General features: G+C 38.1%; 5 protein-coding genes, 1 long non-coding RNA gene and 2 pseudogenes across 47 annotated transcripts; 6 read left to right on the forward strand and 2 right to left on the reverse strand.

The window, feature by feature from the left end:
- Window positions 1–1,298: 1,298 nt before the first annotated feature.
- On the reverse strand, window positions 1,299–31,043 carry LOC103417570 (uncharacterized). 37 transcript variants are annotated; one of them, XM_070807543.1, is made up of 14 exons: window positions 30,600–30,972; window positions 30,449–30,502; window positions 30,139–30,168; window positions 29,941–30,029; window positions 29,623–29,780; window positions 29,158–29,231; window positions 28,673–28,799; window positions 28,428–28,499; window positions 28,141–28,195; window positions 27,978–27,995; window positions 27,746–27,866; window positions 26,929–27,069; window positions 26,775–26,855; window positions 26,274–26,612 (listed from the first exon to the last, which is right to left on the reverse strand). In XM_070807543.1, coding segments are annotated over exons 7-12 (354 nt in total). In that variant the 5' UTR covers window positions 28,760–28,799; window positions 29,158–29,231; window positions 29,623–29,780; window positions 29,941–30,029; window positions 30,139–30,168; window positions 30,449–30,502; window positions 30,600–30,972; the 3' UTR covers window positions 26,274–26,612; window positions 26,775–26,855; window positions 26,929–27,068. The 37 variants fall into 37 exon arrangements, 33 of the variants coding, with proteins under 33 accessions (XP_070663635.1, XP_070663629.1, XP_070663612.1 ...); XM_070807511.1 differs by lacking the exons at window positions 26,274–26,612; window positions 28,141–28,195; window positions 30,139–30,168 and adding exons at window positions 8,322–8,644; window positions 11,586–18,974 and having other exon boundaries at window positions 30,600–31,038; XM_070807518.1 differs by lacking the exons at window positions 26,274–26,612; window positions 28,141–28,195; window positions 30,139–30,168 and adding exons at window positions 11,443–18,974; window positions 19,157–21,975 and having other exon boundaries at window positions 26,775–26,883; window positions 30,600–31,043.
- Window positions 4,405–9,211, forward strand: LOC114823304 (uncharacterized). The gene is made up of 2 exons (XR_011572802.1): window positions 4,405–6,205; window positions 8,985–9,211. It is a non-coding gene; the product is annotated as an uncharacterized lncRNA (long non-coding RNA).
- LOC139189416 (uncharacterized) lies at window positions 23,455–25,253 on the forward strand. Its single transcript, XM_070808364.1, has 3 exons — window positions 23,455–23,940; window positions 24,149–24,220; window positions 24,336–25,253. Exons 1-3 carry the CDS (start codon window positions 23,455–23,457, stop codon window positions 25,251–25,253), a joined length of 1,476 nt encoding a protein of 491 aa, XP_070664465.1.
- A 3,311-nt stretch (window positions 31,044–34,354) lies between the features above and the next one.
- On the forward strand, window positions 34,355–37,834 carry LOC103450223 (RHOMBOID-like protein 1). 2 transcript variants are annotated; one of them, XM_070807556.1, is made up of 6 exons: window positions 34,355–34,506; window positions 35,351–35,514; window positions 36,171–36,334; window positions 36,424–36,683; window positions 37,070–37,206; window positions 37,468–37,834. In XM_070807556.1, exons 1-5 carry the CDS (start codon window positions 34,484–34,486, stop codon window positions 37,203–37,205), a joined length of 747 nt encoding a protein of 248 aa, XP_070663657.1. In that variant the 5' UTR covers window positions 34,355–34,483; the 3' UTR covers window position 37,206; window positions 37,468–37,834. The 2 variants fall into 2 exon arrangements, with proteins under 2 accessions (XP_070663657.1, XP_070663658.1); XM_070807557.1 differs by lacking the exon at window positions 37,468–37,834 and having other exon boundaries at window positions 37,070–37,290.
- LOC114823251 (probable LRR receptor-like serine/threonine-protein kinase At3g47570) lies at window positions 37,511–39,396 on the forward strand (annotated as a pseudogene).
- An 8,243-nt stretch (window positions 39,397–47,639) lies between these two features.
- On the forward strand, window positions 47,640–51,244 carry LOC103429890 (probable LRR receptor-like serine/threonine-protein kinase At3g47570). Its single transcript, XM_008368016.4, has 2 exons — window positions 47,640–50,499; window positions 50,613–51,244. The coding sequence occupies exons 1-2, from the start codon at window positions 47,781–47,783 to the stop codon at window positions 50,978–50,980; spliced, it is 3,087 nt and encodes a 1,028-aa protein (XP_008366238.2). The 5' UTR covers window positions 47,640–47,780; the 3' UTR covers window positions 50,981–51,244.
- A 554-nt stretch (window positions 51,245–51,798) lies between these two features.
- On the reverse strand, window positions 51,799–60,298 carry LOC114823249 (protein CONTINUOUS VASCULAR RING 1-like). 5 transcript variants are annotated; one of them, XR_011572809.1, is made up of 7 exons: window positions 59,940–60,298; window positions 59,353–59,656; window positions 58,717–58,826; window positions 58,505–58,650; window positions 53,126–53,291; window positions 52,693–52,773; window positions 51,799–52,139 (listed from the first exon to the last, which is right to left on the reverse strand). XR_011572809.1 is itself a non-coding variant. In XM_070807558.1 (5 exons), the coding sequence occupies exons 2-5, from the start codon at window positions 59,361–59,363 to the stop codon at window positions 55,078–55,080; spliced, it is 243 nt and encodes an 80-aa protein (XP_070663659.1). In that variant the 5' UTR covers window positions 59,364–59,656; window positions 59,940–60,296; the 3' UTR covers window positions 54,856–55,077. The 5 variants fall into 5 exon arrangements, 2 of the variants coding, with proteins under 2 accessions (XP_070663659.1, XP_070663660.1); XR_011572808.1 differs by having other exon boundaries at window positions 58,505–58,600; window positions 59,940–60,296; XM_070807558.1 differs by lacking the exons at window positions 51,799–52,139; window positions 52,693–52,773; window positions 53,126–53,291 and adding an exon at window positions 54,856–55,103 and having other exon boundaries at window positions 58,505–58,600; window positions 59,940–60,296.
- Window positions 57,029–58,217, forward strand: LOC139189236 (RHOMBOID-like protein 1; annotated as a pseudogene).
- Window positions 60,299–61,845: the final 1,547 nt, after the last annotated feature.

The following is a 61,845-nucleotide window of genomic DNA, read 5'->3' on the forward strand; positions in this document are numbered from 1 at the left end:
TTTGGGTATTGAAAATGGGCTTGCTTGGGTCTTTACGTCAGACAAACAAAAGGGGTTGATAAAAGCTGTGAATGACCTTATTCCAACTGCTGAACACATACATTGTGTTCGACACTTATATAACAATTTCAAGAAAACAGACCCATTGAAATTTTATATACTTTGTAATATGAGAAACGGATTGAGGTTTGGTACCAGAAATGGAGTTGTAGATGCAAATGCGCTATTCGAACATAATTATCCGCATGAATACTCTCTAACACAAATTTTAAGGGTTTTACTAAAGAAAAGTAAAAACATGTTAAAAGATCTTAAAATGACATAAATAACTCTGAACACAAGTCATGTGCGAGGCACATAATTTATTTTGGATGGAAAATTTAACGAAGTTAAGGTGAGATGATAAATTGATGATTTTGGCAAGTTAGTATGACAAATTGCTTAAAATTTTAGTTTATATGACACATTGAAAAATGTGTACAAGTTCATACGATATTTCAAAAAAAAATTCCTTGGGAAAATTATGGTCCCTACGTCCAACCAAATAATAAGGTTTTTGATGAGATAATGCATGCCAACCTGAGCATTATAATCTTATGATTTTGTTTGCGTCTATATATTTACTCCCTAAATGTAGATTAGGTCGGTTGGTAAGGCATTGTATCTGTCGCGTTCTTATATTCAAGTTTAATTCTTCTCTAGTAAGTGATAGCTTATAATATCGTCTTACCAAAACTAAAGATACTTATTTTTAGTGGGATATATTTTGCTTAAGTATGCATGTTTGCAAGATTAAATGAAAACCTCCAAAATGTATGGGGTTTAATTGAATTCTAACCACCACCACCACCCTCATATAATTAGGGCAAAAGGCGAATTTAGGAGGGCTCCTTTCAATCATTTTGTACCCCTGCATATTATTGTGATTCAATGAAGCTCCCTGTTAAATGAACTGCACCAAATAGGGGGAGACCTTCTTCGGATCTTTGTGTCCAAAGCCAACAAACACAGAGATTCAGACCACTTATTTTAAATCATATGGTTCTCATTTGCTCATTCTACTGGCCTTCCTCACACAAACCACAAGTTCATATCTCCCTCTCTTTAACTACCTGGATATCCAAGTTCTTGAACTTCGAAAACAAAAATCCGGAGAGGATCTCGACTCTAAATAGGGTAGCTTTTCTACTGTGCATGCATGTAGCTAGCCCCAAAAATAAGGGAAACCCCACCCCACCCCTAAAAAAAAACCCCCACCCACACCAAAAGTACAACTATAAGTAAAGCTTTATGCGGGATCGCTCTAAAATTGATTTTAAAATTAACTAGTCTGTCCAAAAATTGTTGTGACAATGTTGCACTTAAAATTATCTTATAATATAACATTATTCCATAGGGGTGGGCACTTGGAACCGAAAACCGAAACCGAAACACGAATCGAATCAAACCGCACCAAACGGTTTGGTTTTGCGGTTTTGAAACGGTTTCGGTTTCAAAACCGAATCGCGGCACACAAAACGGTTTGGTTTCGGTTTTGGGTTTTCAAAACTGCACCGAAACCGAAACCGCACTTTTTTTTTTATTTAGTTCATTCAACTAGGTTATACTTATTATACATTTAGTTTTGCGGTTCTGGGTTTGCACCGAGTGGGTTTGTACTTTCAGTGACTGCTTCTGCACCGCCTCCTTGCATCTCCGCATCTGCCTTTGCGACCTGGTCACCTGACTGCCTGCTTGCATCTGCTTCTGCCTGCCTGCCTGCGAGCGAGTCGCGACTGCTTCTGCATCTACTTCTACGGCTGCCTGCGAGCGACTGCTTCTGCGGCTTGCTTTCATCTCTGCCTTGCCTCCAATCTTGGAGTCGACACACCCAGAGGTAAAAATTTCTCATCCTCTGTCTTCAATTTCATATATGTTGTTAGATTAATTCGAATGTTAGGCAGGTTTGGGTTTGGCAAAAAATTACTAATCTACATGTTGAAGTCGACACACTCAGTGGAGTAATTATTAATCTAAGCAGTCTTCAATTTCGAAAAACTCAGGTTTGGGATATTAGTAATTAATTCGAATGTTGTTAGATTAATTCAAATGTTAGGCAGGTTTGTTCAAATGTCAGACTGTTATACTATTAGTAATTTTTTTTCGAAAGTTGAGATATTAGAGGTACTCCACTGAATCATGATTGATAATTTAAAATGTGCATTTCTTTCGAATGTTAGGCAGGTTTGGGTTTGGCAAAGTAAGTAATTTTTTTTTCGAAAGTTGAGATATTAGTATCTATCATTGATGATTGGTTTTGAAGTTAAAAGTTCACAGTAGTTTGCTTTTGTTTGATATCACCCATATAACATTATTCTATGGTTTGTTTTTTAAATGAATTAGGAGATTTAGAAGGTCTATTTATTTGTTTCATTTCTCTCATTTTGAGTCTTCTTCTGTCTGTATGTTCTTTGTTCCAATGGGAGTTGGCTGTTTTCAATTGGGTTGTAGTAAACTATTGTGATTGATTGGTGATCAAGTTGAATTTTAGTAGATGTGAATTATGTGATGCGTTTTTGTGCAGTTTTGTGCAGTTTTTTTGTGCAGTTTTGTGCAGTTTTTTGGTGAAGTTTTGGTGCAGTTGTGGTGTAATTTTTGCTGCAGTTTAGCTGCTGTTTTTTGTGCAGTTTAGCTGTTGTTTTTTGTGCAGTTTTTTGCTGCAGGTTTGGTACAGTTCTTGGTGTTGTTTTGCTGCAGGTTTGGTGCAGTTTTTGGTGTTGTTGCTGTTTTTGGTGCAGTTTTGGTGCATATTCATTAATTAATATACAAGGAAAATAAGACTATCTTATGCATAAATATGTGTATATTTTAAATTGTACATTTTTTTTCTCAAAAACCAAACCGAAACCATTTGAAACCGAACCGAACCGAACCAAACGGTTTGGTTTCATTTCGATTTTGGCTTCAAAACCGCACCGCACAGCAAAAAGTTTCGATTTCGGTTGTGGTTTCACTCAAAACCGCACCAAACCGCACCGCGCCCACCCCTAATCCTAATCTTCTTAGGATTTTAATTTGCTCCTGTAACAGCTATATTAAAGCATAAATATTCATGAACACTCATCACCAATAGCAAAAAGGCACAAAGTACTTTTACATAAATCTGAAGATCCCTTTTATGCCCCAAACCCAGGTCTGTCCTCTCTTTGCCCTCCTCCTCCAAGGCATAATTAAAGATACCCACCAACAATATAACAAAAAAAAAAAATTACTGTGAGATTTTAAAATACCAACTTTATTTGATATTGCAATGAAATATGACAAAACGTAAAATAAAAACAAAATGTACAAAAATCATTATTTTCGTAAATAAATAGACAGTGGAATAACACAAGAAGCCAAACCCAAAAAAAATTAAAAACACAGAATCACAGTAGAAGAAGCACACCATTTCAGATCTTTTTTATCCTCTTCGAAGATCGATTGATTCCAAAGAGAGAGAGGATGAGGGAGACGACGAAGGGGAGAGGAGGTAGACGGAGGCGAGAGGATGAAAACGACGGAGGCGGTTTACCGGAAGCATGTCTTGTCTTGTGTTGCTAGTCAATAAGTCAGTGTAATCCTCACAAAATCCCTCACTCAATCGGGTCAGTGACAACCTCCCTCAATTTTCTCCCTCTCAATCTCTCAAACACCGACAGCTACCCATTAATTTAGGCTTCTCGTGGCAATTTCGACCCATCCCTCAATCCCGACACCAACCCTTGATTTGAGGAGACCAAAATAAACCCTAACCCCTTTTATGGCAACCTCACTCCTCCCTTTCCCTTCCCCTCCCTGCCATCCCCCGCCTATCTCCCTCTCTGTCTCTGCAACCCATGCTTTTTGGCAATGGCAGGAATGTAAATAACACAAAATCGAGGGCCCATTTCAAAACAAACATGAATAGACTGGCAAAACCGTAAATATATCGAAATCTGTTCAGAGACAAAATTACCCTCCTAACTTTTAATATTTACCCTCCAACCCAGTCTCAGATTTGATTGCAATGGTGTAAATAAAGCAAAATCGAGTGACAAAGATTTGACTATAGCTAAAGCTGCAATCAAATCCTTCCTCAACTTTAGAATAGATAATATATCCTTCCTCAACTTTAGAATAGATAATATAGATAATATATGTGTGTAGAATGTCGACTACTTGTTTTATATTAATATCTTCATGTGTTTTGTTTAATGCTTTTATGTAGAAAACCTGTAACAAGGAAATTGAATTGTAGAAGTTGTAGCTCATATTCATTCATTGACAGCATATAAATAATATTGAATTACAAAGAGTCATACGGGGATACAAAGTATTCCCATCTATATCTCAAATAAAAGATGACATAAATCAATATGATTTGGTTTGTTTACAAAGGGCAGATTGGATTGGGATAAGGTCTCTTGTTTAACATTTTATGTATCGAGACGAGAAATTGAGAGTTTTTATCTTCTTTTTTTTCATACATATAAATGGCGTCCATTGAAAGTTGGTGATTGTAGAGGCAAGTCAGACTTTAAGTGTGACTTGAACACGAATCTCAAAATTTAAAGTACTGAAACCTATTTTTGTGAAATTCCGTTCCTGAATTTAACTATTATATTATACGTATTAGTGTTATTGAGATTTTATATTTTTTGGAAAATTAATTATTCAAAATCCGTAGACTATTCGAGGTCACAAATTATATTGTTGAATAGATATCGAGATCACGAACGCATAAGTGAAAACCGTTTACGAGTCCGGATTATAACGGTATAGTTACGGACATTTTAGTAAATTCAAGTGGAACTTTCTGGAAGCCAAGGACTTCCTTTTTCTTCTTCCTGCGTGAAAAACAAAGGTGGGGGTGTTAATTCTTCTACCCTTTTATTTCTCCTTCACTCCAAAAACTTCATGGAATCATAACTTTCTCGTACGGCAATGAAATCATGCACGGTCGAAGCCTATGTATTCGTAGCGAAGCGCTCTTCAAATTGGTACCAAACCCATATGCTGGAACCAAACGTGCCCATATTTTGAAGCCTACAAGCTTCGACGACTTTTGTGATCTTTTCGCCGATTCCGGCTAACCTCGCCGGAGATAGGTCTTGAACCAAGAGGGAATAATACTCCTCTCTTCATGCACTTCCAGGATGTGTAAGTGGATCTTTCGAATTTAAAGTTTTATTTTCCCACAAGTTTGAGATTTATGTGTTTAACTTGAATTTTTGGTGTTCTTGATGGGGAGTTGTGGTGGTAACATTGATTCAAGAGCTTAGTAGCTAAGTGGAGATTGATGAACAACTTTGGAGGGCAGGACAAGAACAAGAAATGGTACATACTTTAATTTTATTGAATTGTTTGTAGTCTTTGGCTAAAAGAGGAAGAATTAAGCATGTTATAGGTAAGCTAACACATTGAAATAGAAGTTGAATATGATTCCTGGATAGTTTGGGATTGCCCTGAAATTGTAAATTGGATTAAACTAATATGGGTTTTACATTGCAGAAAACTTATTCATTTTGCATAGGGAAACTATGTTTCAATTAGCCTACTTTGGCTCTTGATTTCTATGTCCTTGTGAGCTCCTTTGAACTAATATTGTGTGTTTTGAAAATAGACATGTCCATGATCAAAACCCATCTGATTTCACTTAATTCCATTGAGTTTTGGTTGACCAAAACTATGATCAAATTTGAGTCACAAAGCTGCCAAATAGCAAGTTCTGCATTTCTAGTTTTGGGATCCATTTTATAATTGGCATACTTCCAATTTAGAGCTTTGTTTTCTACCAACATTATTTGGTTATAAATTACACAACACATGTCTCCAAAAACATTTAAGTTCGTACCGTTTAGTTCAGAATTGAGCTTTCAAAAGTGAGTTTCAATTTGGTTGATCAAAGCAGTTTTTATGCAGCTGTTGTGGAGGAGTATTGTTTCTTTAGTACTCAATCATTCTCCTGTTTTGCTTTAAATTACTTTTGATTTATACTAGTGTTGTTATTTGAAGTATAAGTTGCACTAAAATAATGTCTATGCTACACAAGTTAATAATTTGTAATTACTCGCTTCCATGCTTGCTAATATGCGTTTACTTGTGTTTGTTTTCATTTGTTCATGTGTTTGTAAATTGGTTTAGATTCAGATGTTGTGCTGGAAAGTTTGGAGGACTTGTGTTGACAAAGATAGTCGGACACGAGGTAGGAGGTTCTAGGGAAACTCCATTATAAGTATTATTCTTTATTGTTCGTATTAATTTGGGATCTAAATATTGTTTGATAAATATTTGGATATGATTGCCAATTGAATACCTATATGAACTTAGCATTACTACCTAGTGTGGGATAGAGATGAAAGTCAGAAGATGAGTCAGGTACTTTATTAGTTTTTAGTAGAAACAGTAATTAAGGGAATTTCTTGTGTTGTGCTCCATATGACCAGATGATGGTTGTGACTTATGTGAGTTAAATTATCTTTTTAGTTATGTGAATGATGTGTGTGATTATTTTTACAACAATGTGATCCTAGACTCCTATTAGAAGTATGTTGTAACACTTATATGCTTGCGTGACATATTAGTGGTGACCTCGAGAAATTGATGGTGTAGGTGACTACGTTGTAACTCATAGGGGTTGAGATGTGGATAAGTTGAGGTGTTGAATTTACTACACCATGTAGTAGTTGTACTTGGTACATTTGATGGGGGAATCTTATGCTTGTTTGGATTCTGTTGAGTGATGTTCCGGAATCATATCCTTGCGTGGATTCCGTTGAGTGATGGTTCGGAATCCCTTCTACACTATGATTCCGTTGAGTGATGTTCTGGAATCGTATCTCGGTTTGGATTCCGTTGAGAGATGGTCCGGAATCCCTTTTACTCCGCGATTCCGTTGAGTGATGATCCGGAATCGTATTCTAATTTGGATTCCGTTGAGAGATGGTCCAGAATCCCTCCTATTTCGCGATTCCGTTGAGTGATGGTCCGAGATCGTACTCACCTTGGGGTTCATTGAAGAATTTAGATGGCTTCAAAGGTGTAGGCTTCGGCCTAACTGTGTCGCTCTAACCCTACTTTCCATTGTGTTGTATGAGAAGATGGGTGTGAGATGTTGTGATGGATTTCAGACGAACCGTTGGATGTCTAGGTGACTCCTTCGGGGTTTACAAAAGTTTGGTATTGATTTCTTATGAATAATTTATATTCAAGAGATGTAAACGGTGAGTAATGGTTAGCTTTGTCATTATTATCACATACTTGTACTATTGTCACTCACCCAAGCTTTGTAGCTTATTTGAATTCTTGATGCCGATACACCATTTCCATGGTGTAGGCACTGATTGTACAGATGTCAGGTTTGAAGAGATTACAAGAGGTCGCTTGGTATTTTGGTTGGATTATGTTGAGTGGGCTGGAATCCCTACTCTTGCTCCTTTCCGTAAAGGTAATTCGACCTTAGAGTCGAGTGAATATGAATTGTTCACAGTAGAAAAATTAGACTTATCAGGTTAGTACTTGGAATCCAGGTGGGGAAATATGAAGAGATCCTTTATTAAAATTTGTGAATTGATATGGGACCTTATTGATTGAATAACATAGTAATTGTAGATATCATGCATCTTTGATTTTAGGAGTGATTAAGTAGAATGATTGCGGAATGATGTGGGATATGATTGTTATTATTATGATTAGTCTCGTTGCTCAATGTGGCATTGAGAATAATATTGTGCTTTGTTGGTTCTTGGATATGTTACATGTGGTAGATTAAGGTTTCATGTTGAAAACATAGTGACTTATATGAGAGGTGGAATGGAAACCTTGATTGTCATATTGGATTGTTATGTAGCCTTGAATCTAGTACTTCCATACTTGTCAAATTCTAATGATTGATTGAGGAATGCTATATCTTTCGGCTTGAATGTATTGTGGTAAATGTAGATGGATAGTGATCGATGAACTACGAATGGCTTGATCCCTGTTTAGAGTACATAGGCAGTCTAACGAGGAGGTTAGATGCAGCCATAAAGCTTACGAAAAATTATTACGCAGTTGGATCTTGAGTTATGCCTTGTACATATCTCGGAGGCGGGATCTGTTAGATATACGAATACTGGATGACGTCACGCGTCGATCCTGGACGTATGTTGGGTTCGGGGCGTGACAATTTTCATGTCCATGCTATTGAATTATCAGAGAGACAGGCCGATTGCCCAACTCCAACAACATTGACATTGTTCCCAACTTGGTAATTACCACCTGCATAATTCGTTAGGTGCGGGGTTTTATCACAAAATGCCTCAGTTTTAGTTGGAGTGGGGTTAGGATATTTAAACTCTTTTTTTTTTTCATTGATACGATTGATGTGAGACATTTCAACACGCCCCCTCACGTGGGACCCAATTAGTGGGTCACACGTGAGAAATTCACACATCGACAACCACGTGGAGCCAAGAGGACTCACCCTACACAAGGGGTCATGGGACCCACCATCATCGCGTGAGGTCAAGGGGTCTCACTCATCATGTGGCAGTACAGTACGAGCCCGTTTTCTGGCTTTGATAACATGTTGAATTATCAAAGAGACAGGTGGAGGGCCCAACTCCAACAACATCGATACCGTTCTCAACTTGGTAATTACCACCTGCACAATCCATCACGTGTGAGATTTTATCACAAAAGATCTCGGTTTTAGTTGGAGTGAGGTTATGATATTTAAATTCTTATTTTCTCATTAATACGGTTGATGTGAGACATTTTAACACATGCACTTTTATGCAGATGGTTACTTTGTATCTAAGTTGGAAATATTTATCTGATTTGTCATTTTCCTTATTGCTTAAACTTTGATCTTGTACACATAAATCTGAGTTATTTACAACTGCACCATAGAGGTCACTTTATAAAAGCCTGCAATGGGACAATGACTTGTGTTGGTGGTCATGTTGCTTGGTTTGACAATATAATTGTGATCGAATGTTCAGGTGGGATATCGAGGATTCTGCGAAGAAGTTAGGATCATGGTCTAAAATATCCATAATATCCCGATATTTTCATTGAAATTTCCGTGTTTTTGGATTACCGATATTTCCGATATCATCGATATTTTAGACCTTGCTAAGTCACTTGTGTATCTTACCAAGCAATGTTTAAAGTGTAAAATATTGTACTAATTCATTATATATAAATGATTATGGCGTGTTTAAACTTCTTTCATTAATTACTACATATTTTCTACACTCACAATGTTTGCCAGCTCGTTATATAATCAACTTAAATCAGTTATATCTATCATGCAATGCATTTCCTTCCAATTTTTTATGATAAACTAATAGATAATTGACTAAATAAACATCCTGCAAAGTTTCAATAAAAATTTTCAAGTTTTTCTTACAATTTTCGTGGTTTTTATTCAATTTTTATCGATATCGATAATATCCCGATATTTCCATCGAAATTTCTATTTTTTTGAACTATCGATATTTCCGATATTATCAATATTTAATACCTTGGTTTGAATCACTAGAAAAAGAGCTATAAGACACCGACACTATTCCCAAATCATGCATATTTGAAGAAAGTTGTCACCGTGAAAAAACATTGGTGCATTTTTTAGTCAAACCGATTATTAACTTTTACTGGTGTCTATATGGATTATGGAGCCTGCCCTGACAACTTTAATAGTCAAACCGATTTGATATTGCATAGAAAATTGGAATACAAAAGATGCTGTGGACATAATTATTGATTCCTTACTGATGAAACCAATTCCTCGTAAAAGGAGCTGGCTTCTCTGTACTTCCACTTCTTATACACTTTTATTTTTTTAGGTAAATTACATAGTAGCTCTTCAGGTTTGAGGTCTATTACAATCTCATACAACAACTTTAAAACATTTCACTTTCATACATCAAGTATCATTTTATTTCAAAACAATACAACCGTTACATTTTTCATCAATTGATCCGTTAAATGCTGACGTGGTTGCCACATTTGTACCACGTGGCTGCCAAATGTGTGCTACATGGCAAAAAAAAATTAAACCTGAATCTTCTAAATTTCCAAAAAAAAAACACAAAAGCTGAACCCGCAACCCCCACCCACCCAACATGCAACCCAGAAGAAGAAGGAGAGGAGAGGAAAAAGAAAGGAAAAAAAAACCCATCTTCCCCGACCCCCCTTCCTTGCAATCCACCCCTTTCTTCCCCCTCCCATCTTCCCCAAACCCACCGTGCACCTATCCTCCACCTCCTCCTCCGCACCCACTACCTCCAACCCAGAAAAGAAAAGCAAAAAAAAAAAAAAAAGCACAAATCTGGGATCTGGGTTCGTGGAGCAAAAAAAAAAAATGCACAAATCTGAGATCTGGGTAAATGCACAAATCTGGGATCTGAGTTCGCGGGGGGTGGGGGAAGGGGTTAATGGGATCTCAACCCAAAAAAGAAAAGCAAAAAAAAAAAAAAAAAAAAGCACAAATCTGGGATCTGGGTTCGCGGAGCAAAAAAAATGCACAAATCTGGGATCTGAGTTTGCGGGGGGTGGGGGAAGGGGTTAATGGGATCTCAACCCAGAAAAGAAAAGCAAAAAAAAAAATAAAAAATGCACAAATCTGGGATCTAGGTTCGCCCGGGGGGGGGGGGGGTTGCCGGAGAGAGTCAGAGAGGGAGAGAAAGGAGTGAGAAAGCAGAAGGAAGAGAGAGAGTGATGGATATAGGATTGGCGTTGGGGCGAATAGAAAGCGGGGGTACTTATGAAGGTTGCGAGCAGGGCATCAGAGGTCTGGATATAATTGGCATCTGGGTGATCGCGGGGTTCTTCTTTTCTTTGTTTTTTGTTTGGGTTCAAGGTTCAGGTATGGGGGTGGGGAGATGGGATATGAATTTTCTATTTTTTTTTTAGAAGATTAAGGCTTTTTAAAAAAAAAAATTAAAAAAATTAATTTTTTTTGCCACGTGGCACACATTTGGCAGCCACGTGGTACAAATGTGGCAGCCATGTCAGCACTTAACGGATCAATGGATGGAAAATGTAACGGTTGTATTGTTTTGAAATAAAATGGTACTTGATGTATGAAAGTAAAATGTTTTAAAGTTGTTGTATGAGGTTGTAATAGACCTCAAACCTGAGGGGCTACTATGTAATTTACCCTATTTTTTTCTATTTTATGCTGTCATGATTAAATCACGTTAACATTTTATATTATTTTTTTTTAAAAAGATAATAAGACAAAAGCAACAGTAATATAAAATATTAATGTGGCTTAACGATGACCTCATAAATAGAAGAGGATGAGAGTGCATGAGAAGTGGGAGGGCAGAGAAGCTAGCTCCCTTGTAAAACGCTCCCTCTAAATCCAACCATGTGGCTGTGTGTTTCTCACATTTTTGTAAGGGAACTTTAACGAAAAGCTTCCGGTACTGTTCACTTTAACGAAAAACCACATTTTTACACTAAAAAGTCAATCCTGGTACTATTCACTTTACGCTTTATTTTGTCATTGTCGTTAAAACTTAAGGTTTTTAAACCATTTTTATTAATTTTTTTTTAATTATCAAAATAAAGTAAAGTAAAAAACAATATTTCACCTCCACTCCTTTTCATATCACTTTCCGGATTCCTCTTCTAAAAGCTTCTACAGTTTTTCTCCCAACACCTCAACCGGTTGCATGTCGTCCTCTAGACCAGCAGCTTCTCATCCGCATGTCGTCAACAATATGCATGTAGTCCTCTGTGTTTTTGTCGCTCTCTGTATTTTAAAGTTGTTGGGATGTGAAAGGCTGAGTCCACGAGAGATTTGTTTACTGGGTTCGTAAGTTGTTTGATGGGAGTTTGATTCACTCTTAAACCTGGTAAAAAGTTTCCTTGCTTCGCTCTGTCTCTACTCTTGCTTTATCTTTTTGGATTTTTTTTTAATTTTTTAATTTCTAATTTTTATTTTTTGGTTGAAGTTTAAAACTTTCTTTTATTTTTTGGTAAAAAGCTGGATGGATGAAGTGGAAGAGTGCATCTGGCGTGTTGTGTGACCGCCGTATGCCACTGAAGCTCAAGGGAAAATTTTATAGGACGGCAATAAGGCCGGCGATGTTGTATGACACAGAATGTTGGGCGGTGAAGTATCAACACGTACACAAAATGGGTGTAGCGGAGATGAGGATGCTTCGTTGGATGTGTGGGCACACGAGAAAGGATAAGATTAGGAATGAGGATATCCGGGGTAAAGTAGGAGTAGCCGAAATTGAAGGAAAGATGAGAGAAAATCGGTTACGGTGGTTTGGACATGTGCAAAGAAGGCCTACTGACGCTCCGATTAGAAGATGCGACTATGGGACAGAGGTTCAGGGCCGAAGGGGTAGAGGAAGACCTAGGAAAACTTTGGAAGAGACTCTAAGAAAAGACTTAGAGTACTTGGATCTAACGAAGGACATGACACAGGACCGAGCACAATGGCGTTCTAAGATTCATATAGCCGATCCCACTCAGTGACTTGGATTTTCCAAGTCTCCAACCGAGAAGTTTTCCTCACTCGGAAAATTAAGAGAACACTACCCCAACCTACATGCTCCACTCAGAAAGCTTCAACAAAAGAAAATTCAAAGAACTTAGCGAAGAAGGCTTTGGTGTATTTAACACAATACGTTGAAATGAAGGAAAGCTTATTTATTGATATCCCCGATAAGCTACAAATATGTACATATACGTGAGTCAAAATAAACAAACAAGATGGAGCCTTCACAAAGGTTGCTTAGGAGAAGTCTCAGCAGTCGGTAGAGCCCCAGAAAGAGAAGGCATCGGAGGGGGATCATTCAGAGCCTCAGTACTGGACAGAACCCTAGAAGGAGGAGGCATCAGAGGTTGATCATTTGGAGCTTCATTACGCGGTACAGCCCCAGAAGACGAAGGCAATAAATGCCTTTGGAACAAACCCACAAATCTCTGATGATCAAGTAAAACCTGACCATCAGATTCCTTCATCTGGTCAAGCTTCCTCTTCATGTTGGTAGCATAATCATGTGCGAGCCGGTGCAATTGTTTATTCTCATGCTTGAGCCCTCTAATATCCTGTTTGAGACTCATCACTTCAGCCGCCAATGATTCAACTTGGCGGGTTCGAGCAAATAGGCGTTGGGCCATATTAGACACAGAACCTGCACACTGAACACTGAGAGCCAGCGAATCCTTAACAGCTAACTCATCAGACCGTTTGGAAAGTAGTCTGTTATCTTTGGGAGTGAGAAGGTTCCTGGCCACCACCGCAGCGGTCATATCATTCTTCATCACGGAATCCCCAACGGTAAGAGGACCAGTAGGGGAAACGAAGGATGGGCGCCATATGTTGTCTGGAGAAGGCGGGGCTGCCTCTTCAACAAGGTTCAAGTCAAAACGACGGTCGGAGGGGCCAGACATTTTCAAAGGTGTTGAAGAGAGAAGAGGTCGGACAAATCAAGATCTTAGAAGTGCAAGAATGAAGCTTTTACTGGTGGAGATTCAAGTGTGCTTTGGAACTTAATGCCAGCCCCTATAAAAAGCTGCACTCGACGGAGCTTCAGACATCGAAGAGGCGCCTGCTCAGAAATCGAAGAGGCGTTTGCTTTCTCAAAAGCTGGGCTGCTTAGAGACCACGAGGGTTGATCTCATAAATCGAAGAGGTGTTTACTTTCCCAAAAGTTGGGCTGCTCAAAGACCAAGAAAGCCGATCTCAGAAATCGAAGAGGCGCTCGCTTTCTCAAAAGCTGGGCTCCTCAGAGACCACGAGGGCCGATCTCAGAAATCGAAGAGGCACCTACTTTTCCAGCCTTGTCAGCACCTGTCACACGCACACTCAGCTTTGCGGAAATTATGGGTATTCTGTCGAAGATTTCTGGGGAAGTAGAAAACACATGAATGTTACTGTCCAATCACCCACTTCCCACACGCAACAATAGCTCATGGGTACCACAGATAACTTTGCCAAAGTTCTCTGCCAAAGTTGAGCACGTGAAGCTTGCAGCTCCCACTACATCGCTCTAACCAAGAAGGGTAAAAGAATAGCAAAGAAACAGCACTAACAAAGTTTAGACCCATAAATTTTGAAGGTCTAGCTACCATATTATTACCCACAAGGGTAAAGGAACAGTACCACTGCTGGATAATTGGAAAGTCCCTGTGTGTCAACCTCTGTGCCTCGTGGCAAGGTAGACTAGCAAACATGCCCAACCTTTACTCACATTCGAGAAAACACTCCCAATAAGATTGCTTGCTCCAAAATCGAAGAGGCACCGTCCTCCGAATCTCGAGAGCCAGACTTCCAACATGACTACTTTCTCAAAAATCGAAGAGATGGTAAAGGAACAGTACCATTGCTGGATAATTGGAAAGTCCCTGTGTGTCAACCTCTGTGCTTCGTGGCAAGGTAGACTAGCAAACATGCCCAACCTTTGCTCACATTCGAGAAAACACTCCCACCAAGATTGCTTGCTCCAAAATCGAAGAGGCACCGCCCTCCGAATCTCGAGAGCCAGACTCCCAACATGATTACTTTCTCAAAAATCAAAAAGACACTGCTCCCCGAATCTCGAGAGCCAGACCCCCAGCATGATTGCTTTCTCAAAAATCGAAGAGGCATCGTTCTCCGAATCAATCGAAGAGGCGCTCGCTTTCTCAAAAGCTGGGCTGCTCAGAGACCACGAGGGCCGATCTCAGAAATCGAATAGGCACCTACTTTTCTAGCCTTGTCAGCACCTGTCACACGCACACTCAGCTTTGCGGAAATTATGGGCATTTTGTCGAAGACTTCTGGTGAAGTAGAAAGCACATGAATCTTACTGTTCAATCACCCACTTCCCACACGCAACAATAGCTCATGGGTACCACATATAACTTTGCCAAAGTCTCTGCCAAAGTTGAGCACGTGAAGCTTGCAGCTCCCACTACATCGCTCTGACCAAGAAAGGTAAAAGAATAGCAAAGAAACAGCACTAACAAAGTTTACACATAAATTTTGAAGGTCTAGCTACCATATTATTACCCACAAGGGTAAATGAACAGTACCACTGCTGGATAATTGGAAAGTCCCTGTGTGTCAACCTCCGTGCTTCGTGGCAAGGTAGACTAGCAAACATGCCCAACCTTTACTCACATCCGAGAAAACACTCCCAACAAGATTGCTTACTCCAAAATCGAAGAGGCACCGCCCTCCGAATCTCGAGAGCCAGACTCCCAACATGATTACTTTCTCAAAAATCGAAGAGACACTGCTCCCCGAATCTCGAGAGCCAGACCCCCAGCATGATTGCTTTCTCAAAAATCGAAGAAGCATCGTTCTCCGAATCTCGAGAGCCAGATACCACATACCACTTTTTCAAAGTGCTCTGACAGAGTTAAAACATGTGAAGCTGGCAGCTCCCACTACCGTGCTATGACCAAGCAGGGTAAAGGAATAGCATTACTACTTGTTGTTAGGGAGACTCCTATATATGTCGACCTCCATCCCCAACGGACAGGCAGACCTGCAAAAATGCTCAACCCTTCCTCATATCTGAGAGGGCACTCCCAACGAAACCTTTCGAAATATTCAGCTTTCTTTCCCCCGATAATACCTCTGCAAACAAGCTATACTAGAGCAAGAATATCTCATATCATAAGGGTTAAAAGCAAGAGTATCCCATATCATGCTTTTTCCCTGTCTTTTCCTTTGGCCTTGTTTTTACCTGCAAGACAAGGAAAAAGAGAGCAATCAGTCAGCACTTGAAATCAAGCTCCCAGCCAGGAACTGACTGCCTGGAACCCCTTACCTGATTACTTACCTGGCATTGCTCTCGAGTACTCATCTTCAACATCTTATGTTTCCAGGGAAGATACCGCATCTGCTTGAGGAACAGATAGGGCAAGTGAGAAGGATACAAGGAAGCATGTGGAGACAAGCGTAACAGCACACGTGCCGATACATCCATTACTCTGTCAAAAGCAAAAGTATCCCATATCAGCAGGGTCGAATGTACTCTAGATTTGATGGACTTGTTTTGACCCTCAAATTCTTCAGTCGGCCTTATTCTCTGGAGGAAACCAGAAAACCCTCCAGCTCAGTTCAAGAATAAGCCTGTGGAAAGTTACTTCTTCAAGAGCAAAAGTATCCCATATCATCTCTTCTCATTTTTCTTCTCTTTATCCTTCATGCTGCTGCAAGATGGGGAGAAGGTGAACAATCAGCCGGAGCTCTGATTGCTTACCTTGTCTGTCACCTCTTTCAGCAGATCCCCTAGCTCGGCGACTTGGGGGACTCCTACTACATGGTTTGTATCGCGCTGGACCAAGCCTGAAACTACAAGTAAGCTTCAAGTGAAATTGATACATTACCTTGTGCATCTCCACCAGTTAAAGATACCACCCCTGGATGGAGGAAGAGTACTTCCAGAGAAGCTGCCACATCTACCTATGAGACAGATAAGGCAAGTCAAGATGATACCACACTCCGATACTTAGAAGTTTTGTGATTACGAGATCATTCTCCCACAATATTTCATAATGTCATTTGTACTCTAATGTTATTTGTACTAAATCATTCACTGGTACTCACTAAAGGAGAGCTTGAACCTATGTACTTGTGTAAACCCTTCACAATTAATGAGAACTCTTCTATTCCGTGGACGTAGCCAATCTGGGTGAACCACGTACATCTTGTGTTTGCTTTCCTATCTCTATCCATTTATATACTTATCCACACTAATGACCGGAGCAATCTAGCGAAGATCACAAAAGCGACCGTTTTCGCTACCTAGGATCTATCTTGCAAGAGAACGGAGAATTAGATGGAGATCTCAACCATAGAATACGAGCTGGATGGATGAAGTGTAAGAGTGCATCCGGCGTGTTGTGTGACCGTCGTAGGCAACTGAAGCTCAAGGGAAAATTTTATAGGACGGCAATAAGGCTAGCAATGTTGTATGGCACAGAATGTTGGGCGGTGAAACATCAACACGTACACAAAATGGGTGTAGCGGAGATGAGGATGCTTCGTAAGATGTGTGGGCACACGAGAAATGATAAGATTGAGAATGAGGATATCCGAGGTAAAGTAGGAGTAGCCGAAATTGAAGGAAAGATGAGAGAAAATCGGTTCCGGTGATTTGGACATGTGCAAAGAAGGCCGACTGACGCTCCGGTTCGAAGATGTGACTACGGGACAGAGGTTCATGGCCGAAGGGGTAAAGGAAGACCTAGGAAAACTTTGGAAGAGACTCTAAGAAAAGGCTTAGAGTACTTGGATCTAACGGAGGACATGACACAAAACCGAGCGCAATGGCGTTCTAGGATTCATATAGCCGACCCCACTTAGTGGGAAAAGGCTTTGTTGTTGTTGTTGTTGTTGTTGAAAGACTCTGGTAGTCTTGAAATACGTGTACTGTAGTTTCTCTATGTATAAAACAAGAACAATTGATAATGTGTATCTTTGGAAACCAACCATAATTCCCAGTTCCCCTCCTCTCTCAGAGTGCTCTCTCCCTCTCGTCCTCACGAGTAAGGCTACATCTAATGATCTAATGGTACTGGCAACCATTTTTGCTTGCATCTCGTTCTCTCTCCCTTTCGAGCTAAGCCGACGCACCTCCATGGAAGAAGATGGATGCTCGACGTCAAAATGATGGATGTAAGTTGACTGTAGAGATCTGATTTCATGTTGCCTCCCCACCTGCTTTTCATCATGCTGTGGCCTAAACCTAATCTGGTAGGTATTTATTTGGGTATTTTTTTTTATCTCGGTTTTTTTTTCCATTTCATTTGCAGATCGTTGGAATGTATGTATATCAAGTTCTATTTCTAATCTCTCTTTTTAAATCATTTTCAGATATTCGGGATTGTTTGAGAAGACCTATGAGAATCCCACTTTCAAAATTTTGTGACCAACAACAACAAACATAAGTGTTGAAACATTGTTTGTATTTTCTATTTTTCGTTAAAGTTATTATTTTTTATCGTCTGTTTTTGTATACTTAATGTTGACTCTTTGGTGGTATTGTTGTGAAGGTGAATCTGGAAAAATATGTTCATTATAGAATCGTTACTCGAGTTCTTGGATGGATGGGAAGGTTGTGGAACTCCTAGGATTAAATGATTAATTTTCATCCAAAGCATGTGGTATTAATCATGGACTTCGTCAATGGGAGCTCAGTGGGCTCCCTCTTTTAAAAACATAAATTGCAATTTGGACGCTGATGCTAAGAGCAACTCCACCCATGGAGCCCTCCCCTGACAATCCACTATTGAATCCACCTATTGAACCGTAACTGCTTTTAATGAATAGAAACTGCTTTTAATGAATAGTAATTGTCATTAATGAACAGTAATTGCTATTTGCATCTCCACCCTTGGAGCCCTCCCCCCGGCAATAGACAATAAAATATTAGTTTTTTTTGTTTGTTTAAATAATACAAAATAAAAGTATTTGTAATTTCGGATAAGATTTTTTAAATCGTTCTCGTTGCGCCACGTGTCATTTCATAAAAAAAAACAATTATTTAGCGATGGATTTCGATAAGATTTTTATCCAATGTCATTGTGCCACATGTCGTTATCTTTTGAGAATCTTTGACGATAGATTTCGATCAGATTTTAACTCGTTCAAAATTGCGCCACGTGTCATTATCCAAAAAGATAATTATTGGAGATAGATTTCGATAAGATTTTTATCCAATACGATCATGCCACGTGTCATTATCTTTTCAGAATCTTTGGAGACAGATTTTGATCAGATTTTTAACTAATGACGGCATGCCACGTGGGCTTATTTACAATCCGATCCTTTCTGAATCGTCCATATAATCCACCATCCATCCTCACAAATCTCACACCAATTTTCTCAACATCTCTATCTCATTATTCATAGTTTCTGCTTCTTCTTCACCATCCATCCTACAATGTCTTCTTCTTTATCAAGGATGATGTGGGAAATCGATCAGCAAGAGGAATAATTGTTTAACCAATCTGAAGGAATGTTCAACCTGAAGGATTTATTTTGAAAAAACATGTTCATTTGAGCAATATCATATAGCATGCAATTAACAATTAAAGGCGGAATCATGCTTGTATGCACTCAAAAACAAAACATGACCATGAAATTCAAAGTCTAGTAGATTGGTGAACCAATTAATCAACTCAAAACAAAGTGAGTTGAAATTAATACCTTTGTAGATTCCTCTTTGCATAAGCAAAGGCTAATCACCCAAAGAGATTGGGCCTTCATTCCTTGCTTCTTAGATCCATGGATTTGGATGGAAGAATAGGTTCTCTAAGTTCCCAAAATTGAGAACCTCTAAGTCTCTTCACCAAGGTTAGATTGTAGAAGAAATGAGTGACCTTGGAGTAGTAGGATTGCTAGATGTACCCTCCAAGGTGTTGGCCTCTTTAGAGAGAAAATTGAGAGACAATTCTCACCAATTTTCCCCCAAAATAAACCCTTAATCACTTAATGAATATTTGGCTATAAAATCATTTATATAGTCACTTCTTTAAGTGACCTAAACAACCAAAACCCTAATTCATTCACATATGGCCGGCCATTTAAAGGGATTTGGGCTTTTGGGCTTTAATGAATCTTTATTCATTAAATTGTCATACAACTTAAATTAATGGGCTTGACGTTCGAAGCCCATTGGGCCTTAAGGTCCAAAACTATCCCGAAGTCTTTAACGAACTTATTCGTTTGATTAATTAACAACTTAATTAATCCTTGCCATAAATAAATGATTAAACCATTTAATCATTCTTACTCATTTCCGTTTAATCTCCAATCTCTACCTTTTACGGTGTGCGATCCATTAGGTTCCTTTTAGCGAGGTAGTAGGCGATTAAAACCATTTTACATCGATTGTGAATTGAAACTATTTTCAATTCTCCCTTTAGTGATTACACACGTTTAGGGCTTCCACAAACCATGAGTGACACCTAGCAGCATATCATGGTTACCCAAGCTAATCAGAAGAGGTTAGAGAACCTATTCAGTTCGGGATTACAAATGCAATACGGTCCTTCTCTAATCTAATACTCTTGACCACATTGTTTGGTATGATAGTTTATTTATTCATGTCTACTATCCAATGTGATTCGTGTGCTTATATGATTTCCTTGAATGTGATTTGGAACGCATTCCTTAATCTCATTCATACTCTGGCCAGAGATTCCAAATCATATCATAGAGTATTCTCCCTCAACTGTTTGAAGGTTAGAGATCCCTTGTTGCGCATTCACTTGTCTCCATAGCTAAGTGGCTTAACCCCAACGATGCCGTGGACACCCCGAGGGGGTGACTTTGACATAATCAAATATCAAGGACTTAACCACAAGACAACTGTGATGCCTCAGGTCAAATGACTACTTTGCATTATCCCAACCATGAGTTCTCATGTGACATGGAATATAAGAACTCTTCGTTGATCACGTTCAGTGAACTCATTCTCTATTGAGCACCTACGTACTTGTCTTGATGTCACACACACCAATGACTCGAGACTAATCACTCTCCCTGAGAGAAGACATAGTACGTACTAATCTTAACGGACTGTCAACGCCCAATTGGCAATCCTATGATCAGGAACGTTTAGGATGTGTCTACGAAAGAATGGTCTCATGAATCTAACTTCATTAGATTACATTCTCCCAATCACATATTCCTTGGACTTTATCGTTTAAGCATATAACATTTATATGAGACGGCTCAAACAATAATGTATGCCCTTTATATGTAAAACTAGATTAGTTTAACATGTGAAATGTCCGTAAAGTATCATCACATTATTGGCTTTAGGGCACATTTCCAACACAACCTTCATATAGCCGAAAATGAGATGGAAGAAGATGAGGAGCGTAGAAGGAGAGATGACGAAACAAGAATGGTCAGAGCCTCACATTCCCGTCGAGTCATCCAGACTGTTGCTCAGATATGCAGGCCCAGCCGTTCAAGAAACCTTGATAGAAGCAGGTAACGACGAGGTGAAGAGTTGTTGGACGATTACTTCGTCCATAACAGTGCATTTTCTGATACATACTTTAGACGCCGTTTTAGAATGGAACGACATTTGTTCAACAGAATCATGACTGATGTTTGCAACCATGATTCTTACTTCGTGCAAAAGAATGATGCTTGTGGTGTTATGGGTCTCCTGCCTCAGCAAAAAATTATTGCTGCGTTGCGGATGCTTACGTATGGAGCATCTGCAGACCAAGTGGATGAGATAACGAGGATGGGGAAATCAACCATTCTTGAGGCCCTGATGAGATTTTGCAAAGCAGTCGAATCTTTGTACACGACAGAGTACCTCCGAAGACCTACGCACATGGACTTGCAAAGGCTTCTGAAGATGGGCGAGATGCGAGGTTTTCCTGGGATGATATGAAGCATCGATTGTATGCACTGGACGTGGAAAAACTGTCCAAGTGCATGGCAAGGCGCATATGGGGACATAAAAAGAGCAAAATATATCATTTTGGAGACAGTGGCATCTTTTGATACATGGATATGGCACGCCTTTTTCGGGGTTCCCGGGGCTTAAAATGATCTCAACGTCCTTGCCCAATCCCCAGTGTTCAACGACGTCCTGCAAGGAAAGGCACCACAAGTCACGTACGTCGTCAACAGACGTAGGTACGACAGGCCATACTACCTAGTTGACGACATTTACCCACAATGGGAAACATTTGTCAAAACAGTGCCACGTCCGCGAAGTGCAAAGGAAAAACACTTTGCAAGCTGTCAAGAGGGGTGCAGGAAGGATGTGGAGCGTTGTTTTGGTATCCTTCAAGCTCGTTGGACGATTGTCAGGGGTGCTGCCAGAATGTTCGATGTAGAGTCACTTCGATCCATCATGATGACGTGCGTCATTCTTCACAACATGATTGTGGAAGATGAGTTCGATTATGATGCGGTTGATGAATATGAGCCAGAGTCAGACACGATGAACAATTCAAGAACACAGATATATTGTGCGCATGATGCCACCGAAGAACCTGTGCAACACGAGCCATTAGAAAGGGATGGACGTTACAATGAAAGGGTCATTCAACGATATACTGCACTTCAAAGGTCATCTATGCACAATGATCGGCAAATTGACTTGATAGAGCACCAGTGGGCCTTGAAACAAGCTGAAGATACTTAAGTTTATTTAGTATGTTTGTTTGTATTTGGTGTGTTTATGTAATTTTATTTGGTGTGTTTTTTGTAGTGAGTTTTTTATTATTTGGTATGTTTATGTAATTTTATTTGGTGTGTTTATGTAATTCCAATTGGTGAGTTTTTTAGTTTTATTTGGTGTGTTTATGTAATTTTATTTGGTGTGTTTTTTGTAGTGAGTTTTTTATTATTTGGTATGTTTATGTAATTTTATTTGGTGTGTTTATGTAATTCTACGTACTAAAGGAAGGGCTAAATATTTTCCAACGACTGGACATCGATTTTTTGGTTCTTTTCCCACTCATCTGCTTAAGAAATTTGGTATGAATTAAACTCCACATTTCTCGCAACTACATCTCATTACCCGTAAAGGAATTATGAGTAACTTCAACCCAGCTAGTGCACAACGCAACATCTTCAAGAAGCGACCAATTCGTACCTGCATCAGTAGTCATTTTGTGGAAAAAAAATTGGATTGAAACTTTGAGAGAAAGATAGGAATTTGATTGAAAGTAGTTGAGAAAATATGAAATTGTGGTGTAAGGTAGATGGAGAAGAAGTGGTATTTATAGAAAAGTAAAAAAAAAAATTTACAAATTTTTTTTCAAATTTTTTACAATTTTTTTCGGATTTTTTACAATTTTTTTTAATTTTTATTCAAATAATTAATCTCTGCCGTTGGATTTTAAAAAATTTGAATTCCAACACTCCAGATTGTGCCACGTGTCATAACGGTAACTTTTCTTAATTTTAAAACTATTTTTTTTTTTTAAATTTATAAAGCTGATTAATATCAACCGTTGATCTTAGATCGAACGGTTAATATAAAATCAGTTTTTTTTTATTACCGTTGCAAATCGGACGGCTCGTATTAAAGAGCCGTTGGGATCGAACGGACCGTGGGAAGCCACGTGGCTTCCCAACAGTCACTGGGCGCGCGGGCCACTTGCCTGAAATCCTGTCGGGCGACGCGCCCCCACTCGCGAGTGAGGGGCACGCGCCTAACACAAAAAAAAAAAAAAAAAAAAGCCCGGACCCAGGCCTGACGTCACGGGCCTCGGGCCACAGGCCTGTCAATTGCCCACCCCCCCCGGCCCCCGAGCTCCCACCCTCACTCGGGCTCTCCATGGCTAGAGAAGAATTGACCGGCCCTCGGGCCCTTTCCTGCAGCCCGTCCCCCGGCCTACATGCAAGGCTGGACTTGCTCTAAAAGGCATATTTTATCTGACAAAATATTTAATCTTTTCATAAACAAATAAACCAAAATATAATAATCTCATATATCTACTGTTCCCTTGCACACCAATGTGTAAATGGTGGTGTTTGTTACAATAGAGACTTCTATAGAGGACATGGACCCTAATTTAGTGGCTGCATGGTGGCTGTTTATGCTTGCCACCGAATTCAGTGTCCACTGTTTCCAATGGGAACCAATAAGATCAGTGTTCTATAGCTATTTTTCTAGTAGCGGGTATACTAAGACTGCTAAGTACTATTACACATTGCCAAATGACAGAACTTACAAGCTCATGGTTGCTGATAGTGATTTTTGGACTCTAAATAGAGTGGTACTTGTGTACATTGTTGATGATGTCCAACTGATCAATTCAGCCCCATACATTGAAATTCAAGCTTCAGCAAACTCTTTTGACATTCCTCACAGGTCGGCCCCAAACATTGAAATTCAAGCTTCAACAAACTCTTTTGACATTCCTCACATGTCTGATCCTTTTGGCATATTTGAGGGATTTTTGAAGCAAGCTTATGAAGGAGATCGGGAACAAGACAATCTTGTTGAGGTAGGTATACATAACATGGAAAATGAAGAGAAAGATGGCGATGACAATTCGGAACATTCACATTATTGAAACTCCGGCGATGAACAAAGTGATGTCGATGACGACTTATATGACGACAATGTAGAGAAAACTAAAGGGAAATATACCAGTGGAAAATGCAATGGAAATAGGTAAGCATCACGTAATACGGAACCCTTCCCTGATTTAGGATTTGGAGATGTTGAAACAGACTACGAAGATTCTGATGGCTTTAGAAGTGGTTCTAGCTCATCATATGAAGGTGAACAACCAGTGAAGTGGAAAAGTAAGAATAAAATGCCTAAACTCATTCCTTTTAGAAGTGATTTGGATATCAAGAACCCACAATTTAGAACTGGAATGATATTTTCCAATAGAAAGGAGTTCAAACAAGCAGTGACATTTATGGTTGTGTGAATGGAGGACAAATAAGATTCCCAATAAGAGAGCGTTATGAAGTTCAGGGTATGTGTACAAATGAGGGATGTCCATGGGTGATTTATGCAAGCAAAATAGATCAGAGCTCTGCACTTATAATGAAAACACTCAATGATGTCCATACATGCCCGAGAAAGGAAAAGCTCAGACTATGCACCTCAACTTGGTTATCACATAGGTATGCTGAGGATTTGCTTGACAATCCTAAATGGGAAGTGTCAAAATTTCAACAAACTGTTCATAAACAATACAAGTTGCACGTAACACCGGCTCAACTTTATAAAGCACGGTCATTAACAGCTGAGAAGAGTGAAGGGGCTTATGTGGAGCAATATGCAAGGTTATGGGATCATTGTGAGGAGCTCAAGCGAAGAAATCCTGTGAGTACAATTTTGGTGAAGACTGAAATGGAAGGAGGAAGGCCTAGGTTTCAGAGGTTGTATGTATGCTTTGCAGCATTGAAAAGAGGCTTTTTGGAAGGTTGTAGGCCAGTGGTGGGATTGGATGGATGCCACATTAAAGGTCCACATCCAGGCCAATTGCTTGCTGCCATTGGTATAGATGCCAACAATGGCATGTATCCAGTAGCATATGCAATTGTTGAAATTGAAGATAGAAGAACTTGGACTTGGTTTCTCGAGCTACTCATCACTGATTTGGGTATTGAAAATGGGCATGCTTGGGTCTTTACGCCAGACAAACAAAAGGGGTTAATAAAAGCTGTGAAGGACCTTATTCCAACTGCTGAACATGTACATTGTGTTCGACGCTTATATAACAATTTCAAGAAAACACACGTTGGCATTGCATTGAAACAAATTCTTTGGTCAGCATTCCAGGATTTAAAGCAGAGATGACTAAGATGGAAGTTGAAGATGGATTGGCTATAAGTTGGTTTGATGACAAACCAGCATGTCATTGAAGCAGATCTTATTTTAGGACATCATCTAATTGTGATATCTTGTTGAATAATCTATGTGAGTCTTTTAATAGTGCAATATTGGGAGCAAGAGATAAACCAATATTAACTATGGTGGAGAGGATTACAACATAACTAATGGTCAGAGTGGCAAGAATGAGAGAAGCAGCAGGTAAGTGGAAAAATGAGGTTGGCCCTAGAATATTTAAATTGGTTGAAAATAAATAAATTAGAAAGTGGTTCATGTATTGCTTGATTGTCTGGTGATAAGGAGTATCAAGTGAAGCATATGAGTGGAGCACAATATGCGGTTGATTTAGCAAAACACACATGTACATGTAGAAGGTGGGATCTCACTGGAATTCCTTGTGCTCATGGAGTTGCCACAATCTATAGAGAGGACGATCCATACAAGTATGCTCACTGGAATTCCTTGAGAGCCTACACTCCTTATATCCATGCCATGCCTAGCCGAGAATTTTGGCCACCTACAAATCACCAACCCGTTGCACCTCCAAAGTATCATAAGCAAGCTGGTAGGCCAAAGAAGGTGAGGGGAAGAAAGCAAGATGAGCCACAACCACCATCAACCTTAAACAAATTGCCTAAATGCTTCAGCAAGGTCACTTGTGGAATGTGTGGCAAGAAAGGTCATAATCGTACAACATGCGGGAAGAGGCAACGACAAGCTTCACAAGTAAAAGTAGCTTAATGGTTTCACTTATCTGCATTTTTAGTCACATATGGTTGTTATAAATTGGGGAATATCATCTCATAGGCCTATGGAGAAGCTGGGAGAGGACAAACTTGTGGGACAAATGAAATTGGCCATAACTCACCAACTCCTTAAAGTGGGCAAACAAAAGCAATGGTGTGCTCATTGAAAACTTCGGTATTTTAAATTTTAGTCTTGTACTAGAAATTGTACCCGCGCGTTGCTGCGGGATGGAAAACTGTATGAAAAATTATGCAACTTTATTCTCTCCATAAAACAAATACACTAAATTTTTTATAATTAGATAATAGAGTACAAAAATATCAATGTGGCAACGTAAATGTAAGTGGTGAGAGAAGCTATCCTAATTATAACCCTATTTGTTTTTATTCAGGCTTGAACAAAGAAGCAATCATTTTTACTTTCTATATTCCCAAATTCGATTACCCTTACCCAACATCGTTTGTAATAAAAAGAAAGGGTTGGTTCATACATAACAATCAATTCTTCATTGTTTGTAAGAAAGAGGAACTTGTGTGTTATGCAATTGGAGGAGAGGGGTTTTGAACTTGGGTCAATTTCCTGAATTGTAACCAAACAATGTTTTCGTATTAGTTAGTAAATATTTGGCCTTAATCACTAACTTGGCCTTAATCACCATGAATTAAATACTAAAATGAATTATGCTAAATAAGTGACGAATGCAAAAACAGATGTTAATTGAATTAATAATTAGTGACTTACTCAATAAGCTCAAAGTCCTTTTCGCGTAGGCTAGAGTAATGGCTTGGATGAGGAAAGTTGAAGATGACATCAAATTTTCACCTGCCAAAAGCAGGTGGCAATCATTAAACTAATAGCTTATTGTTTAATAGAGTTGAACTTCTGAGACACATACACTTTCAGAAAATTTTGGGCTGGGAATTCCTGCTGCCAAGGATCTGAACAATGGGGTACATTTAATAGGAGAAGTGAGCTGTGTACTTCACGATGCAACTGCGTAGTCTTTTTGTTGCTTCAACACATGATGAAAATATTTCTGGGAAAAGAAAGATTAGATAGGTCATCAGGAAAGATTCAATAGGAAATGTAATGTATAATTTAAAAACAGTAAGCTATTATCAGCCAACATATCTTATTTGTTAATCCATTACTTTGCTTTTCGGAAACAATCCCTTTTTCACAATCACCAACATGATTTTGTCGTTCAATAGGAATTGAATGTGACCCTGGTCGAATCTCCTAAATCAAAACTCAAAAGTACAAAGATTCATCATTTATAGGACTTTATCCCGAGAATCGAGGACACCTCCCTGTGTCTGGTTTCATGTGAACACCTTACCTTATATTGCATCCCATTAACTACCGCAACAACATACCGATACAATGAACATGGAAATCCATATACTATTTGACAATACCAAATCAAGCAGTCTCTAAAGATTAGAAACGAACCCTAGAAAGCAGAAACCCTATCTCATATGCATTAAAACAATTAGCAAATTCTCAATAAATCGTCACAAAAAATGTATAGAAGAGTAACCCAATTTCTTATTTCAAATTTAATCAATATTTTATCATTAATGAAAGCAGAGTCTTTCCATTTAAACCAAACCCATCAAATTAAATGAACAATTAAGTCCAACCCACACTTCAAAATCCAAACTTTATATCAAATTAAGAAAAGAAAAAAATCAATTTTTTTTTGTGCTCACCAGTCGCCAGTTTTTGGGTGCCTGCTCATGGGAGGAACCTCAAAAGTGGGAGCCAAATGCATCCCTTTGTACTTCCTCTTGTCATCCATGCAGTTGAGGAGAGATATGGAGAGAGAAGAAACTATAAATTTGGTGAAAATAAGCAATTGGGTGGTAAAAAACAAAGATGCTTTAGCCTTTTAAGAAGCTGAAAATTGAACCAAACTATATGCACTGGGCAATTGAGACTCACCCAAAACAAAGGAAATACCTGCATAGAAGTATTAACACATTAAGTAAAAATTAAAATTATCTCAATTTGAAGCTCATATCATGCGCAGAAAACGAAACCAAAACAAACAATCTAACTGAAAATTTGAAATTTAGACCAACTGAGACGAACAAAAGTCATTTACCATGGAAGATTATCACAAAATCGCAGGACTCAGACAATCTAAAATCGAGTAGATTCTACGGGATAGAAGAAAACACAAAAGTTATTGCGGCGGTGGAGCAAATAGCAGAAGGCAGAGTAGAAAACCCCATTTCAGATACCTCTCAAAAATCAAAACCCAATTGAAGATTTTGCGGTTTTCATTCAAATTCAATAATTAAAAAATAAATTATAAAAAAATCATTAAAATTTAATAATGGTCACAAATGTAAGTAAAATTAAAATTAGTAACTAACAAAAAATAAATACCCATGTCAAAGAATATTGCATATGGAGGGTCTTGGAGAAAGCTTTGCCTCTATATACTTTAGAAATCGCCCCCTGAAAGCAAAAGAGAAGTAAATCAAACAGCCATACACAGCATCCAAACACACAGACAAAATTACAAAAGGAAAATTTAAACACAAAATTCATATGTAAATCGAAAACCACAAAAAAATAAAATAAAAATAAAAATAAAAATTCAGGCACACTGAGAAAGACGCAGAACTCACCAGAGTATGTGAGTAAACCCGAACTAAATGTCTGCAGGTTGTGCCCAAAAGCTTCTCACCAGATTTGCCAATAATTAAAGCATTCATTTCACTGGTTTCGTCCTCAAGGACCAAGTTTAGTTTGTACCTGCTTATAAAAGTTTAAATTAGATAAGATTGATCATCAAAGATATATTTCTTAAACAAAGCCAAAGAAAACACGTTAAGAAAAATTGTTTAGTGTTTACTCTTTCTGATCAAGACATTTTGAAGATCAATTGATATGAAGTAAGTGAAAAAGAAGAATGAAAACTTACGGAAGAAAATAATTTGAACAAATAATTTGACATAGTGGATAACCATTTGAGTAAATAATGAATGTCAAATATTTTTAATGAAATTAGTTTTTTAGCACTATTGTTTACATCTATTTATTTTGATTTAATATTTTTCATTTATATATTGACTACTTGAATCGGGATTTTGAGCATAAATATTCCACTGACCTGTAAAAAGTGGACCTAATCCTTGGGGATGTGGCAATACATCTAAGAAATTATTCCATTGAATGTTTTCTCCCCTGGATCCAGGAACAGCCTGATTAATTAACATATGCAATGAAAGACAAATGCAGAATCTAGATTTTTAAATCCATCATATGATGAAAACTTTGATTGACTAATATCAATTTAGAATTTTCCAATACCACTTAAGTGGAAACCATAGATTTGTCATTTGTATATAACTATAATTAAACTGTTTCTATGAAAGACACCATTATGACAACAATAATTTTAACCAAAAAGATGGAATGGATTTCTAATTGCATAACATTGAGATTTAAAAATCAATACAACACCACTAATTGTAGGCAGTAAATTGTAACATGAGGCATTGGCAAAAAAGAAGAAATGCAAGAAATATTTTGTGCAATTGGTGATAAAAGTTAATCATAACATGTTAAAAATTACCAAGGAGTTGGTAGCTGGTCTGCATGTTTTTGACAAATCAATTGCCCAATTGTTCGATCTTTGTGCATTTGTTTGGCACAGTTTAGGCAAGCATTGTACCACCAATCGTAGTGTGCGTCAAACTGCTTGACAGATTCTTTGCAGAGAAAGGTTTCGTTCTGTAAAACAATTTAACAAAGACTTGTATAAGCAGGATTAATAATATAGATATTTTTAACCAAATGTGTCAACATGCATTCAACATTTTTAACAAAAGATAAACAGATTTAATACCTTGTACAAATTTGGATCTAAAAAAGCCAACTCTTCAATTGTTACCTTCTTTGCTGTCTGCAATATTTGAGCTTTACTGGCTTGTTTTGTAGAGGGTAGCAGTATTTTTAAAAGGCTCTGTGCATTTGGAAAAGCTGCAGAGTTTAAAATAGCACATTAGTTGATACATTTTGTGAGAGTAGCCTTTCTTGTATTGTAAGAGCATATAACATTTTTTTTTAAATAAATTGTAAACAAACTTACACTGATTTTATGAATTTACTTCCGGAATATCTGGATCAATGAAGAAAAGCGAAGAACCAATGGTGTTCAAGACTATCTTATTTGTGTGTTCAAAAATTATTGAAAAAATGCTTGTTAAAAAATAGTTTGAATATATTTAGCCAATTTAAAATCAAACATAAAATTGCATCTATGAAAAGGCTAAATTTGGGTAAATAATCTCGGTATAGCATGTAATAGTTAATTTGGTTGTCAGCGTTGGTATTTGTATAGATGTGCAGGAAAAAAATTAAATGAAGAAAATGTAATAGTTAATCTGGAAATCACCAACCTCAACATGCACCGATTCTCTCAGAAGAGAGATCACCCAAATTGGAGCGAAAATCTGCCAACAAAATCAATCCCAATCGTAATAATAGTCAGACAACCAAAAATGAAATAAAACTGGAAAGCAAAACTAAAAAAATCTGAAAATCACCAACCTTAATATGCACTGATCCTCTCAAAAGAGAGGCTTGAAACAAAACGGCGAAAAAGACAAAATCGATGCAACACACAGATCGCAGCCAAAAACAGAGAAGAACAGCGAACAATGATTGCAAAAAATCAAAGATCGTGTCTCGCTGGAGATAAAATTGCGAAACAAAAAGGAAGAAATCGAGAGAAATGAAGGCACACAACGACGATGACCGAGGAAAGCAGAAGCCCTAAAGCAGAAAATGGAGAAAGGTAAAGTGAAACACATGAACGGAAGGAGAGAAAGAAACGACAGAAGACCTTTGGGCTGAATGGGTAGAACTTGGAATTCACTGCACACATAAGGAAAAGCACGGCAAAAATAAGAAAAATCGGAGGGCATTTCCGATATTTCACTGTTCACTAATAGTGAAAAACAGTGCACCCGAGTTTGGGTTTTAGTATATGTATAATGTATAATTTATAGACGGATGTATGTGTAACTCCTTTATTGATCATTTTGTAGCATGCCACTGGAGGAAATATGGGAAGTGAAACTCCACCAAATCAGGGACAAGAACAATCTGCATCTAATGCAAGTTCTTTTGACCTATGTCTTTGTCCCTTTCTCGTGTGTGCTTTTATAACCCAATGCCATCTGTTAATTTTTCAGGTTTTTTTTTTAGAGGTATTCACCAATTCCCCCCTGAACTTGTGACCATTGGCCAATTTCCCCCCTCAACTTTAATTTTGGCCAATTTCCCCCCTCAACTCTCATAATTAGTCAATTTGCACCCTACTGTTATTTTTTTTAATTTTCCATCTATTCTTTTTTTTTTCAATCTTTCTAATAACTTCCAACAAAGTACTAAAATTAACATAAAACTCACATGCATAATATAGGGTAAAATGTACAAAAACATAATACAATTAGTATGTGATATGGGTTGATTATAAGAAAAAGTTATGAATCGGGTTTAAAGCATGTAGAAGAAGAAATAATAATCCTAAACTCATGGATCAAATCTATTTCAATAAAATGGGTTATTCTTAATAAGGAGTCGAAAATTATGAATTGACTAGCCATTTTTGAACTAAAGCTCGATTCTCCGCAATTTACTTGAACTTAGCTTTCACTTTTATAAAGAAAATTGTATTCACATACAAAAATGTACACATCAATCCTTTTCGTTATCAATTTTTTGTAGTAAAAAATCAAATAAAATTACTCCATACTGATTTATTATGACTAATAATACTATCTATGATAAATTGTAAAATTCTAAATTTTAATCTATTTGTAATAGGATAAAGACATAGGAAAATGATTAACATACATCTTATTTAGTTTCTTATACACACTTGTTTAATTATGATCAAATTAAAAAATTAACAGTAGGGTGCAAATTGACTAATTATAAGAGCTGAAGGGGGAAATTGGCCAAATTAAAGTTGAGGGGGGAAATTGACTAATTATGAGAGTTGAGGGGGGAAATTGGCCAAAATTAAAGTTGAGGGGGGAAATTGGCCAATAGTCACAAGTTCAGGGGGGAAATTGATGAATACCTCTTTTTTTTATTGTTTGTAGGTTTCTAAAAGGGGTAGAGTGAAACAAAATGCAAGAGGCAAGTCACTGCACAATTCAAGAAAGCCACCTGAAAACCATAGAATCTGAAGGAAATCATTTGGAAGTTTAGACTTTTTGTTAATGTCAAATTTTTTTTGTATGAAGAGTGAAGACAATGTTGTGAACTTTAAGCCCTTAGTATTTGGTATTTTTTTTTTTTTAACATAACCAAGCAATGAAACAATATTATTGATACAGTAGCAATGAAATGATCAGGCGTTGAATTCTCTTATGGTTGCTCAAAATATGTTAAGATACAAAAGTGGGTGTGTTCAGTTTAGCATGTCACGAAATCAAATTTTATATAGGCTATGTAATATGACAAAACGGATTAAGGTTTGGTGTCAGAAATGGAGTTGTAGATGCATATGCGCTACACGAACACGACTATCCGCATGAATACTCTCTAACACAAATTTGAAGGGTTTTACTAAAGAAGAGCAAAAACTTGTTAAAAGTTCTTAAAATGACAAAAATAACCTGAACACAAGTCATGTGCGAGGCACATGACTTATTTTGGATGAAAAACTTAACGGAGTTTGGATGAGATGACAAATTGATAATTTCGGCAAGTTGGTATGACAAATTGCTAAAATTTTTAGTTTATATGACACATTGAAAAAGGTCTACAAGTTCATATGACATTTCAAAAAAATTCCCTTGAAAAAATTATGGTCCCTATGTCCAACCAAATAGTAAGGTTTTTGATGAGATAATGCATGCCAACTTGAGCATTACAATGTTCATGATTTTGTTTGCGTCTATACATATATTTACTCCATAAATGTAGATTAGGTTGGTTGGTAAGGCATTGTATCTATCGCGTTCTTATATTCAAATTTAAATTCTTCTCTCGTAAGTTATAGCTTATAATATCGTCTTACCAAAACTAAAGATACTTATTTTTAGTGGGATATATTTTGCTTAAGTATGTATGTTTGCAAGATTAAATGAAAACCTCCAAAACGTGTGGGGTTTAATTGAATTCTAACCACCACCACCACCCTCATATAATTTGGGTAAAAGGCCAATTTAGGAGGGCTCCTTTCAATCATTTTGTACCCCTGCATATTATTGTGATTCAATGAAGCTCGCCGTTAAATGAACTGCACCAAATAGGGGAGACCTTCTCCGAATCTCTGTGTCCGAAGTCGACAAACATAGAGATCCAAATCACTCATTTTAAATCATATGGTTCTCATTAGCTCATTCTACTGACCTTTCTCACACAAACCACGAGTTCAGGTCTTCCTCTCTTTAACTACCTGGATATCCAAGTTCTTGAACTTCGAAAACAAAAATCCGGAGAGGATCTTGACTCCAAATATGGTAGCTTTTCTACTGTGCATGTAGCTAGCCCCCAGAACAAAAGTACAACTATTAGTAAAGCTTTATGAGGGGTCGCTCTAAATTGATCTTAAAATTAACTAGTCCGTTGGTCCAAAAATTGTTTTGACAATGTTGCATTTAAAATTGTCTGACAATATAACATTATTCTAGGCAAAACTTTGTATAAATTATAAGTTCAAGCAAAAGACACAATACAGCTTCTTCTTGACTATTTTAGGTGTATACTCAATTGCTGAAAATTCTACCATGCTCATCATAATTCTTGCCAATCCACCAGGCAATTGGGTTAAATTGCCCTTGACCAAAAAAATGATGGTCCATCGGTGCCAAACCAATTGGTGGGCTCCAAGGAGCTCGTTGAACTACCCTTGCAGCCCGTTGGTAATAAGGAACGACGGCCCTGACGTCAAGTAGCAGAAGGCTAGCCCCAATTTGGATGTCCCACAACTGTTGGATTTTCAAAAGTTTGTTGATTCGGACTATTAAATTTCAAACGATAAAATAAATTTAAAAAGATGATGTTGTGCCACATGGCACTTTGTGGTGCATTTGATATGATAAATTGAAAAATTAAAGGGTAGGATTAATCCCATGGTAAAAAATGCAAAAAAAAAAAAAAAATTAGAAAAAACTTACAACAAAAAATATCTAAAAAACTAACAAAGTTCACACTTAATAAAAAATCTGAACAAATATTACTAATAGATAATGACACGTGGTGGGTTGAAAATTTCAACGTCTCTCCTTTCGGCTCTTCAAGGAAAACCCACTTGTTGGGCCTTCTTCAACCACGTAAAGCTTCACTCTTTTATTAGTTTCTGTGTTTAAAATTGATGGGGTTTGCAGTTTTGTATTGAAATTTGTGTTTTGGGATTTGTTGGGTGCTCGCATGTGGAAATTTGGAAAAATTTAGTTGTGGATTGTGGGGAACTGATGCAGTGGCGGTCCCATTTCATGTAAGTTGCTTTCGTTTGTGTGTTTTTGGAGAAATTATGATGAGGAGGGTTGGATATTTGGACTGGTTTTATTTGTTTTGTGAAATTAGAGTGGGATCAATCAAGGTTGAGACCTTTTTAGGTAAGAGTAATTGTGAAAGTTATGTTTTTACAAATTTTTTGGCAAATTTTATGACTTGGTGGATTTGGAATTTTGGTTATATTAGATATATGTGTAAAGAAAATAGTTGAACTGCATGAAGCTTGCTGTAATTCTGCTTTTAATCAATGTTGGACTTGGGAAACCTAGTGAATATACAAGCGAATCTACGATTAGTTGAACTGTGTAAGCTTGAGGGGTAATGAGGGTTTTAGGTATTTCGTGACATTCAGGCCATGCTTGATGTCTATTTGATGTCGGCGTATCGGAAATGCTTGAACAAAGAAGAAAGGTGATCGAAGAGCTGCAGTAGTTAACTACTTGGTTTGATTAGATTGCTATGTTAATCAAAATGTCCCCTGTAGTATGTTATAGGGTTAAAGTTTTACACAAGTGTTCTTAGCGACTTGGTTTCAAAATTCTCGTTTTCGTTCGACTTTCCTTGGTATGTGAGGCCAATGGTAGAATGACCATGGAAATTGTTTTGTCTTAATATCTCTGGTAAGAGCGGGTGTGCATTCTTAAAGGACTTGTTTGTCATTCTTTTAAGCTGTTTAATGTGCTCATTTCAGTATGCATCATCCTATGTCTATAACTGCTAAAAGTAGCACTACAAGGGCGAGGGAGCTATCATCTGTTTGGAAATAAGGTCAATAGGTCTCAGTTGCATATCTAACTTGTTTCTCATGTGTTTTCATCCTGAAGGTTAGAAAAGATGGGTAATCTAGACGCGCAGAGAGTGGTTCATCAACACCAGGGATGGCGGCTGATCTCATGTATGTGGTTACATGCTGGAGTTTTCCATGTGCTTGCCGATATGCTGAGTCTTGTATTCATTGGAATTCGGCTTGAGCAAGAATTTGGATTTGGTGTGCATCTGGATTTTTAGCTTCATGTATGTTATCATACATGTATGGCCACATCCATAAGTGTTTGTAGTAAAAGATAAATCACATGGCATAAGTTGTAGAATAATAAATTAGTTACCAACTGCAAAACTTCTTTCATAAATCTAGAAGAGAAACACTTTCCGGATGGCTTTAGCTACCTTGCGGTTAATCTACAGAGGATTTCTATGCATTTATTTATTGAATTGTAACCTTAGAGTAGTGGCCATGTAGTGCTGGTTGCATTATAACTTACACTGGTATGTTGTTTGGTTTGATGGAAACAAGAGGACGTTTTATTCAGCGGTGAGCAAAGAAAAGAGTTTATACACCGAAGATGGGGTTCAAACTTTAGTTTTAGACATAGTATTCCATTTTACAGAATAAAATTGCTTGAAACAGAAGCTGAGAGACTATTTCAGTTTTCCACCACATCTGTGGGAACAAAGATTGTTTTCGAAATCCTGTACATGTAGACATGGCGCCTCATTTTGAAATGTTTCAAGATGCCGTCTATTTGAAAAGATTGAAAAAAATAATAGTTTGATGCTGATCTACATCATGTACAGTTGTTTTGATGAACTGTTTTAACTAGTTAGTTTGAAATTCTAATGTTTTTCTGATTTGTTCTTCGGCAGTTCAAATTGGTTTCCTATATCTCATGTCTGGTTTTGGTGGGAGTTTGCTTTCAGCTCTTTTTATTCAATATGGTATTTCTGTTGGTGCTTCTGGTGCACTTTTTGGTTTACTAGGAAGCATGCTTTCAGAGCTCACATCAAATTGGACAATGTATGTAAATAAGGTAAATAAAATTCTGTATACTCAATGATGCACCTCTTTATAGTATGTGCACGACCCTTTGATCTTACAGTTTCAGATTTCGATCTGCAGTTAGCAGCATTGCTTACTCTCCTTTTCATCATCATAATAAACTTAGCAGTGGGAATTCTACCACACGTGGACAACTTTGCTCATATTGGAGGATTTGTCTCCGGATTTCTTCTTGGATTTTTGTTTTTGATCCACCCCCAGTTTAAATGGCTTACCCAACGGAATGCTCCCCCTGGACATGTTACTACTCCAGTTAAATCTAAACACAAAACGTATCAATATGTATTGTGGGTCCTCTCTTTGATACTATTGATTGTTGGGTAAGCTCCTCCTCAATCTCTGATTTAACTGTTTGACTTAATGAACCTAATCGACTCCCTGCATGAGAATCTGGTAGCCACAGTTGACGTGTGCACATTTTTTTTTTATCAAATCAGAGAACTGGATTTTGTGTGGATATGTAGATATCATGTGTCCTGTAATATTTTCATTGCGAATAGGCTATGTATCTGCTTGTTTCTTATCAGCATGGTTTGGAGAAGGCATTGTGTTATCGCTATTCTCTGTGTAATACTAATTGATCACTTTGTTGGTAGTTGCTTCTACTTTTGTTGTTTTGTTATTGGAAATAAAGGTTCATTTTCCTCGTATTTGCGTAGTATCAGTATATGCAGGCATTTTCTGACAGAAGTCATGTTTTTGACAGGTATAAGCTTGGCTTGGTTACTCTTTTTCAAGGGGTCAATCTAAACAACCACTGTTCCTGGTGTCATTATTTGAGCTGTGTCCCTACATCAAAATGGAATTGCAAGTCACAAAATATTTATTGTCTGATAATATGATGTACTTTTCTGCGCATATTAACTTCCGCCTCAATATTTGATAGACAAAAGTGCTTGCTTATTAATATGATCATGGTTGCATTTAGTCGTTCTAGTTTAGCATGCCGTTTAGTCTAATGCCTTAAAGAAATGTAATTTAAGAAATGACTCGTGAAATTCTGTGTCAGGAAATAGCTTCTGCAACGTACTTTGTTAGTACTATAAATTGGTTTTGTACTGACATAGTGTTCTTTATATATGCATATATGCACCAATCTTTCAGTCGAGCCAGAGAGGGAATCAGCTGTACTTAACGTGCGTAAGCAATGGTAGAAATGGAACATATTCATTGTCGGATTCCAGCCCCTCCCGGACTCAGCAGCTATGTGCTAAGCTTTGCAGTTGACCATACATGTACAGATTTCAGAGTTGATAGAATGTTGATTCATATGCTTCATTCTTGTAGTAAGTATTCTTTCTCTTTCTTTTGTATTTTGTTGGGTAAAATAGTCTTGTGTATTCACCAAGCAATGTTACTCATTGTCATTATTCTTTTCATTCTTTTACTGCCTTTGTACCTCTTTTCTACTATTCATAACAGTTGAAACCCATACCAATAACTATGAAATTTACTCGCCATATAGAACTACTCAAACACGCAATTTACTCACCATACCGAAGTTTGTTGAATGTGGGATGTTACGGATCCTCTCAATCGGACCTTTGCACTCTACCTTCTCAGCTCTCTCTCTCATTCTGCAATGTTGCAAGATGATCGGACACATGTATACTTTCTAGTTCATCCTCTAGAGACCAACTTTGAAAAAAAATCAACTAAATAAAAAATCGTTTAACCATTTAATTAACATTGTCAAAATTTCAGTATTTAACCGAAAAACATAGTTCATTTATTTATTGGATAACAATTAGATGAAAAAACAAGTATGAATTACTTTGGTTTTTGGTGAAGTTGGACTTTAAAGGGTGACACAGAACTAGACAATTTTACGGAGTTAGTGCCAATCTCCAAATGCAAAGTTCAAGTCTAACAAGGGCGGATCATTTTGAAACTTGACATTAAATAATCCCCTTTAGTGTTTTGTCGTATTTCTTTCTTTGTTCGTCAAGAAAGGAAAGGAAAGAAATTTCGTCAAGTACAATAACAAACTCTTATTTGCAAGTTTCATATGCTACTCTGCTAAGAGCTACTGATGGGTTATCTGAGGCTAATTTGATTGGTGCTGGAAGTTTTGGGGTTGTGTACAAGGGAGTTCTCAATGTTGATGATAGAGCTCAAATGGTTGCCGCCGTAAAGGTGTTTAACTTGTCACGCCATGGAGCAGCAAAGTGTTTTATATCTGGATGTGAGGCTTTGAGAAATATGAAGCATCGAAATCTCGTCAAGATTATAACTGCATGTTCAAGTGTTGATTCTCTTGGTAATGATTTCAAGGCTTTGGTTTATGAGTACATGGAAAAAGCAAGCTTAGAGAAGTGACTACATCCACCGAGTGACATTGAAGAAGCAAGAGAGGCACCCAAGAGTTTAAATCTTTTGCAAAGGCTCAGCATTTCCATTGATGTTGCTTGTGCTCTTGATTAGTCGATTATCTTCATCATTGTTCTAAAAATCCTCGCCTAGCTCCGCCTAGGCCCCCTCCTAGGCGCTAGGCCCCAGCCCACCGCCTAGACCACCTAGGCACCCGCCTAGCCCCGCCTAGGTTGCAACTCACTTAGACAGAAAATACGTAACTTTCATTTTGCATTTTGTTTTTTTCCAATAAATTGTAAGAGACTTGTTGCATACTTGAATGAACAAACATTATATCCTTATTTCACATGTTTTCATTATGTTCCAATACTTCATGATATATATGCATTGTATTTTGTAGTTTATGATGAAATTATATATATTTCAAGTAGAAGCAGACACTTAATTACATGAAATATGATAGATTTACTTAAATCCGCCTAGTCCGCCTAGGCGCCCGCCTAGCTGCCTAGGCGCTAGGCCCCAGCCCGCCGCCCGACTAGCGCCTAGCGATTTTTAGAACCTTGATCTTCATAATCACTGTGAAACACCAATAGTTTATTGTGATCTGAAGCCAAGTACTGTTCTTTTGTACAACAAGTCAAGTACTGGACATGTTTCTGACTTTGACTAGCAAGGTTTCTCTCACAACTGAACAGTATAAAAGATTTAACAAAATAGACAAGTTCTGCTGGAATAACAAGAACGATTGGTTACATGGTTTTAGGTAAATATTCACATCCTCTCCACAATCTCTTTTTTTTTTCTTTTAAACTTGTTGCATAATTCAACTATTTTGTTCTCAATTTGCTAACAATATTTGGGACGTGAGGTGTTAATAACTGGATATGCCTACAGTCGTGGAATTCTCTTGCTAGAGACTTGAGCCCCCATGAAGTTTAAAAATTAAGAAAACTTGATCTCACTAGTAATTGTTACCATTTTTTAAAAGGTTGCATCCACAACAAGCTTTTTTGCAATGATACTTAAGGGGAACTATGAGAAAATCAGCAATCTCATAGTCCAGCCCCTCAGAAAACATACAGACTTCAAAATTTCTATTCATAGCTAGGGTCGCCCTGCTAGGGTAGCTGTCATATTAGATGACACCAACGTGACGTCTGATGTGAGAAAATATTAAGCTCTATGTATTTGTTTTTCCACTTTGGATGATTGCCAAAATGAATTATGGATGATAATGCTATTATGTATGGTTGCCAAAATGTTTCCAGTCAGCTTCTGGACTCAAGGTGCTTTAATGGTCTTGGTCGCAGTAGTGGAAGTAACCTAGTGAAGTCGTCTAAAAAACAAGCCGAAGTGGTTATCATATTTGAATTTTCAAGAACCAGAAACTGCGGTGCAAGTTCTTCCTATGATCCTATCCTTCTATAAATTTCCTTGTCGTTTAGTGGCAGTATTCCTCCTATGATCCTAGGGTAACTTTCATATTAGGTGATATCAACGTAACATCTGATGTGAGAAACACATGGTTTAGTGGCAGTATTCCTCCTATGATCATGTCCTTCTATAAACACCATATTAGGTGACACCAACGTAACACATGGTTGTAATCTACCCTGATTTCAAAATTTAAAATTCGACACAAAAATGAAATTTGGAATGATTAGCAGAGAAATAAGAGAGAAGTGTGAGCGAATATACGCATGAGGCCTTCGGATCCGAGTTTGGAGCTGGAAGCGGCAGAGGTTGCGAACCCAGAGCATGGAAGAAGCGAGAAGGATTTTCCTCTGTGCTGCCTCATGCACGTGTCTTCTACTATTTATCCAAGCATTGACTGTTCAAATATTGGGTAGTGGGTAATCTTAAAACTGATATAATCATATAGAAATAACTTTGTTCAAACATGTCTTTTGTTTCATGACTTCTCAACAAAAGATGTGGCATCAACAATTGCTTCAATATGCGGGAACCTCTCATGCGAGGGACCTTTGTGAAATGAAGGAACTGTATGGGTGGATTTCAAATATGAATTCCTACCAAGATACTGTCTCATTTGTGGAATACTGGGACATGCTACCTGGGTTTGCAAGGAACTGCAGTTGGATCGAAGAACAGATGGGGATGGTAAGGGGGATATCGATGATACCCCTGCATACCGTGGGTTGGAAGCAGAAACTGATATCTGAGGGAAACCTTTGGGATCTAACTCACGCAGTAAAGCTTCCGTTGGGTCTAATGGCGGGAGGAAAAGCGAAGGAAGATGGAGGAGAGAGCGGATCGACGACGGAGATGGGAACCGAAGAAACTCTCGCTCATCTTTGGATTCAGGCACAGGAGATCTGGCATAAACTAGAGACCGGAGCTTCCTCAGTAGCGAGGAAAGTGTAGCTCGGGGGGAAGAAGAGGTGGTTGATACGGTATCCTCGCCAAGTAAACCGCGAGCCTCCTCGACTCTAAAAGGGAGTGGGGGTAAATCGCTAGCTGGGGAAATTCAATGCCAAAAAATGAGGGCCGAGGAAGCAAGAAGGGCACGAGAGGCCGCTTTCGATGCAAGACTAATAGGACCGGGGGGAGTGATGGCGGAGGAGGCAAGGCACATTATTCTGAAAGAACTTCCTGAACTGGAGGACAGACAATACGAGGCTAACAAACCAAAAGAAACGGGCATAGGCATTGACTTAAATGTGGAACTGCAAAATGCAGATACTACTGAAGGACATGCGGTGAACGGAAGGGGAAGGCAGAACCAACAGGGCATCGAGATTGAGGAGATTATGGATAAGGGGACTATGGAGGACGACCCCTTTGAGCTAAACCCAATTATAGAAGCTGTAATGAGGGAAACAAAAGGGAAAAAAAGGCAGTTTCCAGATGTGGAGCAGAAGGATACAGGGGAGCTTTGGGAACCAAAAGGTAGAAAACAAAGATTGATTGTGCTTTCGGAGGCGGAGGAGACCAGCCGTGAAGTGTCTCCCAGGAATCCATGAAGATAATCTGCTGGAACTGTTAGGGTATCGGGGGTGACCTGACAGTTGACAATTTAATGGAGCAAAACAAACTCCACACCCCTGACATAGTGATACTCCTAGAAACAAAAAATCGGAGTAATCGCTATGTTTTCCTGAAGAAGCGACTTGGGATGGATTTCATGCACGCGGTTGAACCAAGAGGCATTGTGGGAGGTATGTGTATCTTCTGGAGAAACTACGACCTGGTGATGCTTGTCAAATACTCGGCGTTTTTCATTGAGGTAGGTATCAGTGATAAGCTCAAAGATGAGGAGTGGAGATTGTTTGCGGTTTATGCAAGTACGGACGACAAGAAAAGAAGGGACCAGTGGCGCATTTTATCTCAACGGTTGGGGGTAGCGGAGGTGAAATGCATTGTCATTGGAGACTTTAATGATATTCTGGATGACTCTGAGAAGGAATGAGGGAACTACCGATCTGTGGCAAGCAGGAAAGACTTTCGTGACTTCGTTTCTGGCAATGAGCTGCTTGATTTAGGTTTTACAGGCTACCCCTTTACCTGGCGGAACCGAAGAGATGAGGGACCCATCCAACAAAGGCTTGATCGGGGATTAGCTTCGGGATGATGGGTCTCGGCCTACCCGGAGGCTAAAATTCTGCATGAAGTTTTGGAAGGCTCTGACCATGCTATGCTAATTTTGGACACTGATTCCACTCCTTTTAAAAGGAGGAAACGGTTTATCTACGATTCCCGATGGAATAGGGAAAAGGATTGCCACGGTATCGTGGAAAAAAACTGGAAGTATAATTTTGTGGGATCCAAAGCATTTAGAGTGGTGGAGAAATTGAAATGGGTTCGCAAAGGGCTGCAAAAATGGAGTAAAGCAAGTGGAAGAAACTCAAAACTTCGGATTGCAACTCTGAAAAATGACCTGAGGAACACCTACAAGTCGGACAAGTTTGCTAGTGAGGCTGTTCGGAACATGGAGGGGGAACTTAAACACTTACTTAGGGAGGAAGAAAGATATTGGAAGCTCAAATCCAGGAACCAATGGATGAAAGAGGGGGATAAGAATACTAAGTTTTTTCATGCTCAAGCTATGAAGCGACGCAGGTGCAATAAAATTGTGGGGTTGGAGGATGAGCATGGAAATTGGTGCACGGGACCTAGCGAGGTGGATGAGATAGCAGTGAGTTATTTCAGGAACCTCTTCAGCACCTGTAAACCACGAGGTACTCAGGGAATTACGGAATGTGTGGGAGCTCGGATCTTACCGGAAAATGCTCAAGGCTAATGCAAACGATAATGGAGGAAGAAGTGAGACTCTCTATGTTCCAAATCCCGACGGACAAGGCTCCGGGGCCGGATGGTTTCACAGGTAGTTTTTATCATGAATTCTGGGACGTGGTTGGCAGTGATATTGTCGCTATGGTCCAGGCCTTTTGGATCTCCGGAAAAATGTTAAGGAAATTAAACCATACACATCTGGTTCTTATCCCTAAAGTATCCAGCCCGAGGAATATGTCTCAGCTACGGCCCATCTCCTTATGTAATGTGGTGCATAAGGTGATCGCCAAAATTCTCACGAATCGTATGAAAAATGTCCTTCCACATCTGATCAGTGCAAACCAATCGGCTTTTATGGCGGGCCGACAAATCCAGGATAATATATTGGTTGTGCATGAGATTCTCCACTCACTGAATCACCAACAAAACGGGGAGGAGAAATGTGTCGCCATGAAGCTTGACATGGCAAAGGCTTACGATCGGGTTGAATGGAGTTTTCTATTGGAAATGATGAGTGCTCTGGGATTCCTTCATGAGTTTTGCAAGAGAATTAAGGAGTGTATAACTACGGTGTCTTATAGTGTGCTCCTGAATGGTTCTGCAACTGGATTTATTCAACCAAAACGCGGCCTTCGACAAGGAGACCCCATGTCCCCCTTTCTATTCCTAATTTGTGCCGAGGGGTTATCGGCAGTGCTTCGAAAAAGGGAGGAGCAAGGCTACCTACACGGGATAAGAGTTACGCCTGATGGGATGCAAATTTCCCACTTATTCTTCGCAGATGATGCGGTCATTTTCTGTAAGGCAACTGAGGTGGAGGTCAGAGGAATATTGGAAGTGTTGCAATGCTACGCAGCTGCCTCTGGACAAATCATTAATAGAGAGAAATGCTCCCTGTACTTTGGCAACCAGTGTCCACGGCAACAACGGAGGTTGATTGAGTCATGTACTAACTTTGTTGGAAAGGAGACTTTCGGCAGGTACCTGGGCCTTAGTGCAGACTTTGGTGCATCAAAGAAGGCTGTTTTCGAAGGAGTTCGTGAGGCACTAGATGGAAGAATAAATGGATGGGCGGAACAATTCTTATCTCCAGCTGGGAAGGAAGTGATGATTAAAGCTGTGGCAATAGCTTTACCAAATTATGCGATGTCGTGCTTTAAACTTCCAGTGAACCTCTGCAAAGAAATGGAATCAAATATTGCGAATTTCTGGTGGCGGGGCAGTAGGGAGAAAAATGGGATGCATTGGATTAGCTGGGAAAAAATGAAGAGAAGAAAGAAAGTGGGAGGGCTGGGTTTTCGGGACCTTCTATCCTTTAATCTGGCTTACCTTGCCAAGATTGGATGGAGGATTCTAACCAACCCTCTTAGCTTGCTTAGCAAGATTCTTAAAGAAAAATACTTTCCTGAATGCTCTTTCATGGAGGCAAAGGTGGGGAAAAGATCAACGTGGGGGTGGAAAGGAATTATGCAAGGCAAAAAGATCTTGGAAAGAGGGAGAAGATGGAGGGTTGGTGATGGGAGCAGCATTCGGGTGAAATATGACCCTTGGCTTCCAAGACCTCATACCTTTCGAGTTATTTCAAAACACCTGGATATGCCGGTGATGGTAAAGGATCTAATCAATCCTGTGACGGGCTCTTGGATGGTCGATTTAGTTAAGGGGTGCTTTGAGGAGGAGGAGAGTAATATTATCCTTGGCATCCCAACTAGCCTGGAGGGTTGCAATGATAGAATTATATGGCACCATACCAGCAATGGCGACTACACGGTAAAGACCGGCTATGGTATTGTAATGGAAATGCAGGAAAATTGTGAACTAGGGCGGAAAAGAACCAGGGGTTGTAGTCGGAGGGACGAACCAGACAAATGTTGGATGGAGATTTGGAGACTGAAGGTTCCAAATAAAATGAAGTATTTCATTTGGCGATGCTGCACGTCCTCCTTGGCGGCCAGGGGTAACCTTCACCGAAGAAGAATGAGAGTGAACACGACCTGTGTTTTGTGTGGGGATGCTAAGGAAACTGAGCATCACCTCTTCTTTGAGTGTGAATTTAGCAGGGTATTTTGGTTTAGCTGTCCCCTGCAACTGGATATCAAGCTTGCCACGAGGAAGGATTTTGGAGACTGTTGGTACAGTTTGTGTAATCGATTCCGGAAGGAGAAGAACCATGAACTAATATTGCAGGAATGCGTGTTCATTATGTGGAGAATCTGGAAATGTCGCAACGATCTGCTGTTTAAGGGCACGGAAGCCAATCCCATGGAAAGCGTGAATGTGGTGCGAAGTCAGATTATGGAGTATAGGGCATCCCATGACCCTGCCAAAATGTCTGCTATCGTGGGGGTTATGGGGGAGGCTGTCTCCTACGCGGGACATCCTGTTCGGTGGAAAAGCCCCAAATTCGGGGTAATCAAGGTTAATTGTGACGGCGCCTGGTGTGCATCAACACTCTGAGGAGGCTATGGATGGGTGGTGCGAGATTTCGCTGGAATGTTTCTTGCGGCTGGCGGGGAAGGGGGTCTTTTTTTCAATAAGGCGGCCATGGCTGAGGCTAGTGCTGTGCGTGCAGCTTTAATGGTTTGCAGGGAGCGGGGTTTTGCGGAGGTGGAAATTGAGTCTGATTCACAGGGGCTTATTAGCATGCTTAACGGTGAGTATGTCATTGATGCAACACTAGAATGCTTACTCTATGATATTAGGGCCTTGGCGTCGCAAGTTGGCAGGGTGAGTTTCGTGTTTGTTAAGCGGAAGGGAAATGCTGCGGCTCATGCTGTGGCCTTACATGTAACCTTAATGAGAGGCTCCTTCTGTTGGGATGCCCATGGGCCAGAGTTTTTATTTAATATTCTAGCTGAATATGTAAACATTCCTATTCGTATCTAGTTGAGTAAAATTTACCTTTGACAAAAAAAAAAAAAAACAATATTTGCGATGTTAATTCCGAATCATGTCTCTATTTTAGATTGAGAGAGAGAGGGCATGATTTAAGCTGGAACTATCTCATGTCTCTATTTTCGATATAGAAAACATCCTAAGCTTATAAAAACCCCCAAATCAAAGTTATGCTTTAGGGGTTGCTATCCAAACACCCTATTTTACTTCTCATACACTCTTTGATAATTTCTGTATGTTGATCTTTTTCAATTCATCCAAATTAAAAGGTTTGTAAGAAGTAAAATAGGGTGTGTGGATATCACACCCCTAGCTTAAAGTGATGTAACACTTTTGGATAAAAGTACGGTGTATGTAAAAGTTTTTCAAATTGTCAAATAAGAAATGGTTGCTTGCAACCATAATAGTTTTTTGTGTTAGAAATGGTTGGAATTGATCTAGTGGTTGCAAATTGCAGGAAGTACCTGCGCTTCATAGTTGTTTTGCATAAAACTTGTGTTGATGTCATTTAATTTGATATGTTTTTTTACTAGTTGATTAGTTTTTAAATTGTCTCTGGAAGACATCACTGAAATTAGCCGTTTGAATACTTTTAAGCTATTGAGTTATTACGAAATTATTATTTTTGTCGGGTCAAGGGTGAATAAAGATTTGGAAGAAAAAACATAGCAATTTTTATTCTTAAAGAATGTTAAACACGATATGTAAATAAAAAAAGTTGATTACAAAACTATGGGGTCTAGTGAATGGTTATTTTGTTCTAGTTATTTTCAAGAACAAAAGTGGGTTGCCTGCTTTAGTGCGAATATCAAAATAATATTATCAAATTGGGAATAAAGATTCTGTCATGATATGGGGTTTTTATTAGTGGAATGGTTGCAACGTTGATTTAGAAAAAATAAATAAAAATTAAATTAGTTTTGGTTTTATTTGACTTTTTGAGCTCAATGACAATTTCGTAAATAATAAAAAGTTGTGTTAATAGATTTTGGTTAATTTCTGTTAGGGGCAAAGTTGGAAGAAAGATTTGATATTGCATGTTGGGCTTTGCCTCAGCCCGTGGGATTTTTTTCTTTTTTGGCCTGTTGTATATTACTTTTGTCATTTTCATTAAATCTCAAACACTTTTATTAAATAAAAGTTGTGCATAGTTTTCGGTAAAAAAAAAGTTGGTCTAAACCCTTTTCATTAAAGCTCATTTTTTAAAAAAGATTGCATTCACAACAAGCTTTCTTGCAATGATACTTTAGGGAACTACGAGAAAATCAGCAATCTCACAGTCTGACCCCGCAGAAAACATAGAAACTTAAATATTTTCATTCATAACCAGGGTCGTCCTGGAAGTGTAACTTTCATATTAAGTTACAATCCGAATCACAGCGCATGATAAGGATATTATGGATGGCTGCCAAATTGTTTCCACTCAGCTTCTGGGATAAAGGTGCATTAATCATCTTGGTCCTTGCTTTTCACTGAAAGTGCCCAATAATAGTTCCCAGTAGTGGAAGTAAGCTACTGAAGTCTTCTAAAAAAGCAGTCAAAGTGGTTATCATTTATCACTTTATCTAGCTAAAGTGAGATAAAGGTCAATTAATCACAGCGCATGATAAGGACTTTTCCCTTCTCATGTTTGAATTTTCAAGAACCAGAAACTGTGGTGTAAGCTACTGAAGTCTTCTAAAAAAGCAGTCAAATTGGTTATCATTTATCACTTTATCTAGCTAAAGTGAGATAAAGGTCAATTAATCACAGCGCATGATAAGGACTTTTCCCTTCTCATGTTTGAATTTTCAAGAACCAGAAACTGTGGTGTAAGTTCCTCCTATGATGCTATTTCTTCTATGAATTGTCTTCTCATGCAACAAATGGAACTCACCACTTTCACAACTCAACACCCATCTCTCTCTTTCTTTCTGCTTCTCTCTCTAGTTATATAGTTAAGCAGCTCAGGAATGGGGGTTTTGGTTGTGAAATTGATCTTAATATACTTGCTTTTCAGTGCAGTGTTCGTTTGCTGTTGGAGCTCCCTGCAATCGGGACTCGGAGGGAATGCGACGGATAGGCTGGCGCTGCTTGCCATCAAAGCTCAAATAAAGCAAGATCTCCATAATTACAATGTGATGAGCTCCTGGAACGAATCCATGCACTTTTGCATGTGGCATGGTGTGACGTGCAGTCGACGACATCGCCAAAGGGTCACTACCCTGGACCTTCAATCTCAAAATCTGGTAGGGAAACTATCCCCAAACATTGGAAATCTAAGTTTTCTAAGGGAGCTGTGGCTGCTAAACAACAGCTTCAGTGGGGAAATTCCTCCACAAATTGGGAATTTGCGTAGATTGCAAGTATTGCGATTAGGCGGTAACTCGTTTAGTGGCAGTATTCCACGCAATATATCATATTGCTTCAACCTTATCCATGTGGCTTTCACTCGCAACATGTTGGTGGGTAAAATTCCTTCAGAAATTGGATTGCTGTCGAAGCTGCAACATTTTTCATTAAATTATAATAATCTAACGGGACAGGTCCCTCCTTCCTTAGGGAACCTTTCGTCTCTCCAGAGACTAACTCTTTTTGGTAACAACTTGATGGGAAACATCCCCAGTTCTCTTGGCCAATTGAAAAAATTAACCTTCTTGGGATTGGGCATAAATCAGTTGTCTGGTAGCATTCCTTCCTCCATTTATAACCTCTCTTCTCTTGTTATATTTTCCATACTAATTAACCAAATTGAAGGGAGCATTCCATCAGATATTGGCAAAAGTCTTCCTAATCTCGAAATCTTCAACTTCAACTCAAACCAACTCACTGGGTCCATACCTCCCTCAATATTCAATGTCACAAGTGTTTGGTTATTGGCTGTTGGGAATAACAACCTAATCGGACGGGTACCGAATCTCCAAAAGCTTCACAACCTCCTGCATGTCAACATTCAACATAATAATATTGGAAGCGGTAAAGAAGGTGACTTAAGTTTTCTCTCGGACTTGACCAATGCCACCCAGTTACAATCGTTGTGCATTGACGATAACAATTTTGGAGGGACATTGCCCATGTCAATATCCAATCTCTCAACCAAACTTGAATTGTTTTGGGGTGGCAATAACCAAATATATGGAAGTATCCCATCTGGGATAGGGAATCTGGTGAGCTTGGAAGGGTTGTATTTGGGGAATAATAGCTTCACAGGTAACATCCCCTCTGACATGGGTAAGCTTTCAAACCTTGGAAGATTAGAAATTTTCATGAACAAATTATCAGGAAATATTCCGTCTTCCTTAATAAATTTAACCAAGTTATACCATCTTAGGTTGGATAGAAATCATCTTGAGGGCAGCATTCCTTCACGTCTGGGGGAATGCCATGGGTTGCAATTGTTGAATCTTTCTTATAACCTTCTTAATGGCACAATACCCAAACAAGTTTTTAGACTCTCCTCCTTATCAATTTATTTGGACTTGTCTAATAACCTCTTCACAGGTTCCCTTCCCTCGGAGGTTGGGAATTTACAAAGTCTAAGTGAATTGGACGTTTCTGATAACATGTTATCTGGAGAACTCCCCAGTAGCCTTGGTGGTTGTGAGAGTTTAGAAGTCCTGCATTTGCAAGGAAACTTCTTCAATGGATCCATTCCTTTGTCTATGAGTTCAGTGAGAGGGATTCAAGATCTAGACCTTTCTCGCAATAATTTTTTAGATGAAATTCCGCATTTTTTAGAAGGCTTTAGACTCCTGAATAATCTGAACTTATCCTTCAATCAATTTTGGGGAGTGGTACCAACTGGAGGTGTTTTCAAAAATGCGAGTGCTATTTCAGTTGTTGGCAACGCTAATCTGTGCAGCCTTGTTGCTAATTTAAAGCTTCCCAAGTGCAAATCTAAAGAGACCAAGAAACGAAGATTGTCTCGTCACTTGAAACTAATACTCCCTTTAGTATTTGGACTTACTCTTCTAGGAATAGCCATTGTGTTCTCCTATTTCTTTCTTTGTTCGTCAAGGAAGAAAAGGAAAGAAATTTCATTGAGCACTTTGGGGAACACTATTTTGCAAGTGTCATATGCTACTCTACTCAAAGCTACTGACGGGTTCTCAGTGGCTAATTTAATTGGTGCTGGTAGTTTTGGGTCTGTGTACAAAGGAGTTCTTGATGAGGATGATAAAGCTCAACTTGTTGCCGTGAAGGTGTTTAACTTGTTACGCCATGGAGCTTCGAGGAGTTTCATAGCCGAATGTGAAGCTTTGAGAAATATTAGGCACCGAAATCTCGTCAAGATTATAACCGTGTGTTCAAGTGTTGATTTTCATGGTAATGATTTCAAGGCTCTAGTTTATGAGTACATGGACAATGGGAGCTTAGAGGAGTGGCTGCATCCACCTAATGGAACTGAAGAGTTAAGAGATCATGTACCCAAGAAGGTAAGTCTTCTACAGAGGCTAGAAATTGCCATTGGTGTTGCTTGTGCACTGGATTATCTTCATAATCATTGTGAAACGCCTATAGTTCATTGTGATCTCAAGCCAAGCAACGTTCTCTTGGACAACGAATTGACTGGCCATGTTTCTGACTTTGGATTAGCAAGGTTTCTCTCACAAGTAATGAGTAATGTTTCAGCAATTCAGAGTCAGACAAGTTCCGTTGGAATAAGAGGAACGGTTGGTTATGCAGCTCCAGGTATATATACGTTAGATATATACTTCATTATATTTCCATTTTTATTTTGGAGTATTTAATTTACAAAATTCAAACTGAACTATTTATACACAAATGTGATGTTTGAATTGTAGAGTATGGCATTGGGAGTGAGGTGTCAACGAGTGGTGATGTCTACAGCTTTGGCATTCTCTTGTTGGAGATGTTTACAGGGAAGAGACCCACTGACAACATGTTTGGTGATAGTTTGAACCTTCATAATTTTGTCAAGATGTCTCTCCCCGGGCGAGTTACTGAGATTGCAGACGCACCACTTCTTCAAGGAGGCACGAACGAGAATCCCAATCAACGCCGTGCGAGAATTCATAAAGTTGGGGTGTGCTTGAGTTCAATATTTACAATTGGAATTGCTTGTTCAGCTGAAGCCGCAACAGATCGACCAAAGAATATCAATGATGCTGCATGTGAACTTCATTCCATTAGGAATATTTTTCTTGGATAGAAACTCTTTTTTATGTGCTTTTGTGATAGAGAAATTTCGTGTACTACCTGTGAAGTCCAGCTTTTTTGTTACAACAATAGGTGTGGAAGTTTGCAATGTAAATAATGACCAATGTGGTTCATTGTGTGAAGAGTGTATTACTACTTCTTGTACTTGGTATTTATGTGTAACATTGAAGGGTGTATTGCTACTTCTTGTACTTGGTATTTATGTGTAACATTCATATAGATTAAAGTCTAGTTCGTGCCACGAAATTGTTGAATATTCACATTGACAGATTCCAAATTTTTGAAAGATTCATAACCTCAAGACCCTCAACATTCAATAAAATCATCTTGGAAACTGTAAAGATGGTGAGTTGAGTTTCCTATCAGACTTGACCACTATCAGTGTAAGGTGAATTCGAAAATCAAAGTGCTATTTCAATTGTTGACAACACTAGATTCTGCAAGGAAATTCCTAATCTCAAGCGCCCAATTGCAAGTCTAAAGAGCTTCAAGAAAAGAAGACTCATTGCTGGAAATTAATAATCCCTCTAGTATTCGGACTTGCTCTGCTTTGCAAATGTCATATGCTACTTTCTCAAAAGCCATTGATCGGTTTTCTTCAGCTAATTTGATTGGTGTTGGCAGTTTCGATTTTGTATACAAGGGGGTTCTTTATATTGACAATAGAGCATCAAAGAGTTTCATAGCCAAATATGAGGCAAAACGACATTGTATACATCTTTTGAGCACCCGAGCCAATGACAATAACATTGAATTGAAGGCAACTACAAAAATTGTACATTATATAAAGAGGCAATCTCAGAATCAAAATTGTCAAAATCAATATTTTATGGCTACATTTTTTCATCAGTCAATCGATACACACAGAACACAGAATCACATACTCGACAAAAATTCAAACCCATAAATCCGAAATTAGAAATGTTATTTCTAACCCCCCAAAAAGAATCCACATCTTAGTGGTTACATTCATTAGTCAAGCACTCAACCACTTAGGCACATCGACTACAACTTGGGAATGTTATGCAAATCTTAGGCAGCTTGAATCATTAAATTTGAGTTGGAAGAAGCTCTGTTACCTGCTCTGCTAGTAAAGGAGTGTCACCAAATTCGGTACCATCATCAGCATCAACACATTTCACACACTCCCACTTCCAAAACATTTCACAAATCGAAAACCAAATGAGATTATGGAGCAGGAAAGATTGAAGGAAAAATAGACTAAGAAAAGCAATTAATATTAAATATAGAGGATGAATGATGTTGTCCAATAAATAAGACAGTTGTGTATATTTCTCGACCATAAGAAAACATCAAATTAATAGAGGCATTAATCCTAAGTTTGCCATTCATTGTTGTCGGTCTAAACTTTGACATATTGTAAAGTCCTCTTACATACAGATTAATGAAATATTAATTTATTTCCATGAGTTATTTGATTTTGCAAATTCAAAATAATTGAAGAATACTGAAAATTACTAAACCCCATCACAACATCCCATTAGTGAAAAATCAAAGACAAAAGTAAATTACGATCTTTCTAAGCATCCAAAGATAGCATACCCAAAATACCAAATTCAACTCCAATATAATAAAAAATTAAAAACCAAATTAGCCAAATTGGAATAGTTAGATCAAGTAAAGATTTAAGTCAACCAATTACACAAAATAATTCATGCAAAGTAGGCTCCTAAGAAAATATACCACTATGGTGGTGGAGGAGGCCTAGGCTCAAACAGTGGAAAGCAACATTTAAATATACCGCAGCAGCACGGAATCCACGAACTGCATAATCAAAACCAAAATTTTAAAAATTATATTTAAATTTAAATTTGAACAAAAAATGCAGTAGAATTGTATAATGAGAAATTCTCCAATGTGGATAAATTAATCTTGCGGGATGCGATAAGTTGTATTGGGCTGGCAACTGGCTTATGCTCAAATCCCACTAAATTTATCATACACCCTTCCAACTACAATTCAAAGGAAGAAGTTCCAAGTCCATGCATAATGTTTGCTCAACTAAAATATATTGCTTTTCATGATTAAAATAGCCAACCAACCAACACTCATTTGATAAAATTGAACATTTGGAGTTACATATCCACATATTCCACATATTTAAGATCGAACAAACCTTCTCATGAAGACCACCCAAGGGTCCATTAGTGAGTTGTGTGACCAGAGGATTTACTGCACTTGAGTTTTCCTCGTGCAGCTGCAAGAGCTAGGAGCTTATGTTGACCGTCAGCCACTTCGCTGCTTAAGGTTTGAGTCACCGATGATGCAGAATTAATAGCTTCCTGCAAAGAAGTGAAATAAGAAACCTTAATTTGTTAAAAAGTGAGTAATTACAGTTTTCTCAATTGATTAAAACATCATCCGATGGTGTTTTCTAGGATTTTTTTTTCCTTCCTTTCGCAGGCCATTATTTCACTAGCCATCTGCAGAATTGCAATTGATATAATCGGTGTTCTTTGAAATAATCATAACACTTCACAACACAATGGCAGCAATTTATACAAATTCTAACAACAAATTGTCAAAAACAATGAGAACAATTACCGGAAATTTCAAATCTTTTGGGGTTCAAAGTAATTACCAGAGAGACGAGAGCTAAAATCAACATTAGTCCAATTTTTTCAAAATAAGAACAGCTCCGATCTAAGAAATACAGTGCAATTTCTGAAGAAAAAAAAATCGAGAAAACCCTAAAATCCCTAAGAACCCTAATTTATAAACCCTAAACAAACGCAAAAGGAGAGAGGAGACTCAAATAAAGGGAAAATCGAGAAATTCAACATACCATAATCGGAGCGAGGACGCTTTCCGACGACCAAATTCATCGACACCGGAGGCAGTTGTCGACCGTCATTGCTCCTCCATTTCCCCTCCGCCATGTTTGAGGGTTTCGACCGTCACTAGTTGGTTTATGTGCTTCATGTCGAGAGATATGGGGAGCGGAGAGAGAGGAAAAGCAGAGGAAGATGAAAGATTGTGGGTTTTCCAGTAGACAAGGACAGAAACAGGAAGTGACAGATGAGAGAGAGCGCACGTGTCTAACCCATCGCAATCCGTTCTAAACCATACGGACAAAATTACCCTCTCAACTTTTGAGAATTACCCTCCCAACCCATACCAATTTGGCTGGCATTGTTGTAAATAGCGTGAAATTGAGTGGCAAAGATTTGACTGTAGCTATCAACTTTAGAATAGATAATTTGGGAATAAATAATTTTTGAAATGTCATATAAACTTGTACATATTTTTCAATTTGTTAAATAAACTAAAAATTTAAGCAATTTGTCATACCAACTTTCTGAAATCATCAATTTGTCATCTCATCCTAATTCCGTTAAGTTTTCCATTCAAAGTAAGTCATGTGCGAGGCACATGACTTGTGTTCAGGGTTATTTCTGTCATTTTAACACCTCACTTCCTTATATTAAGTTGCATTCGATCAAAATAATTATAGGGTTTCTAAAGCCACAAAAAGGAGAACGATGACACTTGTGTATGTTTCGAATTGAAGATGGCTCAAGAATAGAATCACTGTGAACCCTCCAATCTGTATGATAAAGTTGGATGAAATTATTTATTATGGCTGTCTACGACAATGAGAAATTTGATTCTTCTAGTTGTAGCTAGTCCCGTTTTCTTTGTTTATTTGCATTCTTATTTGATGGAATGGCGTTTTACCATGAGATTGAATGATTTTTTATTTGGTTCTTCGTTTAGTTTGAACTAGAAGATTTGCTCGCACTTTGCTGCGGGTTTTGAAACCATTATCTACAACAGACATGAATAATTTACATAGAAAGTAACAAAAAAGATTACAAAACATTGTTATATTTACCTGAAGAAAAATGACAAAATATTGTTTTACTTAGTTACCTTTCAGAAAATTGGACTGACACTAAAAATACTTATGCTATTCAAATATCATATGCCAGATTGAAATCGAAAAACTAGACTTTGAATTCAAAACTATTCACATGTGGAATAAATTGATATGCCTCAAAATATTATCATGATCCAATTGTATAAGGAAAATGCTTGAAAGTAATCCATGCCTTTCTCAAAAATAGGTCATTCAGCAATATCAGAGAAAATACCTACCAAGAAAAGAAATTAAAATATTAGGCATATGAGTGCAAGCTTACAGAAACTTTGTTTTTATACACTTTCTTCTCCCTTCAATGACAGTTTGTTTCTTATCCAGAAAAATAAAATGAGCAAGTCAATGATACTCACATGTGCAAAATGCTAATCCTATGGTCTAAGGCTAACTGAGTTTTTAAGTGCAAAATCCCTAATTTCACTGCATTTGGATTGATCACAGTTCGTGACTTGTTAAACTTGATGTCTCCTTGTACATTTTGGGAACTTGACAGCTTAAAGAAGTGCTCATAAAAGCAAATTATACAATATCTACTAAAAACTTAGAGAAGGGACTCAATTAGTCAACAAACATGTGCCTCACACTTAATCATTAAAGACCAAAGAGAGAGAACCAAGCCGAACTCTTCAAAATTCGTTGACACACATGCTTCATTGACTCAATTGAATGTATAATATTTGGATACAACAATTCGAACAATTGTTAGAGATTGACATAAGCCTCCAAACGGCTCAAATTTGGGCGCCACAGCTGTTGGATTTTCAACAATTTGTTGATCCGGACCATTAAATTTAAACGATAAAAGAAATTTAAAAAGATGATGTGCCACGTGGCACTTTGTAGCGCATTTGATATTAAAAAGTTGAAAAGTTCAACGGTTAGGATTAATTCCATGGTAAAAAAGCCAAAAAATATAAAAAACGTACAACAAAAAAAATCTAAAAAATTACAAAGTTCACACTTAAACAAAATTCTAAGCAGATATTACTAGTAGACAATGACACAGTGTGGGATGAAGGTGGTTGAAAATCTCATCGCCTCTCCTTTCAGCCCTTCAAGGAAAACCCACTTCTTGGGCCGTCTTCAACCACGTAAAGCTTCACTCTTTTATTAGTTTGTGTGTTTAAATTTGTTGGGGTTTGCAGTTTTGCATTGAAATTGGTGTTTTGGGATTTGTTGGGTGCTCGCATGTGGAAATTTGGAAAATTTTAGTTGTGGATTGTGGGGAACTGACCCAGTGGCGGTCCTATTTCATGTAAGTTGCTTTCGTTTGTGTGTTTTTGGTGAAATTATGATGAGGAAGGTTGGATAGTTGGACTGGTTTTATTTGTTTTGTGAAATTAGAGTGGGATCAATCAAGGTTGAGACCTTTTTAGGTAAGAGTAATTGTGAAAGTTATGTTTTTACAAAAAAATTTGGCAAATTTTGTGACTTGGTGGATTTGGAATTTTGGTTCTATTAGATATATGTGTAAAGAAAATAGTTGAACTGCATGAAGCTTGATGTAATTCTGCTTTTAATCAATGTTGGACTTGGGAAACCTAGTGAATACAGAAGCGAATCTACGATTAGTTGAGAAACTTAAAGGAGCTTGAGGGGCAATGAGGGTTTTAGGTATTTAGTGACACTCAGGCAATGCTTGATGTCTATTTGATGTCGGCGTATCGGAAATGCTCGAACAAAGAAGAAAGGTGCTCGAAGAGCTGCAGTAGTTAACTACTTGGTTTGATTAGATTGCTATTTTAATCAAAATGTCCCGTGTAGTATGTTATAGGGTTAAAGTTTTACATTAGTGTTCTTTAGCGACTTGGTTTCAAAATTTTCGTTCGACTTTCCTTGGTCTGTGAGGCCAATGGTAGAATGATCATGGAAAAATGAAATTGTTCTGTCTTAATATCTCTGGTAAGAGATAGTATGCATTCTTAAAGGACTTGTTTGTCATTCTTTTAAGCTGTTTAATGTGCTCATTTCAGTACGCATCATCCAAAATCTTTAACTGCTAAAAGTAGCACTACAAGGGCCAGGGAGCTATCATCTGTTTGTAAATAAGAGCAATAGACACGCCCTATAAGGGTCAATAGGTCTCAGTTGCATATCTAACTTGTTTCTCATGTGTTTTCATCCTCAAGGTTAGAAAAGATGGGTGCTCTAGACGCGCAGAGAGTGGTTCATCAACACCAGGGATAGCGGCTGATCTCATGTATGTGGTTACATGCTGGAGTTTTCCATGTGCTTGCCAATATGCTGAGTCTTGTATTCATTGGAATTCGGCTTGAGCAAGAATTTGGATTTGGTATGCATCTGGAATTTTAGCTTCATGTATGTTATCATGTATGTATGGCCACATCCATAAGTGTTTGTAGTAAAAGATAAAGCACACGATATAAGTTGTAGAATAATAAATTAGTTACCAAGTGCAAAACTTCTTTCATAAATCTAGAAGAGAAACACTTTCCGGATGGTTTATTGAATTGTAATCCTAGAGTAGTGGTCATGTAGTGCTGGTTGCATTATTCAGCGGTGAGTTTATACATTGAAGATGGGGTTCAAACTTTAGTTTTAGACATAGTATTCCATTTTCCAGAATAAAATTGCTTGAAACAGAAGCCGAGAGATTATATCAGTTTTCCATCACATCTGTGGGAACAAGGATTGTTTTGGATATCCTGTACATGTAGACATGACGACTCATTTTGAAATGTTTCGAGATGCCGTCTTTTTGAAAAGATTGAAAAAATAATAGTTTGATGCTGATCTCCATCATGTACAGTTGTTTTGATGAACTGTTTTAACTAATTGGTTTGAAATTCTAATGTTTTCTGATTTGTTCTTCTGCAGTTCGAATTGGTTTCCTATATCTCATGTCTGGTTTTGGTGGGAGTTTGCTTTCAGCTCTTTTTATTCAATATGGTATTTCTGTTGGTGCTTCTGGTGCACTTTTTGGTTTACTAGGAAGCATGCTTTCAGAGCTCATATCAAATTGGACAATGTATGTAAATAACTCAATGATGCACCTCTTTATAGCATATGCACGACCCTTTGATCTTACAGTTTCAGGTTTCTATCCGCAGTTAGCAGCATTGCTTACTCTCCTTTTCATCATCATAATAAACTTAGCAGTGGGAATTCTACCACACATGGACAACTTTGCTCATATTGGAGGATTTGTCTCCGGATTTTTCTTCTTGGATTTTAGTTTTTGATCCACCCCCGGTTTAAATGGCTTACCCAACGGAATGCTCCCCCTGGACGTGTTACTACTCCACTTAAATCTAAACACAAGACGTATCAATATGTATCAAACAATAGCATCTATAACCTAATTTAAAATTTGTGGTTGACTTCAAAGAATGAACTACTTTTATAACAGATCAGATTCTTTATGAATACCTCTTGAAGTGCTTACCGTTATCGAGGCCTTATGCTACAAAAAAAAAACATCCAAAGTAAAACTCTTTTACAGAGTCCAACACCAACCTATCACAACTCGATGATCACTCAGAACACTGAACAGAAAAATCAAAATAAAATTCACCATTATAAATTATCATCCGTTTCATTTTCTTAAATCCACTAAAAAAAGCAAAAAATTAAAATGAAATTATAAAAGTGAACCTGGTGGTCGCCGCTGCTGCCCCGATGATGAGGAGGTCGAGATCATGTGGTAAACTTCCTGCGTTGCAAGTTGGGTGATTCGCAGGGCGAGGTGGGCTGTCAAGAACTTAGCTCAGGCTCAGCAACGTCAAACCACAAGACCATAACTAATGCAAGTTAGAATGTACCAATCAAATAATGGGTTTAAGGATGCATTTCAGAACACTACATACCAAAAATGTCTATTCCAAGTTGAGCATAGATCAGAGAGAAGAAACCATCCACAAAGTGAATAAACCACCATGTGATATAGAAAGTGATCGCTATTGAAAATAGGATCACACTGCAAAAGAGCAAAGAGTGAGCAGCTAATATGATATATATATATATATATATATATGAGCAAAAGGCAGTCTCAAAGAAGGAGAACGAAGCTTTGATCTCATTAGCTACTACATAATGGATGCATACAAAAAAATCCACACATATATGACATTAGCGTAAAATTATATGAAATGGGCTCAGTCTAAAACTTGTAATAAGCTAAGTTGTACATTTCTTGAATTCATCTGGCAAGAGGCTAGTCCTTTGTCTTATCTAACTTGTAATATACTTCTACTTTCAGACAGAGAGAAAAATAGATTATAAATACATGCCAACAATCTAAGTTTAAGTTCCTATCACTACTAAAGCATTCCATCTTTCAACCCTAAATCTTAAGAATAATCAGAAATCCACCAAATTTAAAGATATTTGACCCTCCCCACAACATAGAATTGATGGTTTACACACACATTATCAAACAGAAAATAGTATTGCATATGAACATGATTTGAACGAGATAGGAGCCAGAAGAAAGAAATGCCCACCATCCTGTCATGAACTTTTTTGATGCCCAACTTCTAACAACTTTGGAAAACGTCTGCACAGAGATAAAAAGATATCAGAATGATTGTTATGAAGATTAAGAATAAGAAAAAGGAGCACAAACACTCAAAGCATCGGAAAACTTATGCCCCAACTTAGGCCACCAAAAAAGTAACAAACTTTGACACACTGTAACTGTTTTTTCTTCTCCTTCCGATTCAGAGTGTATTATGTTGGAAAGCTGGACTGGGCATTCATGTGGCTTCCCTTTCTCCGGCCAAAACCAAACAACAGCTTGCTCATCTTCTGCAATTAAAATACAACAAACAAAAAAAAATCAAAATAATAAGTTAAAATTTAAAATCTCATATGGGTACGTTGGGTTCGATATTTTATCAATTGTTGTTTCTGAGTTGTGTTTTTTGCGGATTTTCACAACCAAAAATAATCCTTAATACCCAGGCCTAAATTTCTTGTTCGGATTTTATCAGATTTTTTATACCGTATAACTTACCAATTTCCATTGTGTTTGAGAAGATAAACTGCTTTTGTAGAACTTTAAAATTCTAAATTAGGATAAATTGCTTACCTTTAGCAAAATGGATTCTACCGCTGTTCTTCACAGGCGGTGAATGTTTGGGTGCCGCTGCTGGTTGGGATTGTGCTAGTTGTTGCACACGCGGCGTTGAGGTGGACCGATGGGTTGCCGTGGACGAAGAGAGCTCTGCGTTGTTGACTGGTTATGCGGCTCGATTCTGCGAATTCATGGATTTGGATGAATCAGTGATGGCGGTGGTTTGGGTAAAGTATTTGGAGAAACAATTTACAGCGTCACACGGTGGGGAAGCATCCAGAGAACAGGTGGGTCGACAGACCGCAACGGTGGGGGAAGGAAGAATCCAGAAATGAAATAAAAGACCAAAGAATAAGGGGTGAATTCAATTGGAATTTTAAAAGTTTTTAATTTTTTTTTAATGAATATAGGGTATTCAATTAAGATTTTAAGTGGTTCTTAATGTGTATTCAATTAAGATTTTAAGATAGTTGATTAAAATCCTTAGAAATCTAGGTGTATTCAATTACGATTTTAAAAAAGTTTATAACATTACAGATGTATTCAATTAGAATTTGATTTTAAAGAATTTCAGAAAGTTGAGGAATTAGAGAGAATTGAAGAAATTTGGTAGTATATTTTAAGCATTTATAAATCTTCCATCTTCCCATAAAATTTCAAGATAATTGAATCAAACTTTTACATAGAATCTCTACAAATCAATTAAACTTCATAAAAATCCATGGATTTATAAATCCTTTAAAATCTCATCAATTCCCAATTGAATAGACTCTTTAAAGCATGACTCAAGATGGAATTTCATTGTATAATTGTTTGGACCCAATTTTACACCATTGGCCCGAGCAATCGAGGCCGTTAAGTGGGCATAGCTCCCAATCGTCAGATGGAAAGGTAAAAAGATCATTTTGTTATTATTTAAGAATAATGTTATGGTCTTTATCATAACTATCTTTTAATAATAATTTATTATGAAAGATGAGATATGTATCTCCAAGCTGGGAATATGGTGGCACAATTCGAGTTGATCTGGATGTTTGGCGTATGAATCCAAGTTGATCCGCGTATAAATGTGTGGGTGGGATCAATTTGGTTGCTTAGTCTGCTGCAAAGTGATTATTATGTATTTAAAATATGGATAAACATTTTGGTATATGCGTCAGAGATTAACATGCAAAAGTGGTGGTTTAAATGGGCTAAAAGTCCACGGTGGTATTATGGCTTATGCTGAAGGATATGCTTTAGTTTGTCTTAGAGATCCTCGGCTAAAGGATAGTGCAGCGCACAGTTCGGATGCAATTCCACAAGATATAATTCAAATAGGACTCTTCATGAGTATCAAGCTGCCAAGCGGTGGGGTTTAACCTTCACTATAAATACATGAGGTTGTGCAGCGTAAAAGACGGCCAATTCAACACACAACTGCCCTGCGCAAACTCTCTCAACAACTTTGAGATTTTTATTTTCTCTTTTCGCTGACACATCTTCCGTTGGCATCAACAACACTGTGAAAGCAATCGTTGATATCTTAAGTCGGCATAGATAGCTCTGTCATCGTAGAATCAGCCGGTCTCGCATTATCTTCCGTTGGCATCAACAGCACTGCGGCAAGGACGGTTGGTTACCTATCCCAGTCTCGGTCGAGAAGGATTTCCGAATCCTTATTGATTGAGGTCATCTCATTAGCCTTCTCGGTGAAGTGAGGTGTTACAGTTTATTGAGCTCGGCGCATTGTATGCCGAGTTATTTTATGATTGGATACTCCCAAGTGAGATTTAGAGTTCGGCATTCAGACGGCCGAACCACGTTCACCATTAAGACTTATATTCGCTTTGAGTATTTGTGCCCTTACACTTTTGTGTCGATTCGGCAAGAGTTTACTCTGACGAATAACATCACTGTGACCGAATCCGACGACGGCGAT

The sequence above is a fragment of the Malus domestica genome, chromosome 11 (assembly GCF_042453785.1).
Source record: "Malus domestica chromosome 11, GDT2T_hap1".
In the NCBI taxonomy this organism is placed as follows: Eukaryota; Viridiplantae; Streptophyta; class Magnoliopsida; order Rosales; family Rosaceae; genus Malus; species Malus domestica.

Excerpts from the sequence above, each read along its gene's own strand:
- LOC103450223 (XM_070807556.1), top strand. The coding sequence starts at position 34,484 with ATGCAGTGGCGGTCCCATTTCAT. Across the intron at positions 35,515-36,170 it reads TGAGCAAGAATTTGGATTTG|TTCAAATTGGTTTCCTATAT; the intron begins GTGTGCATCTGG and ends GTTCTTCGGCAG. Across the intron at positions 36,684-37,069 it reads TTGATACTATTGATTGTTGG|GTATAAGCTTGGCTTGGTTA; the intron begins GTAAGCTCCTCC and ends TGTTTTTGACAG.
- LOC103429890 (XM_008368016.4), top strand. The coding sequence starts at position 47,781 with ATGGGGGTTTTGGTTGTGAAATTGATCTTAATATACTTGCTTTTCAGT. Across the intron at positions 50,500-50,612 it reads GGTTGGTTATGCAGCTCCAG|AGTATGGCATTGGGAGTGAG; the intron begins GTATATATACGT and ends TTTGAATTGTAG.
- LOC114823249 (XM_070807558.1), bottom strand. Across the intron at positions 58,601-58,716 it reads ACTTGGAATAGACATTTTTG|CCCACCTCGCCCTGCGAATC; the intron begins GTATGTAGTGTT and ends AGTTCTTGACAG. Across the intron at positions 55,104-58,504 it reads GCAGCAGCGGCGACCACCAG|GTATTTTCTCTGATATTGCT; the intron begins GTTCACTTTTAT and ends TTTTCTTGGTAG.
- LOC103417570 (XM_070807511.1), bottom strand. The coding sequence starts at position 13,404 with ATGTCTGGCCCCTCCGACCGTCGTTTTGACTTGAACCTTGTTGAAGAG.
- LOC139189416 (XM_070808364.1), top strand. The coding sequence starts at position 23,455 with ATGGTGGTGTTTGTTACAATAGAGACTTCTATAGAGGACATGGACCCT. Across the intron at positions 23,941-24,148 it reads AACAAGACAATCTTGTTGAG|GATTTGGAGATGTTGAAACA; the intron begins GTAGGTATACAT and ends TCCCTGATTTAG. Across the intron at positions 24,221-24,335 it reads TTCTAGCTCATCATATGAAG|AAAGGAGTTCAAACAAGCAG; the intron begins GTGAACAACCAG and ends ATTTTCCAATAG.